General features: G+C 42.4%; 2 protein-coding genes and 1 non-coding gene across 4 annotated transcripts; 1 reads left to right on the top strand and 2 right to left on the bottom strand.

Annotated features, from left to right (window-relative positions):
- Window positions 1-39,036: 39,036 nt before the first annotated feature.
- LOC139651364 (cytotoxic granule associated RNA binding protein TIA1-like) lies at window positions 39,037-49,115 on the bottom strand. Of its 2 annotated transcripts, none has more exons than XM_071528255.1 (12): window positions 48,914-49,115; window positions 48,014-48,110; window positions 47,327-47,425; window positions 46,430-46,484; window positions 45,923-46,010; window positions 45,280-45,355; window positions 44,866-44,974; window positions 44,675-44,770; window positions 43,893-43,977; window positions 43,283-43,421; window positions 42,094-42,245; window positions 39,037-40,436 (listed from the first exon to the last, which is right to left on the bottom strand). In XM_071528255.1, the coding sequence occupies exons 1-12, from the start codon at window positions 48,943-48,945 to the stop codon at window positions 40,298-40,300; spliced, it is 1,167 nt and encodes a 388-aa protein (XP_071384356.1). In that variant the 5' UTR covers window positions 48,946-49,115; the 3' UTR covers window positions 39,037-40,297. The 2 variants fall into 2 exon arrangements, with proteins under 2 accessions (XP_071384356.1, XP_071384357.1); XM_071528256.1 differs by having other exon boundaries at window positions 42,094-42,242.
- Window positions 49,116-49,550: 435 nt separating this feature from the next.
- trnag-ccc (transfer RNA glycine (anticodon CCC)) lies at window positions 49,551-49,621 on the bottom strand. The gene has a single exon. It is a non-coding gene; the product is annotated as a tRNA-Gly (tRNA).
- Window positions 49,622-51,899: 2,278 nt separating this feature from the next.
- LOC139651365 (RING finger and CHY zinc finger domain-containing protein 1-like) lies at window positions 51,900-57,828 on the top strand. Its single transcript, XM_071528257.1, has 9 exons — window positions 51,900-51,957; window positions 52,509-52,628; window positions 52,826-52,941; window positions 54,029-54,107; window positions 54,228-54,272; window positions 54,401-54,459; window positions 54,955-54,984; window positions 55,271-55,391; window positions 55,858-57,828. The coding sequence occupies exons 1-9, from the start codon at window positions 51,907-51,909 to the stop codon at window positions 56,053-56,055; spliced, it is 819 nt and encodes a 272-aa protein (XP_071384358.1). The 5' UTR covers window positions 51,900-51,906; the 3' UTR covers window positions 56,056-57,828.
- Window positions 57,829-58,836: the final 1,008 nt, after the last annotated feature.

Here is a 58,836-nt window from a genome sequence, read left to right as displayed (position 1 = left end):
GTTGCCATTTGGTGGACGCTTTTATGTAAAGGGCCTCTCAGGGGCGCACACATGTTTAGTATGTATTTTGTATGATTCTCCGACTCTCACCCGGGACGTCCCGCCGCTCGGCAGGGGGGAGGAGGGAGGGAGGGAGGGCGGGGGAGGGATGGGAGTTGTAGTGTGTAGACTTTTGAGGAATGTGGAGGAATGTGCAAATGTGTGTGTGCTGCTCTGTCTTCCCTGTGAACATTACAGTTGTTTTACCGGCATGGCTGTTGATCAGAAACAGTTCTGCCACAGCAGCATGCAGGATGTGCAATTTCAAAAAACCAAGAAACAAGAGTTTATACATTGAAACCATATTGAGATGATGAATTATTTGGATTGGAAACATGCACTATACAATTATACATAATCATCCACATCTATAACAATGTAAAGCGGTTCCAAAATTGAGAACATGTAGTTATGCAAATTATTCAAAAGCTAGTAAAGGCATATTGGATATTATGGTAACATTATGGTTAGTTTGAGTGTTAGTGGTTATGGTTAGTTTGAGTTTGAGTGTGTGTGTGTGTGTGTGTGTGTGTGTAGGTCTACTCACAAAAACACACTAAATGTTTTAATGGCTTTGGCTTGGGGTTATACAAAATACTGTACTCTATCCATTGTGTGTGTGTGTGTGTGTGTGTGTGTGTTTCAGCGGAGTATTAACTCACACACAGGGCAGGTCACTGACCCAACAAAGGGAATTAAACTCCTTAACCTCCTTAACCAACACACACACACACACACTCACGCACACAGAGTTTCTGCCGAATCATCACCAGCCACCCTTCCGCGCCGTCACGGGGAAAACGCCCCGGCCGAATCTCCACTTCCACGGTAAACCATCAATCATCATCGCCATCCCCGAGTGTCTCCCTCATCCTCATCCACTCCTCCACTCCCACACACATCCTTTCCTCCTTCTCTCGCTCCTCTTTGTGTCTGGTACTGAGCTCGCCCACTCCTCCCCTCCCTCAGGGCCAAACGTCTTTCTATCACACCGATGGCCAGTAAACATAGACAATGGCAATCTCAGCAATGTGTATGTGGGTTGGGGTCGTGCGTGTGTGTGTGTGTGTGTGTGTGTGTGTGTGTGTGTGTGTGTGGGTCACCGGCTGATAAGTGAAGTGTTTTCATGCACAGTCATCATGCGCCTGCCAGCTTTCTGACATCTCCCTCTGTCTTCCTCTCCCTTTCATTCCACTGTCTTTCTTCCACTGACACCTGCCTCTCACACAGATGAAAGGCTGTCCATCTGTGTGTGTGTGTGTGTGTGTGTAGGTGTGTGTGTGCGCACATGTGTGTGTACTTGCACGTGGCCTGAGTGTTTAAATTTCGAGCACAAACAGGTTGTTTTCTGCCTGTAGGTCTGTGCATCTTACTTTCTACCTACAGTATGTACGTCTATCTACCTAGGTATGAGTGTGTGTGTGTGTGTGTTGTGTGTATGAGTGTGTGTGTTCGCCCGTGTTCATACGTGTCCGGTCGAACACACATTCAGCCGTAAATGACTCGATCGGGGGCCAGAACCGGGGAGGGGAGAGGTGGGAGTCAGCATTGATAAGGCAGTAAATGAAGTGATTGGCAGGATCAATGGAGACCCCAAGGGAACAATGAGCCTTTCTGCTTGCCTCTCTCTCTCTTTCTCTCTCTCTCTCTCTCTCTCTCTGTCTGTCTGGATGGGTGGGGTGGGGGGGGGGGGGGGGGGGCTGGGGCAGAGAGACAGAGAGAGAGAGAGTGTAAGAAAGAGCGAGCGGCAGCACAAGCAGAATGTAATACATAACAGAGCTGGCCAGGGCTTCGGTTCCTGCTCTCCGCCTCATCCATCCATGTGACAGGACAATGGGACAGCGTGGCACAATACTGAGGCACTGGCTCCCATTGTAAGGAATGTCAAAGAGGAGCAGGACGGTATCCGTGTATACTGGGGGTTGAGCAGCGTCATCGTTCACCTCCCGCACACCCCACCCACCCCCACCTCCATCCCTTTTTTTTTTGTTTCACAGGCCAAGCCTTTATAGAATTTGTTTTTTACTGTACAGTATGGGCCTCTATTGCTCTTCTGAAAGCCTGTTTTTTCCATTCATGTCATGTAATGTTTCATGAAAGTGGATGGATGAAAGGATGGATTGCTGTACAATTGCAAAAACAATATACAGCCTACACATCTATATGTAGTGTGATATGTTCTTATTTGTGTTCTATTTGTCTTTGCTGTGTCCTGTTACTGTTTGCTGCTGCCCAGTTTCCCTAAAGGGGATCATTAAGGTTTCATCTTAAGTTATCTTATCTTATAGTCTACTGTCTATATGATATGTATAGTCTACTGCCTATTGTATGTCTTGCACTGTTCCTTTGCAAGGTAGATAAGGTTGTGTTGTCCTTGTACCATGTGTGTCAGTATGCAGTATATTATGCATTCGGTTGATATGTTGCGATAATGTCACCAAGACAAATCCCTGCACATTTATTGCACTTGGCGACTTAAGTGATACTGATTCTGGATGGACGGATGCAAGATGATTTTTCTCCTCATGATGTACGAGCCAGTAATGACGAGAGATAAAATCCTGCTCGGCTCCACTGCAGCTCCCTTTGCCTATTTACTAAATCCAGAACCATTAAAGTTGCTTACATTCAAAACACCAATAATCCCATCTCAACAATAGTCCAGGACTCTATTGTACAAGATAAAATTCCTGTCTTGCACTGCGAGTCTCCAGTTTCACCTGAAGGACCCTGCTACTTATGAATATGTATCGGGTGTATACATAAAGGATTAAGATCTCTCCCTCAGTTCCTCTGCACCTCCTTCCCTTCCACGCTCTCTGTCTGTCTCTCTCTCTCAGCTGTTCAAATATTGTCTTTCTATTTATACTGAGCTTGGGGAAATATTTACCCTGGGCCAGTGAAGCAGGGTGGATATGAATGGGCATCATCTCAGCTTGTCAAATTAGCTGCCGCTCGCTGCCTGCTAATGTCTCTGTAATTGGAAAGGCTGGCAGCGCGGCCCGTCTGCCTGCTGCCTTGGCATGGACGTCACGTGTTGCTGCCCGTCTGAGAGGCTGCGCTGCCACGCCGCGGCCAGGGGGGTCATCTTACATTATTTAGCCGTTCAGCTGACACTCTTAACCAGGGCGACTTAGTAGCTGTGTTTCCATCCACATGTCAAGTCGACTTTTGAAACGCCGCATAAAATGTCCATCAGCTGGGATGCAGCAAATAAACAGGCGGCTTGAACTTTGAGCGTAGCATACATCGTCAGAAAAACATGTTGTTGATCTTTGGTGTCAGCTAATGTTGGCCACATTTCATACTTTCTTCTGAAGACGAAAACAAAGACTTGGCAATATTAATGCACCAACTAATGGCGATATAATCACAATGGCTGCCGTATACAGGAAAGTCTAAAGTCCATAACATTTCTGGAAGGTTGTGGTGAATAGATATTTTGCAGACAAACATCACGTTTAATTTATGACTGAATAAACTATTTCTCACATCATTTCTTCATCAACAAATGACTCGAGACAGTGTAAAACCTTTTGTGTGATATTGAGGATGTTTTATCAAAATTTGTTGTTTCCATTCAGCCTTTGTAATTCTATACATCATCATTTGTAATAAAAAAAAAAAAGAATTAGATGGCAGCCCAGCTAATGAGTGAGCAGGTAGAGAGGCTCAGTGTCTTGCCCAAGGACACTTCAGCTGTCCATATGGCTGTTGAGAGAGACACTGGCTGCTCAGGGATCAAACCTGTGACCTTTCAGCTACAAGACAGCCTCTCTAATCACCTGGCTTCCCTGCTGCTGTTATGGCAGCGATTTGGTGAGAGTGAGCTCTACTGTTGCAACTCATTCTAAGTTGGTGAAATGGGTAAAATGTAAATGTGCCATGTTTGAATACTGTTTTGGGATCAGCTCTTTTACCAGCCAGTCAGTGTCGTCCATCTCTGGTATAATAGATGTAGTTTATTTAATATTTATGGTATAATTGATCAATACTACACTGGTAATCAATGGGAAACCCTTAACCCCAATCGATTATAATGCAGAATTTTGAGCAGATTCCATAATAATATGTATTAGTAGTAGTAGTAGTAGTAGTAGTAGTAGCAGTAGTATTTTAGTAGGCTTTTCCACTGTGACAAAAAAAAGTAATAATACCATTTATATCACTTTTATACTACTTTTTTTTATATAATTTTATGTTGTTTTATCAGTTAAATGTGGCCTGCAGGAACAAACCACCAAGTCAAATTCCCTGTATGTGCAAACTCACTTGGCCAATAAAACTGATTCTGAAACACTGAATACTTGTGATTTTTGGGGAATCTTTTGGCATGAAAATGGTCAGCTTCAGTCCAAAAAAAACCACTGGCATCGCTATCAGCCTTCAAAAACCCATATCGGTAGAATCCTAATTCATACCAGCTGTGTCTCAAACACAAACACACGTCAGGTGCAGGTACATCATTTTTCCATGAATAATTCAAATGAAACATATGGAATGATGTTTATAAAAAAAAAAAAAAAAGACCCACAGGAAACAAGGTATAAGCGGGTGTTTACACTTCTTCGAAACGTCTAAAAGAGAGCAGGCAGTAAAACAGTGATGGAAGTGGTTAACAGCAGAGGGGGGGGGGGGGGGGGGGGGGGGGGGGGGCGATAATGGAGCGCCACATTTCCTACTAAAAAGGATCCTATGTGCAGACGAGGAGATGGGCTCGAAAGTGAGAAGAGAGGGGGAGAGAGGGAAGGGAAGAAAAGCAGCCGTGGCGTTGATATTGATCTTCTGCCAGAGAGATTGATAGAGCAATAAGGAGCTGAGGAGAGGAGAGATGAGAAGTGGAGTGGAGGAGGAGGAGGAGGGGGAGGAGGGGGAGGACGGCAAGGTGAGAGAGAGGATTGCAGGGTGTGAGATGAATGGATGGCAGGGCGAGGGCGAGAGAGAGAGGGAGAGAGGAGGGAGGAAAAAGACAGAGATAGAGATAGAAGAAGAAAGGAGAAAGGGGGGAGGTGATGTTGATAAAGTAGCCAGCGAGTGACATCATTTGAAAGGTGAAAGATCAGGTGTCGCTTCCTTAATTAGGTCAAGGAGAGCAGAGAGACGGGATGATGGATGGATTAGAGGCGGGAGGAAAAGCGACGGAGACAGAGAGAGAGAGAGCGAGAGAGAGAGAGAGAGAGAGAGAGAGAGAGAGGTGATTGGATTTTACGTGTGAGGGGCTTATGTGTTAGCTGGCTGAGACACTAAAGGTGACCCCCAGCCGCCTAATGGCACAATACATATTCTTTAATGAAGTCACCAGCATAGTGCAGTCAGATCTAACTACCAGTCTCTCTCTCTCTCTCTCTCTCTCTCTCTCTATGTCTCTTTTTCTCTCTCCCTCAGCACCAGGTGCAATTTACAAGCCAAGTGTGTGCTCTGTGTTGAGTGAAGATATCAGTGAGTGTGTGTGTCTGGTGTGTCTGGTGTGTCTGGTGTGTGTGTGTGTGTGTGTGTGTGTGTGTGTGTGTGTGTGTGTGTGTGTGTGTGTGTGATCAGACAGACAGTGTCATTATTGAGCAGGACTGGTGTGACATGTGAAGCATAGCCCCGGCACCATTCATCTGCGCTGTGTAGCCCCAAGGTGTGTGTATGTGTGTGTGTGTGTGTGTGTGTATCAGTGATGTATGGGCGTGTGGCGCGGTGAGTGGAGAAACAGCACAGCCATCACTCAGGTCCAAGGCCTAATGGAGAGGCCTGGCAGACAGCTGGCTGATAGATGGCCTGACCGCAACACACACACATACACATGCACACAAACACACACACACACACACACACACACTGTCATCAGATAACAGTACTAATGCCTGACCTCCTTCACTCACTACACGTCCTTCACAAGACAGAGAAAGGGAGGGAAAGAAAGAAAGAAAGAAAGAAAGAAAGAAAGAAAGAAAGAAAGATACCACTGAAGGCAACAGCAGTGTATGCAGAGTGCAGTGTGTTCCTGTGTGTGTGTATTGTGAGTAGTTGGCATGTGTAGATGTCTGCTGATATGATCTCAATTTCCCCGTTACTCCCTCTCCCCAGTTTGTCAGGAGGCATTAACATCACCAGGGAGCCTGAACCTGCTGGACACACACACACACACACACACACACACACACACACACACACACACAATTGTACTAATGTATGCACTCATGCACAAGTATGATAAAAAAAAAATACAGAGCACGCACACACACGAATACACAAGCACACGCACACAAACACATACACACACACACACACAAACACACCTGCACTGGCAACCGAAGCCACATGTGTTTCACATTGGAGCGGGCCGCAGTACACGGCCTGCCTTCACTCTTCATCAGCCTCCATTTGAATGAGATGCTCAGAGACATTAAGGTAATGTTACAAGCCAATAAAGTATTTAAAGCCCCCCGGGGTGCCAGTACAGGGGGCGGCAGGGTGGGGTGAGGACACGGGGGGCCCGCGGGAGGAGGTGTGTCTGTGTGTGTGTGTGTTGGGGGGGGGGGTTGGATTTGACATAGTTTAAATAAAGGGTTTAATTCCAAACTGCTATAGACATTTTGAAAAAAAAAGAAAAAGTTTCCTCATGTTCATTGTTGGAAATTGTAAAAAAAAAAAAATAATATAAATAAAAAATTGCATCCTTTGAAATGTTGCTATTCTGTAAGCAGCAGGTCCTAGATAGCTACTGCAATACAGTCAGTCAGTCAGTTTACAACAAACAGCTATCAGATACAGTATTAGCTTAGTTTGTGTTAGCCTGGTTGTTTTCTAGCTAGTTTGAGAGCTTTGCTAGCTAGTTGGATAGCTAATAGCAAAAGTAACAGCATTGTAGTAATGTTATTGAATGGTGGGGGCATCTTCAGTTTATTTATTTATTTATTTTTATCACAGATGGAGTAATGACGTGAACTGAGAATAACATTTTTGGACATTGAACACTCAACATAGTCTGTAGCAACATATACACTCAGTTTGGCTCAGTGAGGTCACATGCTCCTTGGTTGACATAACTATAGTTTACAGTTATCCATAGTATTTGCATGATGTCATATCAATCGCCATGTTGTTGACATTAGTGACAACAGGCTAGAGCCATTGTTAACAAACCTTAGATATGGCTAGCTAGCAATCAGATAAGAGTCAGACAATTATGGTATGCTGTGTTATAGCCAACACGGACACAGTAACAACAGCAATAAAAAGGTGGTTAGTTTTTACAGCATCCCAGCTGTTAGGAAACCAGGGAAAACAACCAAGCAGTTGAGTCAGCAGAGGAGAGATCTGTGGCCGGTCCCATGCTGTGCAGAATGTGTTTAGATTGGGGTGTTTCCCCTGGTGGTGACTTTGTCTCGATTACACACCAGGGAGGAAAAGAACAAAATCAATTTCTGTGGATTGTTTTCCTAGCGCTAATGGCATTACAAAAAATGACAGCAGCCTACTGAAAGTAACCTACCAAGTTTAATGAATGGAGAACGCTCTTGTTTTTGATCTATTATCTCAAACCTCGGGCATCCATTGATTCTACAGGGAAGTTGTCAGGCTATACATTAGTCTGCTTGTCATTTATTAGGCACATTTCCCCACAATCATTTCCTTGTAAAGTGGCAAAACAACAACACACACTGAGGACAAATCGAGGACACACTGCCGGGGAAACACATTTTTTAGGGAATATATAAATTTTGCCGCAGCATTTATTCTGTTGATGTGTCTTTACTTAGACTGGCTTTATTGATCGTGCAGGGATCCGGACCTCCAATTAAACCAATCTTTTCTTCATATCTCCTCTTTTAATGCATTCACTAAATTAGGCATAACTACTTAGCAAAGCTTCACTGTCATTCATGTCAACAATACTTTTGTGTATACGATGGATTGAAGAATTATGAACTTAATTTTCCTAAATGGATAAGCGTCACATTTTTCAAACGCGGGCCATCATTTTGGAATGAGTTTCTTAATATCTACTTTTTCTGTCTCCTCTCACAACATGCCCTGTAGCTGGAGCGTCGGCAAGGAAGACATCAACCATCAGCATAACGAATGACGCGCATTCGACTTAAACGACTGCAGACACATTAGGAATGGATCTTGCTTTGTGGACAATGGGTATAGTCTCGCTCCATTGATTTCTCACCAGCTTTTATTGCACTCCATCGACGGCTAATGCCCCTAAGATCCTGCCGCAGTCTGAATTATTCAGCAGGAGTGTTTTGTTTTTGTGTCAGGGCCGCGAGGGTAATTCTAGATCGGCGATATTTGATGATCTGCCGCAGGAGTAAAACGTCTATTCTCAGGGTACCGGAGTGACGTTTCTTCAATGGCCCACGGGCCTGATATGTGTGTCGGCCGATGCGGGGCATCCATATCAGGTTGAGAAAGGCCGTGACAGTGATATTTAGCGTCTGGCCGCGTTCCAATATCGTCCCGGCCAGCGTCGAGGCTTTTCATTTCAAAACGGGACAGGCAGGTGGAATGAGACGGAACAGGAGATGACCGACTTCTCAATATCACGGGGGATTAAAAGAGGCATTGATGGAACGGCTCCGAAGAGGAAACAATAGCGAAAGATCCAGAAAAGGAGGGAGAGATGAGGAGCCACTGAGGATAAAACAACAGAACAGGAAATATATATATATATATATATATATAGGGAGAGAGAGAGAGAGAGAAAGAGGGAGCCAGGGAGAAGAGAAGAGACGAGAAGCGAGGACAAAAGTGCGTTGGTTAAGATTCAGGGCAGGCGGTGGCGCGGGGCTATCATTACCATACATCAGGACAATAAATGAGGCTTTCAGCGGGCCGTAATAAGAGTTTGATAAATCATCGGGGCCAGAATTAACTAGACGTCAAAACAATGTGAGGGCTCTGACGGATGGCAGAGGAGGGGCCGATGGCACAGATTAGTCTAGCTGGAAGTGAGGGAGCACTGGAGGGAAGGAGGGAGGGAGAGAGAGAGAGAGAGAGGAGGGAGAGTGGAAGGAGGGGGGGGACGGAGGGAGGAGAGGTGAGGAAGGCAAGGACAGAGGGGGTGAGAGGGGGGTTGCAGGCAGACTGTTAAATAGAGGAATCTGAAGGGAGCGAGACGAGGCCCGCTCTGTCACTTTAATGTTGATAAGGACAAGGAAGTTCACATCACAGGAAATAGAGTCGCTGGCTCTGTGTGTGCATGCACGTATGTCGGTGTGTGTGTGTGTGTGTGTGTGTGTGTGTGTGTGTGTGTGTGTGTGTGTTGGGACACTCCAGTGAGTTAATGTCTGCTGACCTCTGGCCCTGCTTATGTGTGTACCTTTGTGTGTGTGCACATACTGCAGGAGCTTGTTCATGTATGTATCCAGGCGTCCGAGTGTGTAGCTATGCATCTGTGCGTGTGTGTGTGTGTGTGTGTGTGTGTGTGCGTGTGTGTGTGCGTGTGTGTGTGTGTGTGAGAGCACATGTCAAGCTCACAGTACCCCACAGCTAATCCTGTTGGTTATCATGATCAGAGGTTACTGCAGTGCTGCTGCTATTTGGCCCACTGGTGTGTCCCCATTCTCTCTCTCTCTCTCTCTCTCTCTCTCTCTCTCTCTCTCTCTCTCCATCTCTCTCTCTCCCCATCTCTCTCCTTATCCCCCACAACCCCCTCCACCACCCCCAGTGGGTAGCTTTAATTGCCAGGCGCTGACCTTTGCCGAACGGCGGTGACAAGGCCTGTCTGTGGCAGCGGGAGGTGGTGGTGGCTCGATTAGCTGTGACAGCAGAGCCGGGGCGATGGGGAGGGAGGGAGGGGAGGGAGAGGAAGGAGAGGAGGAAGAGGGAGGGGAGGGGGCGGGGGGGGGGGTAGACCCAGCTCCAGCTAATTGGAGCCCATCATCCTCGGAGCAGTGAGCTAGCTAGCAGTCGCTGTGGTCCAGGGCATGGTGACGAGTGTGTGTGTGTGTGTGTGTGTGTGTGTGTGTGTGTGTGTGTGTGAGTTTGTTAAGGGGGTAGGCTAAAGGGAGAGTCACATCCACTCTGCTCAGCTCGAGAGGAGTGTGTGTTGTGCATATGTGTGTCTGGAGGTGTGTATTCTATCCGTCTAACTGTGTGTTTGTGTGTGTGTGTGTGTGTGTATGTGTGTGAGTGTACGTGTTCTGCTGTTGTGACTGCTTGTGTGTGTGTGTGTGTTCGCGTGATGTGTTGTCCACTCATCTGACTGTGTGTGTGCGTTTTGTCATTGTAGGTGTGTGTGTGTAATCTGTCTTATTGAGTGTGTGCGCCTGTACAGTATATGCCATGCTTGCTGTCTGTCTGCCACATATCCAACCAGTCTGTGTGTGTGTGTCTGCGTACACTGAGTCCTTATGTGTGTGTGTGTGTGTGTGGAACTGTGCCAGCCTTCCACATACTGAGCCTGCGCGTGTGTGTGTGTGTGTCAGTGTGGCCAGAGAGAGACTAAGTGGAATGGACAGTTAGATTGAACAGAACGAGGCACAATTACCAGGTGACGCTGAGAAGATAATGTTGTCCCAATCTAACTCAACCCCCACACACACACACACACACACACACACACACACCTCGCCACTCCTCACACACACACACACACACACACACACACCTCCCACTCTCTCTCTCTCTGTCCAGGAGGTTGGAGTTGAACCACAAACTGTGAAGAGTCACGGGGCGAACAGCCTGCAGCCATGGACCACCCAGACTTTTCTTTATCAGCTGTCTTTCTACCACTGCATGTTGGAAGAAGCTTCCAGGCAGCAGAGACCGTCCTGTGAACTAAAAGTCCCAAGTTTGATCCATGTGACTGCAAATGTGCGCCTATCAACAGCCTGTCCTGTCTGTCCTGTCCAAGTGTCACACTGAGCAAAACACTGAACCTCCTACGTGTTCACTGCTAGCACATTCCTCTGGATAAGAGCATCAGCCAAATACCTAAAATTTAATTATTACACTATGCATCCGTGTAGAGATTTTTCCTTTCTGATTCAACAATGTGTCATGATGAACAAACACGAGATAGAGGTGTGAAGTAAACGGTGTAAAAGTTTGAAATGTCTCCATTTTCACTCAAAAGTAACTTCATCCCACTACTCTTTCACTTCAGTAATCGTCTACAAAATTTAATTTAGCGGCAGTAACAGATCTCATTTGGGAGTCAAATACTTCAGCATTCTTTCCACCACTGATGAAATTACTCAGCAACCTGGATCCAGTTTCCAGTGAAAATCGTCGCCCACGGATTATCGTTTACTGTCATGAAATGCATCAAAGATCCTCTGTGTGACAAGATGGTTTTGGAAAACCATGCAGATCTTGGCTCTCTTTCCACATGCCTATAGTCCCACAGCCAAAACAGTATTCAGACTGGAGATCATTTTATTGCATTTCTTCTTCATTTCTGAGACATAATACGGGAGTGACAGCAGAGACGATGGGAGAGAGAGAGAGAGAGAGAGGGGATGAGATGCGACCTGCACTTGAACCCACAATGACAGCGGTGCAAACATATTGGCACATGCACCCAAACCCACAGATGGACCTGGACACCCAAGCTTCATATCTAATCTAACCTGACTTTAGGGGTAAGAAATAGCACAAACTCATTCATACATGTACCCCCGCCCTCTGCTGCTTCTAATATTAGCTAAGCACAACCACACACTGAATCTTGATGCCACTAAGTGTACATTGCCTGACGAAGACCAACATTGGGTTTGAAACATTGCCCAAGTAAAGCTTACCAGTTCAGTGTGCGGCTCTATTTGGGATCTGCATACACTGTTTTCTGTGTACCCCATGTTAAATGTGATACCCCTTTCAAATCGGACTAGTGAGCTACGAAATACACAGAGTGAAAGGTTCAACCTGGGTTAGGTCGACCCTGATCAGGTTCAGGGTTGCGAGCCGGGACAAACCCGGGTCATGGGGTCACAACACCTCCTTGGCTTGTTTGTCTGGCACATGAGTGTGATGCAAAAGGCACACTATACAAAGCTGGTGTTTACAAAGATTGCAACATTGCAGCGGCGACAACAGAGAAGCTAATGATACCTAATAACATTGGGCAAAAGAGGAAATGGAGAACTGAAAAGACAACAACATTAAAGAACTTCACTCCGTTCAAGGGGAAGAAGAGATTTGCAAGCAAAACAGGCACAGTGAAGGCTTTGAACTGGTGTTGATGATGTTATAAGGTGATAGCCCATAGAGAAGTGACGATTTAAGGAAGTGATAATGACACAATATATACTTCTGTGTATGAATTGCCTCTTACTTGGAATGGACCCGGATCAGCATACCATAATGTATAATATAACATGCAGCAGAGGTCCCTCCCAACACAAACTGGACCAGAACACATGATGTCACTAGCACACGGCATGCACCCCAGCCACTGAGCCACTGCGACATCCTGCAAACTTCATATTTAATCTAATCTAACTTTGCTGCAGGGGGAAAAATGTCCTAAAACTAATTCACACATGTACTACCCCCCCTGCACTGTTAGTAATATTAACTAACCCTTTATGGCGTGGTGTCAAGTCTTTGACTGACAAACAGCAGTGTAATGACAACCATCTGGTGTCGTAATGAAGGCAGCAGAGGGAATGAGATGTTTTAATTAATGAAAGCCACTCCATTAGCTCTGATGAGCTGCTTATCAGCTCGGGCTCTCATTATGCAAATGGAATTAAGATCGCTGAGCGGCCTGTGTCGTTAATAACAGAGATGTTAAGGGGTTTGCTTCAAAGTGACTTCCTTTTACAAGGGATGGAAAAGGGCAAGAAGCCCACAGCTGTCCCACCACTGACATATACAGTATATGGAGACATACATGCAATGTTTAGTGTTCATTTCTATACAGCCTAGAGCCAATTTTCATTACTACCTTACATGTTCCTCTGGCCATTCTACTGTAGCTTGTTCCTGCTGCATTGGTGGGATTATAGGTTATGTGAGTCCCAACATCCTGTAGTCAGCTCCACCGATCAGTAGTACTAGTGCAGTGCCCGTTCAAAACATGCCTGTTCGGAACGGGCCGATTGCTTGGCCTCCTCCTGACCTCCTCCTCGTCACTGTGCTTCCAGTCGCTTGCTTTGAGCCCCGCCACTGCACAGAGAGCTGTTCGCTTGTTTATTCAAAGTTTATTAATATTGAATATTGTGTCGCGTGTACAATCCAACACTGCACGTCCTTGGGTCCCCAGCAATACACCCGCCAAGTGTGGAGTAGATCGGACGAACGGTTCTCGAGATATGCGAAGGACACACATACAGACAGAGATTCCTTGCTTTATAGTATGATGATGATAACACTAACCTGTAGTCAGTTCTACCAATCAGAAACATTCTATTCACACATTCTATTAACCCAGGCTTGGCTTGGTACTTGGTACCAAATGTGAAAACCAGTAAATTATGGTCTACTACTTCTGATCACCAGGTTATTTCATTAAGAAAAAATAAATAGATAAATAAACATAACATAAACATAAAACTTTAAATAAGGACAAATTTAATTATTATAACTGTATGTAAAAAATGCAACTAAAAAATGGAAAAAAATGTCTTCATTTCCAATTAATCAAAACCTAAACAAACACAGGAGCAGGGCAGCAGTGTTTCCACAGGGGGCGCCACATTCACCATTCACTCTGTTCACAGGTTGGGGCTTTAAACCAGTGATTTTCAATCCTGGTCCTCAGGACCCAGAGCCCAGCTAGTTTTCATTCTAGCCATCTGGGATGCCAGGTGAATTCAGTTAAGTGTAATTAATTAGCTGGTAGGATAGAAAACCAGGACTGAGAACCACTGTTTTAACCATCGTCAATGGATTCTGTTACATTCTGACTGAATGACTGTTTTGTTGTTTGTGAGAATGTATTTCTCACTCCATCTCATGCATTTATTTATATGGATATGTATGTGTGTGTGTGTGTGCGTGCATGCATGTGTGTGCGTGTACATTGTGTGAGCATGTGTGAGTAAGTGTGTGTGTGTGTGTGTGTGCGTGTGTGTGTGTGTGAGTGTGTGCGCGTGTGAGTGTCCGCATGGGCAAACACAATCCTGTCCATCAGTGTCCATTACCCTGACAGCAAGTGAGATTAATGACCACAGGGTCAAAGAGAGGCACACAGCCCCACCCCAAGCACACACACACACGTACACACACACACTAGCACCCCTAGGTGCTGACAGCTTCAAACAGCCCCCTCCACACACACACACACAATTCAGTTACTCATTCACAGCAGCTGACAGTCTTTAAAGGCACTCATTCACTGAATAATCCAGAACCTTACTAGTTTCTTGTATGTGTGTGTGTGTGTGTGTCTGTGTGTGCGTGCCTGTGCGTTGTCCAGTCAGCTGCCACCCCCTCTGCTGGTTACTCAGAGCAAAAGAACTCTCTCTCTCTCTCTTTCTCTCTCTCCCTCTCCCTCTGTCTCTCTCTCCCTCTCTCTATTATTCTATTCAAATTGGTCAAACCTGCCATCGGGCCCTCACCCATTTACTCTCCCAGGAGATTTCTCCAATTCTCCAAAACATCTGTATTGTACATTTCCAGAGTCACGGCGAGGTTAGCAACACAAACCCAACAAACACTTTCCTCAAACCCCCCCCCCCCACACACACACACACACACACACACACACGCCCAAACCCCCTTGTCCAGCCTGCCTTGCTTCCTCCACATTTCAAAGCAATTACTCCATGTTGATTTAGCTGTCATTGGGGGCATGTGTTCGAGCGTGATTTATAGAGCGCCCGCCCGGTGCCAGTTGACTCGCGATAAATTGCACAATATTCCGAAAGGCTCATTTGCTTAGCGCTACATTAGGGGGCCGATGATTGCTACACAAAGCCATGTAAATGAGTTCTGAGAGGGGCCCCATCACTCAACATGTCATGTAGCCAATCCCATTATTATTTATGACTGGAGCTGGGCCGTGTTTCCTCGGAGGCCAGGCGAGGCTCATATGTGTGCCGTGACAACTCCGCTCCGGCTGTGAGTGTGTGTGTGTGTGTGTGTGTGTGTGCGTGCGTGTGTGTGTGCGCACGCGTGCGTGTGTGTGTGTGATATAGGCCATATCTGTGTGCAGAGCAGGAAGGAGCCAGGCTGTCTGTGTTATCTACTAGAGGGTGAAGATTAAAAGATGGAGATGATTGGACACGGGGAGATGGAGAGATGACCAACCGACTTTTTCAATCTCTCTTTTTTTTCTGTTTTTCTCTCTCTCAGTCGCTTTGTCCTTTTTCGACGCTCTCTCGTACACCCGCAGGCACACAGACCAAAACACACACACACACACACGCACGGACACACTTAACAAATCCAGAGATGTCCCCAAACAAAAGCCACTTCAGTGCACAGACAATGGAGGAGATCAGCGCAGTTCATTCTGTTTATTCGCTCTTATCTCCGTCATGTCAGGGCCGGCGTGGAGAGCGGCCTGGGCCCGGGCTTACAGTATTTGGCCTGTTTCACGGTCGCTCAGACATGTCATAACACCGCTACTTACATTCACCGCTGTCAAACATGTCAGCTCTCCAAACCATAACAAAGATAACAGAGGCTCTGCTCTCAGATCCATCGCTCAGCAAGTGGATGTGTGTGTGTGTGTGTGTCTGTGTGTTGACATTGCAGCTGAGGCGTTATTTGATCAGCACAGTGATCTAAGTGTCTGTGGTGATTAGGTGTAATCTGCTTTCCAGGGTTGTGATCTATGGTCTGCAGCTGGGTGGGGAGGTGTGTTGTGTGTGTGCGTGTGTGTGTGTGTGTGTGTGTGTGTGCGTGTGTGTGTGTGTGTGTAGAGGAGGGGTTGGGGGTTAGACAGGGTGGAAACAAAGACATGTAGAATGGTATGTTGCATCTACAAAGTCTTCTAGATCTGTACTGAACCCATATCGTAAAAAAGATAGCACTGCAAGCACAAAAACAGGACTGACATTTATCACAACAGCAAAAAACTTAGATGTCACTACAACTTAAAGACATAAAAGTTTCCCCTCTGTGTGTCCAGTATAATATAAAATATAAAATTAAATAACTACTGGACATACAGAGGTGAAACTCCTACTGCTACAAAATTTCTAAGGCATTCGACCCTGAACACCTTTTTTTTTCATATATACCTTCATCTCCATATTGTATACAAATCCGTTTCATCTTCATCTTTTCATCTTATTCTAATATTACCACAGCGGCATGGGCTGCCTGCGTCTCTGAGATAAATCATTTTAGGACAAATTCGAAAATGAGACTGGAGCTAATCTCTCAGTGAAGAAAAAAAGAGCGGCGTCAAAACATTTAACGTGTTCTCACAAGGCGATTCATTAGTGATGGAAAGGATAGGCTTCTAAAAAAAAAAAAAAACTCAATTAAACCAGATCACCATTTTCAGCTATTCTCCAACATTCAACTTTTCCACCGGTTCCATTTCACCCCATTATCTTTCCTCAGTCTCTCCCTCACTCCTCTTCTGTCCTTCGTTGCCTCTAACCCCCCCTCTCTCCTCCCCCCCCTTCTCCCCCTCCTCCTCTCTGCTGGAGCTTTTTGTTTTTTAACGGATGAGTTATTGACTTAAGCAGGGCCAATTAATCAGGGTGTAATGGGGCAGCGGGGAGGCCCAGGGAAGCCATGCATCATGGGCCAGAGATGAGCTCTGTCAGCCTGCTCATGCAGCCCTCTTCAATCACTCCCACATTAACGCCAGGCAGAGACGAGGAGGAGGAGGAGGAGGAGGAGGAGAGGGAGAAATGAGGATCGGGAAGGAGGAAACAAGGAGGGAAGAAGAGGAGTATTGAGGAGAGAAAGAGAGGTGGGATGGACAGAAATTCTGTCTGTGTGTGTGTGTGTGTGTGTGTGTGTGTGAGAGAGAGAGAGAGAGAGACAGAGAGAGAGAGAGAGAAAGAGTGTTTGTGTGGGACCACACGTAGACTGTACACAGACCCCATATGCCACCCAAGACCATGACCAACAACCCTGTCTTTGGCAGCTGTGTGTCTCATCTGATCTTGCCTCAGGTGGCCTATGTGCATGTGTGTGTGTGTGCGTGTGTGTGTGTTTGTGTGTTGTGTCTGGGTCAGATGAGATCACACACTCGGCTGTGCTTAACACCCAAACATAGCATGCCAGGGATCAAACAGAAATCATAACAGACCTGAGACAACCTGCTGTCGACTCACGGTGGACTGAATACACACACAAACACACACACACACACACACACACACACAACAACACTCAATATTGCTGCTGTTAATATGAAAACCTAAACCAGTCCCAACTTCGGTGTCTTTCTTGACATGAAAGTTTCCATGGCTCTTTGCTTGCTGTGTAAGTTTCATGACCCTGAGCCTCATTCAAAATACGTTCTGCAGTCTTTTAAACACATGATTGTCGATGAAAGTAATGGATTTCAAAAAGAATCCTATTCCTCAAAGAGCTGACTTTTAGAGAGCCGAGGTCTTCGCGGTGACAGCTGTGATCTGTCGTGTGAATATGTCAATAATGCTAATCTAATGCCTGATGCCTACAAGCCGCCCTACATGGCAAATGCAGCGCTGCAGCAGGCGGGCTCATGTAAAATTCAGAGCCGGCGATGTCAGACACATGTTGGCTCACTCCTCCTGATTGACTTATCTGACTTCCATTGGTAGAGCCTTTACAAATATCGCCGACACGCGTCAATCAATAGCTTTAGGCCCATCAGACGGCTGTGTGTCAAATCATAATCCCCCCCTGTCAAGGCACAGTTACACTGAAGTAAAATATCCACTTAACATACCGTCCATCAATTTTATCTCCTTCCTCTATTCCTCTCCTCCTCTTCTGTCTGTCTCCATCTGTCATGACGGAAGCTGAAATATTGCTTCTGAAAGCATTTTTTTTCCTCCCCTGTTAAATCAAGAGCAGGATGTGAGAGAGAAACATAATATCTGCCATTTGGTGGATGCTTTTATCACAAGGACCTACCAGGACCATGAATGCATACATTTTTAATATGGCTGGCCCAAGTGAGAATTGAACTCTCAACCCCTGGCAGTGTTAGTGACAGGCTCTAGCCATTGACCTTCAGAGGATCGGCTTCATCAGCACAAACATGTCTACACATCACCATCCACCCATTTTGCTTCACTATCCCAAATGGGTCTGCACCACCCTGCCTTTGTGATTTAAATGATCAGTGATGAAAACTTCATTCTGGGCCCCTTATGAGAATTGGCATCCTCGGATGGAATACTGAATGATATTAATGACTGCTGCAAAGCTAAAACAGAAGTTCGGCTGCGCAAAAAAATATAGGATATGCAAAGCACCCTCTCTTCCTTCCCCTAGAGTGGAGAAAATCAGGCGTCTGGTGCTGTCTGCAGTGTTTTTGCCTGGGGGCTAAAAAGGGAGGATATGCTAAACTTGAGGGCGAACAGCAAAGACGAAGAGAGAGAATTTGAAGAACAGACGGCTGTCATGGAGTCACTACTTTACTTGGTTTTACCCTCTCCTCTGTTAAGCCCTTCATAGACTGGGTGATTCTGGACATATTTTCTTTGGTTATGAACAATGGTCGGCAGTCTTGGGTGGTTCAGTGGGGACGGACAATTAAGTGGGAGGGTCAGAAACTTTGTAGCATAATCATGTAGTGTGGCTGGTGATGTGATGTAATTACAACTCCAATATGGTGTGCGACCAATAAGAACACATTGACACACTGACATAGAACGTAGAACATAGAGCATAGGATATAGAAGCTAGGGTGCAGGGTGTATGATGTAGAACACAGGACATAGAGTGTGGCATGTGGCACGTAGGATGCAAGACGTAGCACTAGACCATAGGGTTTAGCAGGTAGAACATAGGACATACAATATAGGGTGTAGGACCTAAGATGTAGAACCTAAGACCAAGGAATTATCTGGCTACTTATCCTCTGATGTTGAGGTGTGTTCACTTATTTTACTGTTGCACTATTGTAAGTCGCTCTGGATAAAGTGTCTCCTAAAAGCCTAAATTGTAAATTGTAGGACATACAGTGTAGGACGCAGAATATATGGTGTAGCATGTAGAACATATGGCACAGGATGTAGAATATAGGGTGCACAACATAGGGTGAAGGACATAGAATGTAGCGCGTAGAATGAAGAACATAGGGCATGGGATGCAAAACAGAGGACGTAGGACCTAGAACATAGGGTGCAGTGCATAGAACATAGGGCATACAGCATAGGGCATAGGATGTGGGAAACAGAACATGGCGCATAGGACATAGAAAGTAGGGTGTAGGATGAAGAACATAGGGCATAGGATGTAAAACAAGACATAACCTAGAAAATCGGATGCAGAACATAGAACATATAGGGTGTAGGACATAGGACATAGGACATAGGATGTAGGACATATTGTTAATCTTTCTCCACACTTGGTTTTAGCACTAACATGACCTTACAGTAACTACTTCAGCCACATGTGCTGGAGAAATATGCCAGTAAACAAGCCATGGTTAACATCAGCCTCCCTAGCAGGATGGAACTGACCTCTCTCACAATTTCTGTCATTCTCATTAGCGATACAACAGCATGGTTTCTTCATTTATCACCGTGGTCATAACATCAGAACATAATATGAATCAGTTCTCAAGTTGTGCGGGACAGAGACGGCCTCCTCACCCCCACTGAAACCAGAGAGAGGGAGAGGGGATGCAGGACAGCAGGTAAAATAGTTGTCAACTGCTTATCCAGATTCTAGGCATTAGCTGTTCAACATCAATCATCTTCCACCTCCACAACATGTAATGAAGTGATAGAACAATAGCTAGGAAGAGTATGGTATGTGACGGCTCAATGCAGGACAGAGACAGCCTCCTCCTCCACCACCGCCATGCACACACACACACACACGTCCCATCACACAATCTGGCATGCAAGAGACTATCAAAATCCTCCTGTCTATGAGGGATTTAGTCACAATATACTCTCTTTCTCTCTCCCTCTCCATCTCTCCTGCCTCTCTCCCCTGTATAAAAATCTAATAAAGTTGAAATGCCTCTGAATTATCGCAAAAATCGCCGCGGCACACACACACACACACACACACACACACACACACACAACACACCCATAAATCCAGAGATGTCTCCAAACACAAGCCGCTTCAGTACACTGACAATGGAGGAGATTATCGTAACAGACCTCTTGTTGACTGAGAACACACACACACATACACACACCCCACTAAACCAACTTAACGCTCTACCAATGCTAGCTTGTGCACGTACCCATCCCACTGTTTTGAGTGTGTGTGTGTGTGTATGTGTGTGTGTGAGTGTGTATGCCGTGTCCGTCAGCACACTGGTAGGAAATGGAGCTGAGAGAGTTGATTGTGCCCTCGGATAGGGACTGAGTGACATGAGGAGAATGGCGGTGGTGGGGTTTCAAGGTAGCGTGGGGGTTGGGGGGGTTGGGGGGGGTTGGGCTGTTGTTATGGCGCCCCGAGGCAGACTGAAAGACATGTTATGACATGTGGCACTTAGCTCCCATAATCCACCTTGATCTGACCGCTATACACAGCAGAACACCTATGTGTCATGTTACCGTACGACTTATGAGCAGGGCAGGAAAACAAATGTTGTTTGCCCACTGTCTACAGTGACTGCCAACATTCACCAGTCTATTCTGTATCACTCTTTTACCAGCCGATCTAAAGAGGACGTCTGAATAATGGCTGACAAAGGCTGGTAGTGTTGTCTCAATCATGATCTCATTTGTTTACAGTAATCATACCAAGGAATCGGAATAAATTTGACAATGAAATATTGATGTTTAAAAATGCTACACATAGCACCTTTAAACCACAGACACCCATCCAATGTGTTTATTAACATTATTGTCACCAGATGTAATGTAGTATAGAATTACTGTCTGCACAGCATAGAAAGTAATTCTGCACTGAATCACATCTGACAACAATAATCTTCTCAGATGGCATTCTGTATGAGTAACAGCAGCAATAGTGAAACCTATGACCAAAACAGTCATACTTACACATTCTCTCCTGCAAGGAGGGAAATACACACACACACACACACCTCAGCCCCCCCCCCCCCCTCTCTCTCTGTCTCTCTCTCTCTCTTTCTGGTGGTGGTTTATGGGTAATGTCGAGTGACACATTTAAGCGGGAGCTGTCAACCCTCTGTATGTCCTGCTGAATGGCAGAGCCACTGAGGACTGTCGACAGGTAGACGCACACACACACACACACACACACACACACACACACACACACACATCCATATACATACCCTACTCTCCATTACTGTGTCACTTGAATACTGCAGAGGCCTAAATGCAATTTGTAGTCTGAAAATATCTGCACACACACACACACACACACACACACACACACACACACACACACGCACACGCAGACACACGCACACACACGCACACACGCACACACACAGACCATCCATAGGAACAAATGCATAGCGTCAAACACAGACAAACATTTGCCCATGCTGCATTGACCTTGGCTGTATCATTGCTGGGAGCTCTGGTCAGTGTGTGTGTGTGTGTGTGTGTGTGTGTGTGTGTGTGTGTGTATGTATGGGCAGAGATTAGTGCCAGCAGAATCTAAATTTGAAATGCATCAATTTGAATTTTTGATGCTTGAATTGAATCACTGTATGCAAAAACTACAGTCCAACACAACCCTCAGACTACTTTGAAATAAAAGTTAAAAGTTGAAAGCAACAATTTCCAAATTCAGACCATTACATTCAAATTTTCAAATGTGACAATGCAAATTTAAATTCTGCAATTCAATTTAAATTTTTGCATACAACCACCAAAATTTCAAAATAAAGGGATGGTGAACCCAGTAAAAAAAAAAGTGAATTTTCTTATTTAGTATCATTCTTGAGTATTATCTTCATCATCCACCGAGATCTCAGGATTCCTAAAATCCTATAACTAATAAAATGGAGCTTGTGGGCGTGGCTTAAATTGACTGACACGCCTATGACATGTCAGTCAACACAGGCCTTGATGCAGGCACCAGGGTTGCCAGGTCTGCGGTTTTCCCACCAAATCGGGCTAGTTTTAAAATTGAGTCTCGGGTAAAAAAAAAACCCCAAAATGCTGTGGGTGGTGGCTTTTCAATTCAAATTCAATTTCTGCTGGCGCTAACCTCTGCCCATAGTTGTGTGTGTGTAAACTTTGGGAACAACATCATCTAGTCTGCTTTTCCTTTTCTTTTATCCCTGTCCAGAGTCAGACTTTCTCCTCTCCCTGCCTCACTCCTCTTTCTTTCTCTCTTTCTCTCTCTCTCTCTCACTCTGTCTCTCTCTCAGCCACGAAGCTGTCAGCGGCTCGTCCAGGGGGCCGAAAGCGAAGAGAAAAGGAAAAAAAAAAAAAAAACAGGGGGGGAAAAAAATCTGGAGCGTGAGGCTGAGGCGCTGTCAGGAATCTCTTCTTCTTTGCCGACGTTTTGGATTTACACATCTCATTTTTCCGAGTGACAAAGTACATAAACACACGCTCTGAGTCGAGGAGCTTGGCAGGCCGCTCCCCAGCACCACGCACACACACACACACACACACACACACACACACACACACAACCCTCGCCCTAGCTTTTTGGATGAATTTAGGGAAGGGGAGGGGATATGACATCTAGTCTTTGATCCATGGGACTCTCTCTCTCTCTCTCTCTCCCTCTCTCTCTCTCTTTCTCTCTTTCTGTGCTGGTGATGAGCGATGAGTCAAGTCAGATGGGGGATTTTTTTCATTTGGAGCGTTACAGACAGTGGTAATGGGGGGAGTTAGCCGCAGGCTGCCTTTGTCCTACATAGGACTTCTCCAAGACTCCCTCTAACTGTGTGTTTGTGTGTGTGTGTGTGTGTGTGTGTGTGTGCGTGCGTGTGTGTGCGTGTGTGCGCGTGTGTGCGCGTACAGGAAGTAGCTCAGGCTGAGCGACAGCCAACCAATGTCCTTCATCAGCGTCTCGTCTCCTCCTGCTCGTCGGCAGCGCTGACAGCTTGAATGATGAGGTGACACAGGCCTGTCAGCGCCGAGCCTGACACACCCTGACAGACACAAACACACACACACACACACAAACACACACACACACAACTGCATGGATGCACACACACACATACTCCAACGCAAGCAGACGCACAGACACAAACACAACCCTTGAACCAGATTAAAAGCACACAAATGTCCTGTAGATAGTGTAGAGCATGGTTTTGCATGTGTGTGTGTGTACCTGTGTGTGTATGTGTATGCGCAGGTGTGCGTATGTGTGTGTTGGCACTTGCGAGCCTGTGTTTACATAGAAACTAGTTGGAGTTGCGGCATAGCTGAGAGCACAGTGTCATCTTTATTTGCCTACTGGATTATTCAGGCTGTGTTTGACATGCTGCCTATAAATCAGTCAGGACTGTCTAGCGAACAGCCTGACAGCCACAGAATCACCTGCAAGTCTATTTACACACGCCAGGAATTTGTCTTGCTGCTGGAGCTGGGTACACAAAGTACACATAATACAGCTGTCAAGGTTTCAGAGTTATAAACAGGATGGCTGTAGATATAAATAAGAGTTGGCACGCTAAAGTTGGTGCACATCTCAAGGATCGGGCTGATACATCGGTTAGCTGATATGCTGGGCCGATATTGACCTTTTATGAAAAATTGGATATCGGCCAGTCATCTCCGATAAGAAGGAGGTTCAGGCAGCTTCAGGGTGTCAGTTTGTAAAACCTCACCCTGCCTCAAGGAGCTGATTTTTTGGCATGAAAATGGTTAAATTTAAAGATACTGAATATCAACACAAAATATCATCTGTGACTTCAATCCAAATTAAAGTAATTTTGGCTTTTTGAGTATAAGAGGTTTGTGCACAATACTGACAAACTATAACTGGTATCTATTCCACATTAAATGTATTATGTTCTGCTGTGCAATAAAAGCTCAAACGGTAAATATGTTACAAAGGATAGGATCAAATGAGTGTCAGAGTGTAACAGCCTTATGTAGGGTTTATATCAGCATTTATATTATATATATATATATATATATATATAACCTCATATATATAACCTCATCCATTAATGCAAGCATTGTGGGAAAATAGTGTTCAGAGTCCCGCTGGTTTTCTTTATCGGTTATTCATGAATCTGACTCATGAATCATGAATATAGAGATAGTTCAAATTATAATCCAATGTTACTGAAAATGGAATTGAGGACTTTAATTATTGGCTGTGTGGGTTTGTTTGTGAGATTTTGGGATGTTAGTTAGCAACCTGCCAGTTGCATTGATATGGAATAATGTCTCTTGTCTTGATTTGGTACTAGAAGTATTTCAGCATTCTGCTGTTAGTCATGTGCAGAGCCAGAAGAGAGTGGCATGTGGAAAAGGAAGGAGAAGACAGATTGAGCAGCGAGCAAAATAGCTTTGACCTCTATATTCAAGCTGAGTATTAATTCACTGCATTAAATATGTCCTTTATTTAAAAGAGAGCAATATTCTTTCAGGAGGCCCAGAGTTCCTAGCTACGTCCCTGCAGGTGCTTTAACTATGGTATTACATCTAAAAAGAGATGGATATGTATAGAAGAGATCTTTAGTGATTATTGTAAACATCTTACTTTTAAAAAAATGTCAACCCTCCTGTTAATGTAGTAAAAGAAACTCAATAATGTCATAATTATTACAGTCACAGGAAAAAGGTTATTCCATTAATGGTATGTAACCATTATTAGATTAAATAAACTGCAAATTGATATTACTTTAATTGGAAATGTATTAAGTTAACAGGACTATTATACTAGTAAGTGCAAATTGTGATGTTAACAACTAAAACTTCCCCAGATAATTGAATAAATTCCCTGACTTCCCCAGTCTGGAATACTCCTCTATAAATTCCATGATATTCCAGGACTTTCAGCAGCTTTTCACTGTTTGTTCCCTCTTTCCACTGCATCATGTGACTGTGGGAACTCAGGGCTTGAAGTTACATTTGTGTGAACTCATATTTCTCTGAGAAGGCTCGATACTCCTCAGTTGAATGCCATTAGCAGATATCACTGTCTTATGCATACCATGTCTGGATAATCAGTTTAGTGAATTTGATCACCTGCTTTGTTCTCATGTCTGATAAGATGGTGAACTCTGTAGTTTGAATGCTGGTCCAATATCAGTAGATAGTCTTTTCAATTCAGGTGGAATATATTTTCTCCCTTCTGGCTTGCTGTGTGGTCAGTGGGCCTCTCCTCTGTTGTATCTATGAAGCCGATGTGTTTCTCATCTCTCTCAGACTGCCTTAGTTCCTTTCAGCAAGACCAGTTTACCACACCTGGTTCCTCCTGTGGTTCACTCACCCTCACCTGTCTTGGCATCTGGATCTTTTCCATCGCATCTCACAGTATCTCATCCTTCTCAGTCTCAGTTTCAATAAGTCTCTGACTTTAATGTTGGTTTAATGAACTTTATACAGGCTGAAAATATGCTGTCACTTGGCTGGCAGGGTGGCACCTCCTGGACCTGAACCTTGATTTTTTGATGTTAATAATAATGGAATAATGGGAAATAGTGGCTACGATTGGTTGGAAATTTAGAAAACATTGGAAATGGCTCGACATGATGGGCTTCTCAAGGTGCCACATGGGAGGAAAACTTTGCATTACAAGCAGGTAAAGGTCAATTTCTACTCTAAAGTGTTTCCCAGTGTTGTCATCCCTTCACCTAAGTGAGAGTTTGATCAAATCTGTTTGATCAAAGGAATAGTATTTTTAACACCACTTCTATTTTGTAATAGATGTATCCTAAATGTGGGTGTGCTTGTTAGTATTTGTTGCAGTGAATCCGAAGCAAAGATACAAGATCTACATATACAAGAATGAAAACAGCACAAAAAAACAGCACAATTAAACCATTTGTTAGGGGCAAAGACTTATTTTTTTATGATTATTATTTTGCCCTCATGAAGCTGCTACATTCACACTGCAGGTATTAGTGCTGAGTTCTGATGTTTTGCTCAGATGTGAATGTTTGGTGGGAAAAATCTGAACTGGAACTTCAGCAGCAGTGTAAATTACTGTTACTCTGTTACTCCTCAGCATGGGGAAAGCAACGATGGAAGGCCTTCCTCAGTCTGGAGAGGAATCGCCGCATCTTTTTAAGAGGTCTGAACTCTGCAAGTTAAACAAAATGTGAAGTTTAGTAAAATGATCACTCTTCACTCAACAGTAGGAAATATAAGATGAATCAGAAATAATACACCTGTACAGATCAAATTTGGACTTGTAGCTTACTTTTTTTCTTGACCTCAGTGGGGACAGCGGTCGAAGCCTCAGCAGCTGGGACAGTGGGAGTGGAAGTCCCGTCAGCTGGGACAGTGGCAGTCGTCATAGTAGTCGTAGTAGTCGTAGTATTAGTAGTCTTGTCAACCGGGATAGAGGTGGTGGATGCCTTGTCAACCGGGACAGTGGTAGTAGTCATAGTAGTCGTAGTCTTCTCAACTGGGACAGAGGTGGTGGATGCCTTGTCAACCGAGACACTAGTGACTGATTCAGTTGTGGCTGATGTGCTGCCATGGGAGAAAGCCTTCATGGCCAGGAAGGAGGCTTGGACACTGCAAGAAGTATGACAATCAATCAATTAATCCATCAATCAAAACATCAATCGATCAGTCCTATCATCCTTCCCTCTATCCATCAATCAAACACCTGTCCAACCATTTGCTTTGTCTGTTAACAGCGTTAACACCTACACACACACAGACACACACTTACTGAGAGCTGGTGGCGTAGGAGTCCTCCAGGTGGCTCATGGTGAGGAAGGGATGCTGCAGAGCGTCGCCGGGCGTGGCTCTCCGCTCAGCATCAACCTCCATCATCCATTCCATGAGGCCTGCGAACGCCCACACATCCTTACCCTCAACTGCCTCGTCTGGGTAGAGCTGGATTTAGAAACAAAGTCAGTGACAGTTCAGTCAAATTCACTTCACAGCTCATGGAAACAGAGCAAATAACACTGTTAATTAGTGCTATTATCTATCTATCTATTGATCTATCTAATTGGTAATCATAGCAAATGTTACAAGACTTGTCAAGTGCCAAATGAAAGGAAGGAAGAATGGAAATCTTTTTTATACAAGAAAACAGGGACCACCTACGTGTAGCAATTCACCCAGCCGATCGAAGATGTTCGTCCTGTTCTCGATGGACTCAATGCCCATCTCACAGTTGAACTCCTCTGGTGTCTAAAGAAACACAGAATATATATGAGATACTTCTTCACACATTTTTTAATCATTTTAAAAGGATTGTTGGATCTTGTGGAAAAAACAAACACCCTGTCCAGACAGAGCCAAAGCAGGAGGGTGTTACAATACCTTCAGCCTCCAGACCCCTCCACGGCCACGTCTGAAGAACCAGCGGGTGTAGAGACCAGCATCCAGCAGGTGCTGGTCTGGGAGTCCCTGTGCCTCTACAATGAATCTGATCTGGAAAGACAATACAGCATCACATTAGCCTACATTCTACATCACATCTCCACATGGGTGTGGAGACTTGTCTGTGGTGGAAACCACCTTAGAGTAACTGTAGAGTAAATCAAATATAGGTATATTATGTTACTTACTGCATCATATTCATTGCCAGACATATACAGGTGATGACCCAGGAACATGTAGGCCACGATACACCCGAGGGCCCACATGTCAATAGCCTCGGTGGCTCGGAGGCCCAAGAGGACCTCTGGAGCCCTGAGGGTGGAAGACAAGAGCCAAACATAAGAAATGTTACTGAGATTTGAAGACCAAGAATACAACATCTGACATGGTACCAATCCAGACACAGGACTACACTATATCAGCACTAAACGTCACACCAATTGTGAATTACAGTCAAATTCAACATTTTTCCTAGAAGCTACAGAGGAATGACGGAACCTCAGCTATTCATTTACAGTAGTGCTAGGAAACTCTGAGTAGAACATACCTGTACCACAGAGACTGGAAGATCTCTCCAGGCCTCACTGTGGAGGCAGGAGTGGCTAGACCAAAGTCAATGAGTTTAACTCTGAAGGGCTGATCCACACAGTTCACCAGCATGATGTTGTCTGGCTTGAGGTCTGCGTGGATCAGCCCTATTGACTTTAAGCCTGAAAAAGCCTGGGCCAGCTGCTTCAGGACCGGTCTGATTTCAACGAGAGACAGGGGCTGGTTTCTCTCCTCCATGAAGGCCTGGAGGCTCTTGTCCAGCATCTCGAACACTAGACAGGGGTGTCCTCGGTGCAGGAAACACTCGTGCCACTGCACCAAGTGACACTTGTCTGCGTCCAAGATGCGGATTGTTTCCAGCATGGCCCGCTGGGGAGAGAGGATGAGAAGTTAGCCACACTTCATGATACACATTTTAATAGACAAAGCAAAATTTGAAACATGTTACCCAAAACTTTCATGAGCGTTATCATCAAAAATAATAAAATGATCTACCTCTTCGTTGAAGTCCTGCAGGGCTTCGGCCCCCCTCCTGAGGACCTTCACAGCCACTGTTGTGGCCGTGTCCGTCTTCAGGCACTGGGCCACTTTGCCAAAACACCCCTCTCCCCTGAACACCTGAACCAGGTAGTCACATGAAGTGCTAGACAGCACTTCACCCTGGACTACCTGGAATTCCTCAGGTGCTGGGAGGAGAGGGGGGGTCTGGAAGTTCCCAGGAGCCAGAGAGGAAGGTGGAGTCAGGAGTGTCTCCCGTGGGAGAACTGGTGAACCCAGGGGGAATATTTGTAAAAAGCAGTCGTTACATTCAGAGTCATGCAGTCAACACAACACATACAAACACACAACTAAACCATTAATTATGGCCTTGAATTTAAATACTTGCTTATCAGTCTGAGACTATATGAAGTAGATACATGTATCAAATGCAGAAGATACTCTGAGCATTTTAATGAGGAGCATTCCCAAAGAATAATACAAGAGGCAACAGAAGCTGAACAAGAAAATACAGTCTTGGTACTTCTGTACTTCATCAAACAATTGTAAGAATATTTATATATAGACCGTGGTGTGTGTATGTGTGTGTGTGTGTGTGCGTCTGTATGTATGTCCATTTGTCCGTATGTGTGTGTGTTTATTTTTTTTTCCCATTTGGCAGATGTTAAGTCTCACTCACCTGTCCTGCTCCGGTCTTCCGAGTCCTGCTGGATTCCATGTGGATTCCTCATGGTCTGTGTGTTGTTGTCAACAGTGTTTGTACCGACATCCATACGTGAAGTTTCCATGTTTGTTGGTCTTCATGTGTTGGTGGAATAACGCGTTTACAACTCAGTGTCCACTTATCCAGGAGTCTGTTGTTGTGACTTCATAGTGAGATATAGAACCTTAGCAGCTCCATCCTCAAAGGGCCTACAGACTGATTCTTGTCCTCAGTGATGTCATCATCTTGCCCTTTCCTATCTAAAATACTTTTTCTATGGAAAAAATGAATGGGGTTTTCATATAATTGTCCCTGTCACTGATTTTTAAACTTGGACGTTTTCACCAACATACATTTATGTCTCTAATGGCACTGGATCCATTGAATTGTTTTTTTAGTGTGTGTGTGTGTGTGTGTGTGCGCATTGGTGTCTGTGTGTGCCCAGAATTATAGAGCATACAACACACTTATATAATATGGCACTTATATACATATGGCACTCCCTGTCATTGGATTGCAGTATTTATTATTTATTATTTCACTTGTGGTCAAATGATAATTTCTCTGAGTAAAAATTTTAGTTTTACAAGACCTGAATTTCAGTAAATCCACCCTGGAGAAATATATTTTTGTTAACTAAAGGTACTTAGAGGAAGTTGAAACTATGTAAAAGATGTAAAAAGATCAGTTTCCATCACTCCTACTTGTTCAGTCAGACTCCTGTCTGCCAGAGACTAGTCTGGACCTAAAGCCCAGGTTGCTCAGCAGTGTGAGAATCAAGTTTTATCCAGGAAGTGGAGTTACCAATGCACAAAAGCACAAGCGGGACACCAAGACTTGGTGACGGTCAGCAGTGAGCGGCTGAACACAGTGTGAGTGTGTTCTGCAGGGAGCCTTCACAGTGCTCAGAATGAAGGAATAAACAAATAAATAAAAACATATATTTCTTTTATAGTCACAGTATCATGGTTGTTTGTTGCAGTAGTTTACTACAGAGTCTTAGAGTCCTACCTCGGTCTTAGATTTTGAACAGTTGAAGACTAAAACATTTTATTAAGGAACAATCAGTAATATTTCACTGGCTTATTGTACAAATTGAACATAATACATCAGCAGGGGTTCAACAGTGTTGTTGATCAGAGTCACTCCACTGTTACCTCAATGGCTGAGATTTCAAGCTTTCTAAACAAGCAGTCAGGTCCGTTCTCTCTGTTTTGGTGGAAATTCTCCACACACATCCTTGAGTTCAGAACTTCTTTCGGGTTCATGTGCACAACCATGGAAGACCGAACCGCAGTGAAGCCTAGAAAGGCCGACAAAGTCCACAATGACAAGTCCGCTCCAGAACCAGAGTGAACATTGCTGTAGCGTTTCAAAGGTGGAGGAGCTGAGGACTCTGAAAACTTCCAGAGCGATGCAGAGTCGGCCTGACAACCAGCGCCGTCGCTAGTGGGTTGAAAGGTGACGATTCTAGGGGCCACAGCTGGAGAGGGCCACAGCAACTCCAGCAGGATGTATGAATTAATGTATTCTATAGATCCTGCAAAGGCATTTGATACTTCAGAGTAAATAATAAACCCACAAATTATGCAATATGCGATTAGTTAAATTTCCAATCTCTCTCTCTCTCTCCTCTGTGTGTGACAGAGTTGCGAATGTATTCCCTATTATAGTGTTGGAATTTTCATTTCCATAACTATTTTGTTTTGTGTATCTTGTAATTTTGCAAAAAAATGGATCCACTGTAGAATGTGAAAAAGTCAAATACTCTGAAGCCTTTTCTGTAGTGTTTGCAGTATTTCTGTTGTGTAGAACCCTTTCTTCCAGAATAGTACATAGTAAAACAAGAGGTCCCATGCTGTTTTACAAGCAGAAGTAAAATATGCATATTATCTACAGTATACATATTTTATACTATCAACCACAGATCCATATAACACAAAGGCTCACTACAGTATTGACTGCTGCTCTTTGTGTTTTCTTTGCTCAGTGTGATAGTATCTGCTGTTCTGGTGACTTATTCAGTTTTGGGACGTGTCTTCGTTGTGTTGAGAGCTTGATTGCTCTCAAAGCTGTGGCCTTTTCCAACTATCTGCCAGCTGTGGCACTGATAAGGCAGTTTGGGCTACCTTGACACTTGCTGTTATGTCAGCCAGTTGTAGATCAATTACTCTTTAAAACATGCATTTGAGAGTTTTGAGCCCACAGGCAAAAGAAAGATACAAGTGAAAATCCCAGATTCACTGTAGGATCTGCTGCAGACCCTGATGTCTCCTGCTCAGCATACTACAGACGTGTCTTTTTGACACATCTGTAGTATGCTGACTACAAAATAGAGAAATGAATAATGGCGATTTGGTGCGCAGACTGAGTGGGACTAAGAAAGGTTTTTTTTTCTGATCTTTGAGTTAAAGTGAGTTAAGTTTGATATTGCGCCGCCACACTTCGATGGTGATGGCAAGAATAGCATGCACGCATCAATACAATAATAATAGCCTAATTTTACGCATGATCCATGATGATGAAGATACAGAAAAATAGAAACGCATGGCAAAAATAGCATATTGTCAATATTTTAGAGACCCCCCAAAATTTCACAAATCATGTTTTCAGGGGAGCTCATGTCAGAAGTGATGGGTGAAAAACTCAAGGTAATGCTCAACAGACAGATGTGCCTTTCCCACCTTCATGTCACCTCAGTAGTAATAGTTGATTCGTCATGATTGAAGTGAGAAATACTTTTAATTCAGCCTGTCGGTTCTAGTCAGAAATTAGTTTTTTACATGAAAGTGGAACATCATTTTTTTTCTAGAACTGCATATTAATTCACTTACCACAGATGTAAATCTCTAATATTTATATTATGTATAGTATAATACATATAAATGTCCTTGGGGTGTGCCAGATTCCTGTGCGGGAATATTAAACAGGAGCATCAATTCACTCCAAACTAAACCAGGGCAAAGTCCCTGCATCTGATATCATTTACCACCAAAACGTAGAAACCTGCTTATGTCCTCTAAACCTCTGGAGACAAGTGGAGCAGTGACTGATGACTGACAGGAGATTAATATTTGGTCAGTGTGATAAATCTTTAGACTCACTAAACTATCAGCTTAGAGGGAACATTGACCCTGAATGCTCCCTGATGTGAAATCCAAATAGATGTTTGCTTGATGTTTTCTATCAATTATAATGATAAAAACTACAAGATCCATACCTTGAAGCCCATGATATTGCTGTATATTGAGCCGGCCAGTGCTATGAAGAGAAAGAGAGTGTATCACCTAGTTCCAACAGTAGAGGGATGGAGGTGCCGGTGCTGTCAACACAGTCTGGGGATCTAAACTGTAGAAAATGGGGCCAGGAAGTTGTAAAACAAATGAAGTACATGAGGAAGTCGTTTTTAAAAATGTCCTCAGCTTCTACTTAAAACAATTGGTTCAGCTTAGCTTGCACATACTTGCCTTAGACTTGCAGAAACTGGTCACTTCTAACAGCGCACCAAACACGACTGTCCTGGATAAACTGCATTGTCTTCACCCTGTCCTGCCCAAGGGTGCTATTCTTCATCATGACAAATATCACAACATGTGAAATGACAGCAGCTCTGCGGAGTAAAGTGTGTGTTTTGTGTTGTAGTCACGAGTGTTTCAGGACTCAGACACTGCTTCTGAGGAAACTGCAGGCTTTTTCAAGGTGTGGAAATGATCAAGTCTGGGCCATGCAGAACAATTGACACCATCCATCTATTGGTCCATTCATTCATTCATTCATTCATTCATTCATTCATGCACTCACTCACTCACTCATTCAAATTTTATTGTCCTATAAGGAGCATTTGGTTTGCAGACAGGGTCTACAGGCAAAACAACACACAATAAAACATAATAAAAATAACAAAAGCACAATAAAAATCCAATAAAAACAATAAAAACACATAACATAAAAGCACAATAACACACGTTACAGAGAAATACCACAGAAACATGCATCTGCTGATGAGACCAGACAGGAAGCCAATAGTTCAATAAAGTCCGATCAGAAGTTGCTTATCAGTGCAGAATACAAACTTCTTATAGAGGCATGAGACTCTACGTTATTTTATGTGCATATCAAGCAGTACAGAGGGGATCTATGAGTCAAACAGATTCTGTAACTCTTGAGTTTAGCTGCTGTAACCTTTATGGCTCTGCTCTCCCCAGTCGCTCTGCAGTGCGTGCGCTCGAGCTGCCGGGCCTGGCTGCAATACAAAGCGTTCAAACAGATTCAATAAAAGCCGCATAAAACAAGGTCATCATTTTAGCGCGCGCATTAAAAGAGTTCACCTTCCTGCTGCACCTTCCTCCAGATTGCATCTGTGTTAGTTTGCTCTCCACAGCGGCTCCAGGTATATACACTCGTCTACTGATTCAATTTCCTCGCCTTTTATTGCTGTGGCTTTGGGAACGGATTGGAACCCCCTGAAATCTACTGCCATGTTCTTCATTTTGAGAGCATTCGACTCAACAAATGTTCATTCCACACTACATTTACACATAATGAAGAACTATGATAAAGCAATAAGCTGCCATATATGTCAGTGCCATAAAACTGTTCATCGGCCTGTTGAGGGAGGAATCATCTACTGTGACTTTTATCATGCGTTTACTCTAGCGCACATTTGCCTGCGTAGACATGCCCCTCCCTCCAACACACACACAATGTTCAGTGACCAAATATGTGTGTGTGTGTGTGTGTGTGTGGTGTGACAGAATGCCTTAATTATGGATTAATTGTGTCATTAGCAGGTTTCTGCTGTTGGCGCCACATTGGGCCTGTCAAGGTTAATTACTGGAACATGTTTATTTGCTGTCAGCCTCTGCCGCAAGCTGTCACTTGCATGGAAACACAGACACACTCACACACACACACACACACACACACGCACAGACATTCACTCAAACAATTCGCAGGGCACCTCATGTCCCTCAAGCCCTCAACATTTTCCTCAGCTCTTTTGTTTCTGCTTTAGCACACTTTGTACTGTACTCAGTCAAAGCCTTGGAATACAAACACTTCTTGATCCAGGACTTTCCCAAACCGACTAAACTCACAGACAAATAGACGTAGGTAAAGTATTGGATGTTGTGCCCCTGCCCTGCTGCGGCACTCCTAGTAAAGTTGATTTATAAAGTTAAGTCAAGTTTATTTAGAGAGTGGCTTTATCAAAAGAGGACGTGAATACAGATAAAAACAAGAGAGAACAAACACAAATCATAGAATATGAGGCCAGAGCTGGTGTGAATCTGTGTGTGTGAGAGAGGAAGACTGAAGGAAAGGAAAGGAAAGGAAAGGAAAGGAAAGGAAAGGAAAGGAAAGGAAAGGAAAGGAAAGGAAAGGAAAGGCGGTCTGAAAGTAGGAGGGACAAGGATCTAGTTTTATATTTTAGGCTTTAATTTGACAGTGAATGAGCAGGTAAGAGTTCAGCGTCTTGCTGAAAGGACACTTCAGTGAGACACATGCAAAATATACACCAATGAAACTGACTGTGTTTTATTGCAGATATGGTGGGCTGTGTGTGTATGTGTGGTTAGACGTTTACTGATATATTGGGCCAACATTTGCCTTTTATTAAGAATCAGTGTCGTCCACCTCTGATATGATGGATATGATGCAGTTTGATTGATTACATATTTATTGTAGAATTGATCAATACTACACTGGCTGTTTATGGGAAGTTCTTAACTTAATTGATTCTAACATGATATAGGTAGTATTCATATTCGTATTCGTATTCGTAAGTATTAGTATTATTACTATCCTGGGTTTCAAACTTTCAATGAAGAGTTTTAGTGAGTAATTAGGGGTCTGAGCACTGCAGGTGCTGGAACCGTATATTGTTTTGTCAGAATTCTTCTTCTTCCACTTCTTCTTCTTCTTCTTCTTCTTCTTCTGCCTTAAAATAAATCTGTACCTCAAAGACATGTAAGCCATGACAGTTTTTCCACCATTTTGAATTCCATACAAAACATATTTTTCGCTCTTCTCCTACAAAGTTGATCCAGTCTCAACAAAATGTTGCACAAAGCGTATATGGACTTCCTAGATGGCTATTAACCAGAGTTTTGAAAATCCAAAACATTTGGATTTTCACAGAATTTGTATCACAGAATTTTGATACTTGTAACCGTTTCAGTTGATGGCAAAGAAATGTAAACAGGAAGGAATGCATCTTTAACACCCAAATGTTCGAGCAAACCTAACAGAAATGTTTGTGAAGGCCTAAAAGTGTGTCTGGCCACATTTGGTTGCACCCTATAGCTTTACCATAAAGCCAAAAATTGACAATTTTTCAAATGGCAACATGTCAGGCGGCATTTCACCTGCAGTTGCAGGACTGTCACCAAAATGTTTTATCTTTGAGATGTAGATCTTTTCCAGAATGATGAATCAAGCTTATATTGTCACTGTCATATAATTTGCCCCATGGGCTTGGACCTCACTAATGGCCGCTTGCAGCTATATTTTAGTTAAGTTTTGATCGAACCACACAATGAGTATGTTTTATTTTTAGTAGTATCATCCTGTTTCAATGGAGAGTTTTGTGTCGCATGATGGTCTAAATGCTGTTTCAGAGGTTTTTCCACCTGACAAGAATACAATTCTGGGGGGGAAAAAATGGAATACTTGTCATTTTTTGTAAGGACTGGGTTAGCTGTTTTGGAACCACAAAAAAGAGAGGAGAAAAAGATGAGAGAAAGCCAGAGAGAAAAGACAGAGAGAGAAAGAGAGCATGGCCACTTTGACTGATTTCAGCTGTAATCTGCTCACTAACTCATCTCCTGACATCTCTGTCTCCATCTCTGACAGACTCTCCTTCCATTAGAGCCTGGCTGGGTCCTGGCTGAGCAGCCGTGGAGAGACGAACCATTTATCAGCCTGTCAGCCCTTGCTGCCTGTTAGTTCACCCTGCCGGGCTGCCTGGCTGTCCAAGGCCCTGAAGACTGACTGAGCACTGCTGGCACTGCAGCCTCCTGGCTCATGACATACTGAAATAACACACACACACACACACGGACACGCTTATGCACAAACATGCATGGGCTCGCACACACACTGATAATTACGCACAGATTGATAAACTGTCAATATGTTGATTTCTCACCTGAAGGGCAGCACTACCCAGAAATGACGGCCTGACCCTGAGTAGAGGACACACGGTAGAAATGTGACATATATGACACTCTGTGAACATGCACACACATGCACAGCAGTGTGCTCAGAAACACACCTCAAGGTGGCAGACAGTCATTTCACTCGGGTGACACACTGATGGTGTGAGTGACACTGAGTGGAATTACAACACAGCCAGCCACCTGCTCCCACAGTACCATGTGGGAAATATGGGCTGAGCTCGCCATCTAGTGGACAACATTAAAATCACACTCTCTGCATGTTGGGTCAGAGGGGCAGAGCGTCCGGCCTGCAGCAAACCACTGAACTGTGGGTGATATCATTCAAATTGGCCCACAGATTACCAGGACATAACTCAAGTGTTGTTCATAAATAGAAATCATTAGTTGTGTTTTATATTTCAGGCTGTTGGTGGACACATTGCTGGTCGCAGGGATCAAACCTGTGACCTTACTCTTATGGGACAGTCTCTCAGTAGACCCCATGATTTGACGATTTTCTTATTCTGAGAATTATATGAGATTAAAAACATCAAGAATGTATTATACAGTAATTGTGTTCTGCAACCGTGTGCCACTGAGAGTCGCATGTGTTTTCATTTCAACTCAACAGTTCAGCTCATGGACATTTCCAAACAGCAGATCCTCAGAAACCTGACGCATGCTGGATCGCCTTGAACACCATGAGCGTCAATTGGGTATGGAAATTTTAATCAGATTAGTTTTAACCTGAGTCCAAATTTGATTATGCAGAAATGCATGCAATGCAGAAATCTATTTGGAAACTATATCTAATAATGTATCACTCTGACCAAATAATATCCTGCCAGTTATCAGTCACTGCTCCACTTGTCTCCAGAGGTTTAGAGGATATAAGCACGTTTGGAAGTTTTGGTGGTAAGTGATATTAGATGCAGGGTTTGGTGAATTGAAGTCCCAGCTTAAGGAGTCTGAGCCCCCGCCTTCAGGCAGCAGCTTCAGGTTGCCTGCGTTTAAAACAAAGAAAACTTGGGCTACAGTTATTCCAGCTGCTTTCAACAGGCCCACCTCTCATGTGAAGAAGCACTATTACAGAAAATTGCCCTGATGGAACAATAACGATTTTTTGACTGATTGATCATCTGCTCCTGTCAACTAATGCTGGGCAGTTTTATTGTGCTTTTATGTTACGTTTTTACTGTGGTTTTATTGATTTATATCATGTATTTTTATTGTGTGTGAAATCAAATTTCCTTAATGGGCAATAAAGTTTGAATTTGAGATTTTCAATAATTCATTTTCTTCACCAACTGCTAACTGGTTAATCCTGCTTTTGAAATGCCCCCATGGTGACAGCTGACCTTTTCATTCATTAGTAACTGAAAACCTGAACCGCTCACAAATCCCTCCAGATGTCTGATAAACAGACTAAACTGCTTGCAACGTTCATACTTTTCCCACCATCTTAATGACTTGACTGGATTTTGAAGATTTTGGCTGCTGCTCAATTTGGTTGATTTAGAGCACAAATAGCACAATAAGTGAAATGACAGTGGGTTTACCACTACTTCAAATATGCAGTCATGCAACAGGGCAGAAAAACACTTTTTCCTTATTTTTCTATTTCCAGATGTTTTGTGGAATTTCTAAACTTTTGAAGACCCAGAAATGATTTCCATGTTTCCCAGACTTTGCAGACGTGCAGGAGCCCTGTTTTTTTTACCTGGGTCCAAATTTCAATTTCTGGCCCATGGGTATGGCAAGGTGGTAAGAATACTAGCACTTTAAAAAATTCACGCTTTAAGATTTTTTACCAACCAAAATAATGTAAATTGAGCTGAGGAGCAGGCATCAGTTATTTATAACAATATATGGTCTATCTGTGTTCTCATGCATTTTCTAAGGAATTTTGAAGTGAAACCAACGGAAGCACTACACAGTCTTCAAGTCATTTTACAGAAATTTATGCAGAATCTGCCAACAGACTGCACAGTATATGACAATACACTAGATGCTATAGGGCATTGGTATTCACTTCGTAAGTATATAGAATACATTTTATATTTTTAAAATATATACTCTTTAAAGATCTAAAATTTTACTCAGTTTGAAGATTTTGGTACCACCCAATATGGTGCCGATATTGCAATATGACTCAACTAGGCCATATCACTGTACAGCTGAAGCTTATTCTTCATTAACATCATATCAATGTATGTAGTGAGTGAGCCAAAAACTACATAAAATGTGTAATCATGTACAAGACAGGACTTACGTTTTCTTAATTTTCCCACTTTTTGTTCAAACGAATTTCAATTAAATGATCAGATACAATTCCCATACTTTTATTTTCTGTAGGAACTGATGAGGTGCCAATAAATTGTAATATATGTTCTTTCCTTACAGCCTTTTCCTTACAGCCTGCTGAATAGAGTCACTTGAAAAATTATACAACACCCTTGACTTTCTTGCTCTAAAAATGGTTGCAAAATGTCTATCAGTGTGTGATCTACTCAAAGTAATCCTCATCCGTTCAAAGTGGAAATTAAATTCCAGAATTGTTCTGAAAATAAAAAGGTCCATTAAGGTAGAATAACCCTAGAATACCACCCCCCATGTGAAAAAAGAAAAACACTGGTTTATGCGCATCAGCATTTTAATTGGACAAAGCAAGAAAACATTGATTACAGTAGCAGAGTCATTATCAATTCTCAGGGCTAACACCTTTCTAAACAAAAGGGTCTGAAAATGTCCGTAGGCACTGCCTAATTAAAAAGAGTGTATCATGTCAGCTAAAAGAAACCAGCTCTATAAGGCAACAATTATAATGTAGGCCTCCCCATTTCTCTGGCAAAAAGGGCAACAGTGTAAAGGTTGAATCCACTCAGGTTTGTGATACAAAATACTGGCGTTTCAATAGATATTAAAAAAAACATCAGAAGTGTCATACATGTTCACCCTTTAACATCTGAATTGTGTTAACTTTTAAGTTTGCACTGCATGGCAATGCTGTCTTGTCCCTGCATGGAAGAATCACGTGTGTTGCACTGTGCCAGTGTCACATTTGATAGTGCCACTCTGCTACGTACAATGTTGGAGTTAACTGTTGAGTTATCAAAACAAAAAGAAAGCAAGCACCCACAGTTAACAGTAGCATTTTACTTACATTGTTTCAAATGAATGCATGGTTATTTACATGTGGAGAAAAGATTTGAGGCTGTCCGAAAGATATGAAGGAGAGATGGAATGCAAAAATTAAACACTCTTGGTAATCAAATTTGTCCAAGTACAAGAGAGGAAAAACTGTGCAATATTTACCTGCCCTTACAGAGAAACAGCAGTGGCAACAATCCCTGCAATTGGTTTTAATCCAAGAGAAAATGAGAAAAAATTAAACCGATTTCCATTCCTCAAACAATAACTAAGGTTCATAACTTAGCACATGATTCAGACTGAAACAGTTTTTCATCTTTAAAAAAACGACGACCCCTCGTTGACTGTCCGAGAGGGAAGATGTGAAAATGGAAGCAATTTTTGAGTCAAATGTAAAACCCAACAAAAAAAAAAAGCGCAAATCCAAAAGTTTCTCCTTTACAGTTTTATATTCATTTACAGTTAACTTAAAAATGGTAAGAGCCCTGGTTCATGGCCAGTCTTGCCTACCACAAAGGGCGTAAATACCTGTGTGGGTCAAATTGCTCCTCCCTGGCTCCCCTTACCTCAACCCCCCATGAAATCCCATTTACATCTTCTATAGATGTCAACCTCCCCGTTAGGTTCCACGTCCCAGTAAAAGTCTTAGTCCTGCCGCAAATGGAGGCGGTGTTACACAGCCCCGCGGGGCACCTTACAGCCAGTAAGAGGCTGACGGTTGACAAATCTCCCACCCCACCCCCTTATCAGTGTGTGGGGTATCCCGCGGCTCCCATACCGGGCTGGTTGGCTAGCATACTCCCATTCAATCCCTGCGTAGGCTCCATAACCCCACCGTTACTGATGGCGCTCACGCCAGTCCACCCAGCACTGGCCGGTAAGTGACTGCAAAAACGAGGGAAAGAAAGAGAGAGAGAGAGACAGAAAGACAAAATGCCAGCAGGTTAGAAGAGACAAGGCGACAGGGAGCCAGGGGGAGGGCATATATTAGAGCTACTAGAATCTGGACAGGCTAGAATGAGAACAAGAAGGCAAACAGAGTTATCAGAGGTCGTGAGGATAAGGCAGGCTGGGCGAAAATGAAGCTAGCAAAAACAGGCTAGTAGAGAAAAGTGGAGGGCATTTTGGAAGGGCCAAAGGGAAATGTCATTTGACTAAAATGAGGCAAGCAGACAAAGAGCATACAGGCTAAGAGTGAGCTATATAATCCCTTCTACCACCCTCCCAACTGCTGAAGAACATAAAACAGTAGCGATAATCAAGCTAAAGTAAGAGAAGCTACATTGTGTAGGACAACAATGTAGATTATCTTGATTTGTCTTGCAACATTTCTACATTTGGCCACAATGTACAATACACTAAAAATGTAAATTGTCTTCCAATTCACATAACGTAGTTTGAGTTTTACCATCATTTATGTGAAAACAAAATCCTAAGAACAGAGTGGAGATGGACAGCTTATACAGGATAGACTTTATCTTCAGATTTCAAGTCAAAAAGAGAGGCTTAGCCTTTTTCTTAGGCATAGCGCATTTACATTAGACAATCAAACACACCACCTCTGCTTTTAATTACATTTACCTTACATCTTCGTACATAACCCAGTTCTACAGCCGTTTCACCAGGAATTTTAGACTCAACATATGGCCTTTTGTTTATTTTTTTAGGCGCACAAAAGTCATTGCACATATGTTGTCCTAAATAAAACAAAATTTGAAAACAATCTACAAATGATATTTCACATGGCCTACTGACATTCAGACACATAGCAAATCTTCATGTATTGATGAAAAATAATTCAATGAAATTAAAAAAAAAGGAAATAATTTGATCTAAAAAGCTATGACATGGATGTAGACACAAATGACTTGACAGCCTTGGAGAACACAGTCAGTCCTTATACACAACAGAGAATCTTAGAAACCTGGGGAAGCCGATCTCCATCAACAAACTATCCGTGTCTAAAAAACTGGGCAACATAAATGAAAATCTTTGTTCCGAAATTTGAAAAACCATTTGAAAGAAAAAAAAAAAAGCAAAGAAATTATACATCATCTTACTGTCATGTCAGCAATTATGTTGTAAAACTCATGTGGGAAAGATAAGGGTAAGTTATCAGCTAATTTAAGACAGTTTCCTACTCACCAGTAACATTTTTGGAATTGTCTACATGTTTGAACTATTGAATGCTAAAATTCAAGTGACAAAAAAACAAAAATATGCCATTTTGGAATGGAACCCTTCAAATATTGAATGTGCTTTACCAGCGAGGGGGTTATAATGACACCCTGAAACACAGTCAATGATAAAATAAAAGTTCAGGTATGTATTTTTTTGGTGTGCTTTTGTCTCAATCTTCATAAGCTGAACATGGTGAGGGGTTGGCGAGGGGAAGAGGAAAGAGGTGGGGTTGGGGGGTTCACGGCTCCCTCCTGTGGCCAGAGCTGGCGCTCCCTTCCCTGGTCTTGGAGGGGGACCCTGGGTGGTGCTGGAGTAGGAGGAGGCGGAGGAAGGGAAGCCCTGTGCGCACCGTGCTACTTACTTGAAGCCCTGCTGGTTCCAGGCCTGGCCGTAGACGCCGTAGGTGGGGACCTGCCAGCCGTTGGGAACATACTGGCTGATCTGAGGCCCGTTGCCGTACCACTGGCCCCACTGGCCGTAGGGCTGGGCCGCGGGGAAGCCCATCTTGTTCTGCTGGAGTGAGAACGGAGCACAGTCAAACAGTGTATGACTTGAGGCAGATTTTTGCCTTCCAGAAAAATCCTTTGTTGGAAGAAAAATAACACTGTTCACTGTGTTCACCTATGCACACACGGCGTGTGGGGTGAATTCACAAGTAATCTGCAAGATACGTGACGATTGCTTAATACCTGGGCACTGGCCCGAGTTCAGCACCAGAGACATATTCTTCTGTCCCTAGGTTACAGTAGCTGATGTGGCCCAAAATTCACCAGCCAAACATTCAATAACTTACAGATTAAAATTTTGGAACAGCATAGGACCTCCAAATGATAGTTGATTATCTGCCAAACTGGCTGGTAGACTAACCCCCTTCAGCCAACATTCCCCAGCATTTCACTGTTGGTTGGCATTACTTTTCATCCCTGATTCAACAATACAAATACATTTCCTCCACGACAGTTGAATTGAGGCTAGAAAAGATTAATGGGAAGTGGAAAGCATCCAGTCACTGAAAACAATGGGCATTGTCTTCAAAAGGGATGGAGGTGAACGAGATACAGAAAACTTAATGTGCAAAACCAACAAACCAAACTGCCCAAACTCAAAATTAATCAGTTTTTTCAAGCATAAATTCTCTGAAAGCTTAGTGGTGTCATTCAGGGATCTGCTGTGAAATTCCCTGACTTTACCAAAAAATTGTATGACTTTCCTCTCCTGTTGCAAACTTCCTTCCAGTTGTAAATGTTCTGAAGGGATAAATGAATGTACAAACATCGGGAGGCCAACAAGTGATACAATAAATTGTTTTGAAAGATACTAATACAGTCAGGATGAGGGGTTCCATTTCCCCATGTATTTCAATGAGTACAGCATGGCTTAAGTTCAGCTCAAGTTGTATGCACTCACAGTACTCTACAGATTGGATTGGATACATGTGTCCATCAAATTGCAGATGTCATGCTTATGTTAGTCTTCAGAGCTTCCAAGAAGGCAGAGATGTGGTCAAGGCAGCCAGTGTTTTGTTTGTGCAGCATGTATGTTATTCTTACCTGGGGCATAGGCAACTGCTGCATGGGGTTCATCATGTCTGGAGTCTCCTTGCCCCAGTAGCATTTGACTATGTGGCCCTCTAGTGAGGTGCCATTCACTGACACGATGGCATGGGCTGCTGACTCATGGGAATTGAACCTGGACAAAGATGGAGGGAGAGATGAGGAAACACCAAGGAATAAAAGCCTCATTTCCTCTATAATCATTCAGCAATAATGACTTCTCCACTGCTGGAAATCTGCTCCGACTGTTAGAAAACTCTAAAGAGGATGAAAATCCATTATCTGGGCTGACTTGTCTCTGATAAAAAAATATATATATATATATACACAGCACAAATATTCTATAACGTGAGCATCCAAATGACATTTTTAAACTACATCAGGAACTAAAACTGATATTGGAACTACGTCTGCGAGCAAAGCCAGGCTCTCGCACCAAAATTATCCCTGCTACCAGAAATTGTAGAGGAAACACATAGGACCAAATGCTTTTGTATATAATTTATACCGGTCACATCACAAAAAAATACATTATACTTTGACTTTAGTTCATTAGGAAAACAAAGTTTAGAGGGCAAGTATAAATCAACCAGAACTCGTGACATACCTCACGAAAGAGTAGCCTTTGTCTGGGAAAACTCTGATTTCCATGATTTGTCCAAAGGGAGAGAAAGTCTGTCTCATCAGTTGTTCTGGAAGCCACAAAGAAAGGGAACATCAGATATCTTTATGTTTCCATGTGGGTAGATGTGTCATGAAAAAACATTTGCATCAAGAGGAGAATAGTGGCATACTGGTGACGCAGCCTGGGATCCACAGGCCGGCTCTCTTGCCTATTCTAAGTTTAAATTAAAGGCCAATCACTATTTTGGCCAATCACTCATTAAAACACACTTTTATAGACTTGTTCTTAAGTAATTGATTTTAGAGAATTGATTATGTCTGATTTCTGTAGTTTTTAGTATTCCTTTTACTGTTATTACCTCCGCAAAGGAGGTTATGTTTTCGGTGCCATTTGTTTGTTTGTCTGCCTGTCTGTTAGCAGGATTACGGAAAAACTACTGGCCCGATTTTCATGAAACTTTGTGGAAGGGTGTAGCATGGGCCAAGGAAGAACCCATTAAATTTTGGAGCGGATCTGGATCCAACTCACGAACAAGCAATAATAGCACGAACCTTGGCGGAGGTCTGCGCTCTCCAAGTGCCCTTCTAGTTGAGTATTTATTGGCTTTCATTGTAAATAGTTTATTCAACACTTTCAATGTGGATATTTTATTTCCCTGACAGTAGAGCACTTTAGAACTTTGCCTTTGAAAGGTGCTATACAAATATTTTAATCATCATTACTATCATTGTCAGTTTCATTAATAGAAGTAGTAGTATTCTGACCTGTCAGTCCTGTGCTGACACCGCCACAGTACACGGTGCAGTTACTGGGGCTGGACTGGTTCACTACTTCATCAAAGGAGAGGTGCTTGGAGTTATCTGGCAGGAAAAGATGGAGACACGCCTGTTAACACATGAATCTAACAACCTGAGTAGCCAAAAAACTGAGTATGAAAGCAAACATGACAACGCACTTTCATAGGTGGTCTTTGGGGCAGGGGGCTTTCTTGTGGCCCAGTTAGTTCGAATCTGTCTGCCTCCTAACCACTGACCACCCATCTGCTGAATGGCATTCTCTGCATCCTGAAACACAGCAAGAATTGGGTCATCCCATCACGCCACACACTTAAATAATGCAGCATCTACAATGGAACCCCCCGGAAACTAGAGAAATTACAAAGCAAGATGTGCGGGAATAACTGAAAATGTCCATCACTACTTCAAACATGCTACTTTCTCAATTTTTCTACATAGAACGGATGTATTTTTAAGGAGTACGTTTTACAACAATGGTAGTGCTGTAGAGCCCTGCCGATAACAGCAGTGTTGAGGGTTGATGGGGCATCAACAACAATTAACCAAGAGTAGAGGCGTTTTTGACTACTCACCCACTTGTTGAAGAAAGACACAAAGCCATAGCCTTTAGATTTCCCTGTAGCCATATCTTTCACAACACGGGCATCCCTGTGGACAAACACATTGATGGGACTAGATCAGAAACATGTAGCACAACATAATCACTTTGAAATTTTATCATAATCAATTAATGACTAGACTTCAATGACATAAAAGGTGTGGAAGGATAATAATTTAGTTTCTCTTTGAAACCCCTAAAAGTGGTATTAAAGTGACACATGTCCACTCTGAAGCAAACTACACCATAATTCCATTAGATGTTCTGAAAGGAACTGGTAGAACATTTCTAGCAACATAGGTGAAATTAGAGCAATTTTAAAAAACAAAATGTATTCAAAATGTCTATCACCTAGAGATTAAGTGTGAATAATTCATAATATGAAATGTTTGTGCAGATTTTAGACAAAATATCCCAGACGAACATAATTTTATTTATATATTGGTTGTGGGGGGGCTGTTAACAGCCACTGTGAGTTCCTTGTAGTTAAGTTGTATGTGCCGACTACCGCCACCTCTCCTTTTTGGATAATCCCTGCCATCACAGCCCAGCTTCCTTTCCCACTGTCTGTCCTTGAGTCAATAATGTTTGTCAGTAAATATTAGCTGGATACTTACGATATCCTGCCAAATGGGCCGAAGGCAGCTTTGACGTCTTCTGTGGTTATTTCTGGGCTGAGGTCTCCGACGAAGACATGGAAGTGATCTGCAGAAAAACACACTGCTTAGGTGACGTATGATATGATACATATTCTAATAAACTTGCTACACAATCTCCATTTAAAAATGCCATAACAGTTCAAGAGCCTAATTTCTTGACTGGATTAGTAGATTTTGGTCAGTGTTTGTTAATAGTAGATGGGCAACAGGACATCCTGACAACCAAAGATTACTCTTCACAAGTAGATATCATGTGTCATGTATCAATGTGTGACATGACAGTGGTTCCACCACTACATAAAATCTGTAACAGTATGTGCAATGGGATTGAACAACAATAGTTGTACAAACTTTTCCAAAATTTTGTATGATTAACAATCATTAAATCCTAAAAATTATTATATGTGTGCATCAGACTTTCCAGACTGGAAAAACATATTCCCACTGATAAGTGCTTGGACTTACTACTTGTGTCTTTTTTCTGGCTGGTTGGCGTTGTGGCCCAGTTGACTTTGACCTCCTGTGGAGAGGGGCAGAGAGAGGACAGGCCAGGTGGGGTATGTTTACATCATTCACAGTATAACACTACTGCCTTCAGCTGCTGTAGCTCTAAAGAAATAATCTGCCTGTCGCACACACTGGTGGCGACTGGGAAGGAGCTTCACTATGAGCGCTCATAATTTAAAAGCTGACCTAAAGTACTGAGAAAATGAAAAATCCAAATGACTAGGGACATTAAGTTCCATTTAATATATCTCAAATTGTCCCTCATTAACTGTAAAGGATGACATATTGTACTGAAGTTACGCTACTACTACTATTACTGTTGGTATAATGCAGGTTTGACTGCAAAAAATATCCATCATAACAAGTAATTTAATCGTTTAATGAATCTTAAAATCTTTTCTCAAATATTTTTAAAACTGGAAAAAAACTGCCGCCAATAAAGTGAGATAATTTCACTTGTCTCAAGGATACCGTTTTAAAATGAATTGGATTACTCCTCTGATCTGAGGATTATGTCACTAGAGTCAAAAATTATTTTAACAAGTTGATTTGTCTTGAGAAACAAAATTAAAATTATCTTACTTTATCGGCAACTTTGAAAAATTAGACTAAGATTCAATTCGCAATTACATCACTTGTTTGCATGGACATGTGTTACAGTGTAGTCTAAAATTTATTGAAACTGGTCAAACTTAAAATTCTGAGAGCCAACATAGGCTGTTTTGTCGCAAAACAACCTGATGACTGGAATATCAATGCTAAGTAATACGTTAATTCTCTAGAAGGCATATCACATAAAACGTCCACACCCAGAACCCACCCATCCCCACTCACCCTGTAGATACGATAGCTTACCTTACCCATTATTTTCCGTCCATTCATAGCTGCCAGTGAGGCAGCAGCATGCCTGTGCTCATAGAATTCCACAAAGCAGTACGGATCATTTCCAGCCGTCTGTCAACAGGAAAACAAGACTGATATCAAGTCCACAGCAAAGGTAACATAATATAATCACTGCAGATGACAAGATCCAACCAGTATATCAGCCAACCAGTTTTGGGCCCCAGTATCAAAGATTGGTAGAGGAAAATTAATATCCGGTACATCTGTGGGTGAAGATTTTCTTTTGCGGTTGCATAAAACATCAATCACTCTTTGAATTCTTCACATTTGGTCCTTGCATAGCTATGCTGAATACTTGACCACTAAATGTTAGTTACTTGACAAACCATCATTATAGCCATTCTTTACACCAAACAGAATTCAGACAAAGCAAACACGCATCTTCTGGTATGTTAACAGAAATATTTTCCCTCAGAGGGACTACATTTAATGTGGACATAAAAAAAAAAAAAACATGGATGGTTATGATAAATCCTAATTTTGTGTCAATACCATTGGTCCACCATATTGATGTAATAGGCCCTATTGAGGTATACAAATCTCTTTCAGGCCAGTGTTGATGGCAACATCATTTTTTTGGTCAGTCCCTGAAGACAAAAAACGAAAAGTGTGTCCAATACCATGGTGAACAACACTCACATCAACTATCATTTTACAGCTCTTGCAGGGTCCGATCTGTGTGAAGACCTGCAGAATGAGGGGCTCAGTGACATCCCTGGACAGGTTCCCCACATACCTGCAAACAAGGGGAGAGAGATGGAGGGATGGAGTCTTTGTGAAACAGGAAGTAGCATGCAAACAAAGGCTAGTTACCACAGCTAGCTACAACCCAACCTTCCAAATTTGACAAGAACAATTCATTAAAATCACATGAAAGCAAAAATAACAGTAACTTAAATAAGAATATGAGCAGTCTCTACTTTATATGGCCAAGTAGAGTGTGGTGACCACCTTCTTGGAGCCGTCTAGGCCTGTCTCTCTGAGCGTTGACGTGGCTTGTCTGCCAGCTAGCTAACGATAACGCTAGCCGGTGGAGAAATGCATTCAAACGGGCCTCATGCTAAGCGGTCTGGCAAGCTAGATAATAAAACGACATACTCCATCCGCGAAAGGCCCCATGATTATTCACTAACAATACACACAATTAGTAACTTTGTGAATGCATCATTCGACATATTTGTGCATTTTGGAACGAGTACCTCGCTAGCTGCGTTTGCAGTTTAAGCTACCGTTAGCTAGCATTAGCACTTCAGTTTCATTTTCAGACGAGCTACGGTCCCGTCTATTTACACGGCTCAAACAGACATTACGGAACACGCTCATGTCGAAAAGCCAAACGCTCATTATTACAGTTTTAAATGGTGCTATCGTCGATGTGGAATGATAGCGTGGAAATATCATCGATGTTGTATTAAAATAACAACGATTGGCGGTTTTTGTTTGATAGAACAACGTGGAAACATTGCTAGCGTTTAGGACGCGCCGTAGTTACACGGAGCCTTCCCGTTCCAGGACATAGACAGGGCCGCTGTTACTCACAAGGTTTTGGGTTGATCGTCGTCCATCATCATGGTTCAGTGGTCGCGTCCTGAGAAGTGTTTAATCCGTTGACATACAAATAGCTTGTGCTGAACTTCAGCGACCGCAAACGTAAAGGTTATATCTACTATTTTTATATCAATCGGTCCCCGAATCTGCTCACACACACCGCAGACAGCCTCAGTCTGATGCAAACAATGGGAAGTTGAAGATGGCGGAGGAGCGGCGTCAGCAGCGTCAACCTGCGCGCTGAAATGAAGCCAAAATCAAGCGCTCTCTCTCTCTCCAATACACACGATCGCGCGCGCGCGTACACTCACTAGGCTCTGCCGCCACATCTGCATCATAAAGTCGAAATCTATCGACTCAATACCTATAGTTAACTATGCAGAATAATGATTTGCACGAAGATATTCGTGGTTTTAGTCCAATCAACAAAAGTACAATAGAGGAAATAACAGCTGGGAACATCTGGGAAATGCACGTGACCCAGCCACAGAGTTCAACTACATGGCGAAAGATAGACAACTTGACTGTTATTTACTCGGCTTTTCTGCAGATACGGCGTTGGAACAGCGTTTTACCATTTTTACAACAATATATAATTGCCCGTAATGCATATATGTAACAAAACACGTGCGCCGCCCGGGAATCGAACCCGGGTCGCAAGAATGGGAATCTTGCATGATACCACTACACCAGCGGCGCCGTTGTAATAACTGCAGGAAGCCCATTTTATTAAAGAATAGAAAGGAATAATGAAAAGTAAGGCAATTGATGGAGATAGGGGAACAAAAAGAAAAAAATAGATAAAACAAGAGGAAAAATAAAATCCATGAGAAACACATATGGCTCTGCTGCTTATCACAAGTTGCCCAAAGTCATTATTTAATAACAGGCCAACACTAATTTAAGAAATAATTGAAAATGTTACAGAGGAGAAGAGCGAGAAGTTTGGATACAAATTCGAGCCCCGCCTGGAACCAAGGTAAACCCAAACATTAAGTGGGAAGTTTTTTTTAAATATTTCGGATCAATTAAAAAATCTTAAAAAAAAAAAAAAACAATGGTGGAATATGAAAACACATTAGTCTATATTTTAAACACGGCGTGTATTTAATACACATATGTATTATATGTCGAGACGAGAACTTTTAAATAATGAATAATTGCATTTTGTACTGTTTCATGACAGTGGTAAAATGGTGAGGTTATGTTCATGAACCAGTAGATCTAAAGCGGATAAAGTGCATGTCAGCAGTGTCTTCACAGCAGCAGTGGGAGCTGGAGTGAGGCTGGTGCTGGAACGGAACGCTGGTTGCTAAGGTCTTGTTTCTAGGTGCATCACTTGGCAGAGCTCGGCGTTCTAAACGACGCATTTTGCTCTTAAACACGGAAGGAAACACCCACGCAAATCTTGTTCAGCTAAAACTCAGACATTCTGTAATTCACCTTGAATTCAGCTATTTTGGCCTGTTTTATCGGTATTTTTCCGTCGAGACTTGAGCCCAAGTCTTTGATGGCCAATATGCTAAGAAAGTAGTAGCCTATTATGTGAAATTATCAACACAAATGATGTGATGAATGCAGACGTCCCCTGGTAATAGCCTAGTAAAATCCTGCACAAGCCTAAACTGACTTGGCAGTAGTTTTGAAAAAGAAAACCGTTAGCCTACTTTCTTGATTTGTTTTGACTCCTTGTGAAAATAAAATATTGCAGATGGCACAGTCAGCTGCACATGTATCAATAATACTGCCAAATACACCATGTATCCTAACATTTTATTTTTGCATTTTGTGCATTCATTGTTTTATTTTTTTCTGATGTGCAAATTATTTTTTTAGTCAGTAAACATGTCTGAATTTAATTAGTTATGAGTCATAAAAAAGTCAGGATAGTTCAATAAAAACAAATTGGTGGATAATTCTAATTTCTTCAACTTCAACTCCTCACTTAATAGGCCTAGAAGTCCCATGAGAATTGTAAAAGCCTATAAAGCCTACATAAGGGAAATGTTTCATTTTTTTATAGGACGTATAGGAAATGAAATGCATCTTATTAAACGTAGCAATTCTTCTTTTAAGTTAACATATTCCCATCTTAAAATGTGAATTTACTGTTGCAGAGCTTTGATGTGCCTTGTCATGATTACACCTAGTGGAAGAGAAAGAGCATCACAAGGCCTCTGACCACTGACAGGGAGAAGGTTAAACACTGTAGCATCAACTAACATTACTGAAAAATCTGCTATACACAACTGGACTATGACACTTTTTTTCTTTTCTATGTCCAGTTAGTTTCATTCAGCAAACATTCAACAATCCTAGAGATAAGGCAGGTTGAGGGAAAATGGGTAGACCAAAAAAGTTAATTACACTTCACCACAAAATAACTCCTGGATTGAATTGAACGTGACAAATCGACAATATCTAAGAAAATGCATTCACCCCCGGGTCCTCAGCGGCTCAGCCAATGGCCTGTGAGGTCAAAGACTGCAGAAGAAGCAGAAGCTCCAGTTTGGTCTCCAGGCTGGCTGCCCTGGATCCTGGGAGGAGCTCCTGCAGAGGAACAGGGACACTTGGTTTGCAGGAAGCTATGGCACAGATACACTTCTAACCACATTGTCATCCCAAATACATTAAATGATGTGATGATGCTGAAGTCTTTGGTATGCCTTGTGTCTTTTGTGTTGTCCTCTGTGTAAATTAACTGTGAAGAACATTTGTCCAAGACAAGCCTTAGTTCCAGACTCCAGCTGGTGCACAGAGTTAAAAGTGGTTGCTTTTGCTGCTTTCAACGAACCTTTAAAGGTGCTGGTGTGATAATTTATCTGTGAATGGGTGGCCATGTAGTCTGTAAGGAAAATACAAATGGCAAGAGCCAGTGTAAAAATGCGCAGTTCAGCCGTTAGACGGCGATAATGAGCAGCGTGTCGTGATTCTGGATGACCAGCCTCGTAACACACGAAGAAAAGTCAAACTTTGAAGTAAAAATGGCTTCTCCTGCTGGATGTGAACATTATGTGCGCAGCTGTTTATTGAAAGTGAGTACGTTTTGAATTGTATTTTAGATAATAGCCATATTGTCACGATAGTGCCATATTCTTTGTTGAGTATGCAACATAACTTAGCTGCTAGGTGACGGCGCAGCTAACATGCTAACAACCGCACACAAATATAAAATATCAACAAGCAAGGTAGCTAACTGGCTAGCAGCTACGAAATATTTGCATAATAACCGGTATATTTCTGTGAATTCATTGTTTCATGTTACATGTCAGCTGGTCATTGCTAGCCCCAGGTAAATTATCTGCATATCCAGCATAGGGAAAAGGCGAGGGCGACCGAGTTTATTGAGCATGGAAGTGATTGATTCCTCTGTTGCTTGTCAGTCAATCTGTCAGTCACGTGTGCTATTAAACCGTAACTTAAAAGTTAATGCAGCTAGTTTGCTACAATCCGATTCCTCTAGAAACCAAATGCAAAATTCACTAGGCAGCAGTATCAACAGACCTATCATATCGTTAAGCTTCATGTACCCATTCACTTCCTCATGCCACATGTCATAGCATTTTTTTTTTTAAATCTGCGGTAGGCACCTTGCTGTGGCAAACTGTACGTGTGTCGACTGTGCCATGATGCAGAGGAGAACCATCAGATGGACCGCTTCAAAGTCGAAGAGGTGCAGTGCTCTGACTGTCAGACCGTGCAACAGGTAACCATGAGAGAGAAAACAACTGTACACAGATCATTGTTTATTTTATTCCAAATCCTGTCGGTGATGACAAAATCTCAGTTGATCTTTTTGGGCATCCAGTGAAGAGTTACATTGAATGTGTATGCTGTTATGTTGTTTTGATAAATCTAAACCAGGAAAAACAATTATATACATTTTGGACATCATTCCTCTAGGCACAGCAGACCTGCCAGCAGTGTAATGTGCAGTTTGGGGAGTATTACTGTGATATATGCCACTTGTTTGACAAGGATAAGAAGCAGTACCACTGTCAGCCCTGTGGAATATGCAGGTGAGCAACAGAACGGTTTACATGTCTATATACTTAAAAATATGTAACAGTGCCAAACCCTGGTACAATTACTTCAATATGGTCTCAGTGAATAATATTCTGATACAGGATAGGTATATCCAGTAGTGATATGGATACTTGGGGAGCAAAAATACAAATTTCTCTTAAGATAAAGACTTTTAAATTACATGAAAAAACTGTTTCTTGCAACACTGATTCAAATTTTAACAATCAAAGAGTAAACCCACATTGCTGTGTTGGTAGATTTTAATATTAAATTTCAATGTTTCTAAACCAATTAACACGGCTATACGAGTTAACACAGGTTTTGCACTGAAGTGCCATTGGTGCACGCCTCTTGATGTGATGTGTGAAGTTGCACACAAGATGGAGCCATGTAACCTACTGGGGGGTGAGACTTTTTCCCATCCAGGGATTGGTGGCGTTTACTACACTGATTTTCCAACTGTAACTAACTGTGTGTCTGTGAAATGAAGCAAGGAAGGTGAAGTTCAGTTTGGGAATATTTTACACGCAAGAGTGATGGGGTACATTGCAATTATTGTGATGCAATGTACAAATACAACACTACACTATAGATTATATAATCTTTAGACTATATTCAATCATCCATATTTGATAGATGTTTTTTATAGGCTATAAAATTGAATTACAGTGTTGATTTTCTATCATCTATGTATGCCTACTTTTAGGAAGAGATGATCATACTGAGGTTTTCCAAGCAATTTAAATGAAAAGCCTAGCCTATATAATTTGTCATTTTGTGCTTTCAGATGATGGTTGTCATTCTGCTCCAATGTGTCGGTCACTTTTTGCCGTTATACAATGGATTTAAATTGAACAACTAGCGATCATTTGTTTGTGAACATCGATCAAAGAAATTCACTACACTACACTACAAAGCACTGTAATAAATAGTTTGTGGCTGGTGGTTTTGGTGATGCTAGAATGCTTTGAAGAAACTCACAAATTACAGTTTTGGTGTGTCTGCTTCCAACATGAAGATACGTTTTGTATTGCTTGACATACCTGTCCATGGAGTCACACTGAGCTTTGACACTTACAGGATTGGGCCAAGGGAGAAGTATTTCCATTGTGAAAAGTGCAATCTGTGTTTAGCCAGTGATCTGCGGGGGAACCACAAGGTGACTGTTAATCTGTATCTGTTGACATGTTATGACAAATCATATGTATCATTCTTGATGAGCAAAAGATTACCCTCTCTCCTTTTTACTAATTATGTTCCATCATTTTGTTTGTTTCAGTGTGTTGAAAATGTTTCAAGGCAGAACTGCCCAGTGTGTATGGAGGTACTGTAAGATATTAAGCATGAGGGGACGGGATGGCGAGGGATATTTTGAATTTAATGTATTCCTGCATGTTATTTGTTTTCATTCACAGTTAATATATACTGTTGTATGATTTCTTTACAATTCAGGATATCCACACTTCCAGAATAGGAGCTCATGTTCTTCCATGCGGCCACCTTCTACATAAGTATGCTTCATTATTCTCTGTATACTATCAGTGTAAAGCTAGGCAATATGGCAAAAATATCATATTATATATATTTACTATTTTGCAGGATTTGTTTTTTCTCTCAACACTAATTACACTTGAGGAAATATACATGAGTCTAGGACATTGACCTAGTTTCACAGTTTACTCTTTATACTGTTCTTCAAAAATAATTGCAAGTGATCTGTAGAAAAAAGGAAGATCAAAATAGGATGTTTGACTATATGTTTTAGAAACATGAGGACAGTTAAAACTATAAACTATTTTACTATTTTTGTTTATAGTTTTAATTTTGATGATGGTATTATTAAAAAACATCTTGCATTGTGTAGAGCGACACTTAAAAATGTTATATTTTCTAGCCTTACATGAGTGTTACATGCTGCAGCAGTTTGTCTTCATTCAGCAATCATAATTCAACTAACTATATTGCATAAGATGCCAATTAACATGTTTACACGTTTTCCTCTGCAGGACATGCTTTGATGAAATGGTCAGAACTGGGTATGTCTCAAAAGTCTTTTTCTTAATGACTATTTAGTTGCATAAGCATTAATGAAAAAGGTTTTGTTCCAGAATGAGATTCCCTCTATTTGGAAAAAGTGACACTTAGAAAAAGCACAACACTAAAACATAAATGGAAACAAAAGATGGGTAGTAGGTCCTTGGGTCACAAAATAAAAAAATTTGGATATAAACTTTTCAGGCATTACTGAAATAATTCTAGTCTTTAACAGACTGTGTTAGTGAAATCCTTGCTCCAAGTGTAACTTTTCCTCCTTTGTCTCAGTGCGTATCGCTGCCCTCTGTGTATGCACTCTGGCTGGAACATGGAGGACCACTGGGATCAGATAGACAAAGAGATCGCCCAGTCACCAATGCCCACTGAGTACCAGGATGCTACTGTCAAGGTAGGAGCGGGACCTCGGTTCAGACGTTTCAGTGCTTAAGGTTTCAATATTGGATAGCATGCAAGTCATATGTAGTCAAAAATGTGTTTGTTTATTTATCTGATGAAGTCCTTGTGACACAGTGTTGTCTGTTGCCCTGGTTTTTGACATGGGAAAGTTACTTTCAAAACAGACTACTGATTTCCTGCTGAAAATTAGTAATTAATAACGGTAATGCATTACAGTTACCATGGATAAGAGAAATGTCTCATTTGATGGCAATAATAAAAATTGAAGAAAAGAATAATTCAAATGAATCAGAATTCATTTTGACATACCATTTTACAGCTTGCACTCAATTAGATCACTGAAATCCCAAAAAAAAGTTTTGTAAACTGGGCCTTGATGACTGTTAATGTGTTACCAGCAATCATCAGATTAATTGTCTTTATATGTAATCCATTACTTTCCTCTGGCCCGGTTGTAGATTATATGTAACGACTGCCAGGCCCACTGCACGGTGCCTTTCCACGTGCTGGGGATGAAGTGCAGCAGCTGCGGCTCCTACAACACGGCCCAGGACGGCGGACTCATCCAGCAGCCGCAGCGACAGCAGCCGGAGCCGGGCACCGAGCCCGAGGCAGAAACAGACACTGAGCCAGAGCAGCAAGACCAACCCGAGTGACCCACACCACATCCGGATCACACACCAGTCTCATCATCTCTGACCCATATTACAGTTACATTTTAAACATTTGGCTCATGGGCGAATGATGTACAATGAGTGTAACATAAGCTTAAATTCCTAAATTGCTGCAGCGCCCAGACAATAGATGAAACAAATAAGAATCTCACCCCAACCTAATTGATACATGCTACATTACACACTCTTTTCTCCTGTAAACAGGCAAGTGAAGGTTCAGGATTTTTAGAAGCCTATCTTATTGATCAATAAATCAAGCTCTTTCCTAGGATATAATAAGTTATCATACTGGAGATTTTGATGAGAAATGGACCATTAGCCTCTTCTTAGCATTTGTTCATAGCGCTTGTCAAAATGAATGCGTATCGGAAAAATCACAAGTCCTTTCACACAATTGTATTTATTATTGCTAACAGCGAATTAAGTAAATGGAATGGCTTGTGTGGGAACTTTTTTCAATCTCCATTCACTTATACTGGCATTACTAGCAAATGCTAATAAGATGAACCATTCCATATCCTCACCCTCTCTGTTTGTCTCATGTCTAAGCCTGTAACAAAAAATAGACTTCAGAGAAGCTATTGATACAAACTGTCTGGATACTCTCCATTTCACCATCTTTCACCATAGCTTCAAGATTTATGTTTCTGGGATAAAACTATCTATCTGTCTCCTCTTAAATCCCTTGCTGATCCATCATGACACAGTGCACAGTGAATTGATTTGAACTTTTGTTGCCAGTATACATTGGCACTTTTCAATCAATAATGGTTTTGTTGAATAATTCTCAGAGAGCAGGCCCTGGTGATTTAAGGTTGTATAGTATTAGAGGATAGACCCATTGTGAATGGTTACTGTAAGACTGCCAGTGACCACAGCCTCAGCCTTTCTTGAATAAGTGCTAGGTAACATGCCATATTTCAGCATTTAAATACTGCTCTTCAGTACATGCTGAGTTGTCAAAGTTTGCTCTGCTGTCATATATACATCCGCCTGTGTGACCGTACTAAAAACTTCATCAATGTTGAAAATGTATCTCCGAAACAAATGGAAATATAAACTATCCTCACCCAGCAGTCAACATGATTGACAGTGAGGAAACCATCCTGCTGGGAGTTTGTGCCTGTTGACAGACAAGCCAGCAGCATGGCACTTGGAAACTTTTTGATAAAGTGGTGCTGTAAGCGATAAAAGATGCAGAACAAAATTCAGGAGACACAGGATACACTGGTTCTTTGGCTGTCTGGTTATATCTGGATCTAAACCAGTCAGCTGCTTTATGGACTAAATGCCCACCTCCAATACAGATGCGTGCTTCTGGTTGTTGAAACCTGAGCCACTATTGGAAGATTTATTGTCAAATTTGTATTTAACCAACTCTTTTTCTAAAGCTAGCCAATAGAACAACAGTCGGACCTGACCTTTGGCAGTGGAAATTAGCTTGCCTATTTGTTAAACTCAGGTAAAAAAGTGTAACATCACAGCAATGAAAAGATCTATTAACCATTATTTTTAACTCATACAAGTATTTTGACATAATATAATGGATACCATTTGCCAGAACACCTATTTAGAATTTCCTTCTCATACAGTCAAAGCCTTGCCTGATTCCTGTTAAGCTGGTGTGACAAAAAGGAGTTAGACACTATATTGATTTTTTTGTGTAATTGTTACTTGCAAATGTTAGGTTATGTTTTGGTTACCTTTACCATGACAATAATACAATCTCCCAATAAACAACATGATTGTGCTAAACATGGTTGTATCATTTTGTATTCAGAACCATTCATTGAACATCCATACAGAATTGTGATACTAAGAGTATTTGTTAAGATACAAACCAATTACATGAACCTTTATTTACATCACATTTTAATTTCCAACTGCTCTACAGATAAATACATTTGAGCTGTTGTTAGTCAAGGTTTGTTGCTTGGTGAAAGCACTTTGTTAGTGTATCATCAAACTATAAATACCAACAATTCCTTAATTCTTAGTATTTTAAAGTTCAAAACCAGTGTTTCCTCTGTTCATTCAGCAATGATGTAGCACCACAGTATATCCACAAAAGTAACAAAAGTACCACTGCCGCTAGAAGAAATGTGAAATCAAAATAATATAATACAAACAAGTGTAGTCCTGATGTTTAGAATTAATGGTAAGATAAAGTATCCAGAAAACATGTCTAGCCCTGCAGCCTGCACTTCAACCATAACTTGGACCAAACCAGAAAACCAAAATGGAACCAAAACTAAAATTACTCCCAAACACCAATGTTACATGAAAATAAATGAGGAAAAACTGCAAAATGATACAGTAATATGTCAACACATTAGTAGAAAACAAACAGTCGATTTTTGTTCGATTTCTGTCAGTTCGTTAGATACTAGCTTCAGATGCTATCTCCTCTAGGCGGGCCCGGCTCAGGCGTGGTGACTTGGAGAGTGAAACAAACAGGAACACCGGTTATGACTTCTGCGGTTCCGATTGGGATTGGCTGGGGAGGGGCTGCAGAGAATGGTGGAGGCGTTGGTTTAATGATGTCTGGAGAGCGGGGAGGAGTGGCACCCTGGGGGAATACTTGGTATGTGGTGGTGGTGAGTGGTGGTTGATTCGTGCCAGTGCCATCAATGCCTATCGTAAAATCTGTCTCTGTAATCACTGGGTGTTGTGAGTCCTCCATATCTGGAAGAACATGTGCAGTATCAGCATTAATGGAGTCTTGCGAAGGATCAGAATCAGGCATATCCCGTGAAATGTCTA

The sequence above is a fragment of the Centroberyx affinis genome, unplaced genomic scaffold (genome assembly GCF_046629955.1).
Source record: "Centroberyx affinis isolate AG114_WGS23_722 - 3 ecotype Tasmania unplaced genomic scaffold, CSIRO-AGI_Caff_v1 ptg001642l_1, whole genome shotgun sequence".
Lineage (NCBI taxonomy): Eukaryota > Metazoa > Chordata > Actinopteri > Beryciformes > Berycidae > Centroberyx > Centroberyx affinis.
The sequence above is the reverse complement of the archived record's forward strand: the minus strand, read 5'-3'. Positions and strand labels throughout refer to the sequence as shown.

What these genes read in the sequence shown, in the direction of transcription:
- LOC139651364 (XM_071528255.1), bottom strand. Translation starts at nt 48,945, where the DNA reads ATGATGATGGACGACGATCAACCCAAAACCTT. An exon ending in GACGGAAAATAATGGGTAAG is followed by an intron (nt 46,485 to 47,326) that starts GTAAGCTATCGT and finishes CCCTCTCCACAG; the next exon opens with GAGGTCAAAGTCAACTGGGC. An exon ending in CCAGAAAAAAGACACAAGTA is followed by an intron (nt 46,011 to 46,429) that starts GTAAGTCCAAGC and finishes GTTTTTCTGCAG; the next exon opens with ATCACTTCCATGTCTTCGTC.
- LOC139651365 (XM_071528257.1), top strand. Translation starts at nt 51,907, where the DNA reads ATGGCTTCTCCTGCTGGATGTGAACATTATGTGCGCAGCTGTTTATTG. An exon ending in ACTGTCAGACCGTGCAACAG is followed by an intron (nt 52,629 to 52,825) that starts GTAACCATGAGA and finishes TCATTCCTCTAG; the next exon opens with GCACAGCAGACCTGCCAGCA. An exon ending in CAGCCCTGTGGAATATGCAG is followed by an intron (nt 52,942 to 54,028) that starts GTGAGCAACAGA and finishes TGACACTTACAG; the next exon opens with GATTGGGCCAAGGGAGAAGT.